General features: G+C 37.3%; 1 protein-coding gene across 1 annotated transcript; it reads left to right on the forward strand.

Annotated features, from left to right (window-relative positions):
* Positions 1-12,078: 12,078 nt before the first annotated feature.
* NAF1 (nuclear assembly factor 1 ribonucleoprotein) lies at positions 12,079-57,408 on the forward strand. The gene is made up of 9 exons (XM_075198050.1): positions 12,079-12,208; positions 13,526-14,024; positions 18,218-18,353; positions 28,680-28,773; positions 30,700-30,782; positions 35,710-35,870; positions 44,736-44,787; positions 47,431-47,533; positions 56,527-57,408. The coding sequence occupies exons 2-9, from the start codon at positions 13,537-13,539 to the stop codon at positions 56,988-56,990; spliced, it is 1,581 nt and encodes a 526-aa protein (XP_075054151.1). The 5' UTR covers positions 12,079-12,208; positions 13,526-13,536; the 3' UTR covers positions 56,991-57,408.
* The last annotated feature ends 14,681 nt before the right edge of the window (positions 57,409-72,089 follow it).

Below are 72,089 nucleotides of genomic sequence, written 5' to 3' on the forward strand. Positions count from 1 at the left end.
TTCTAGGTTCCATAAAATAGCAAAAAAAATATGCCTTTCTAACGCTGGACGTTGAGTTCTTTTATAGTAATATTCCCCATTACATAGGTCTTAAGGTAATAGAGAGAGTTCCGAATAAAGATGATACTTTACCTTTGGTGCATAAACAATTCTTGGTGGAAGCTATCAAATTTACTCTCACTCACAATTTCTTTTTCAGCACCAATTTTATTTAAAAACTATGGGAACGGCCATGGGAACCCACTTCGCCCCAAGCTATAATTTAAAGTTTGTTCACAAATTTCATATTTCTACTATAGATTTTTTTGGATCTGTTGTTAAAGGTGATTGATAATTCTATCATCTCTATGACTTATAAAAAGAAAGTGGACGTTACTAATTATTTGCATTGTTCAAGTTCCCATTTGAAACTCTGGAGTGATAATATACCAAAGGGGCAATTACTCCACCTTAACCGGAATTGATTGAGGTATCCTTCCAACTACAAGCCACAGAACTGATTACCAGAGATTATCCAATTAAAATTTTGGAGAAAGCACTCCAAGAAATGAATCTAATCAAGAGATTCACTGTTACAGTCTGGTGTGAAGCAAGAGACAATGCATTTGTCTCTCAATTCGCAATATATACATATAGGTGATGTCAAACCTTTGGAGAGTTCCTCTGGGTGTGATAAGTTTGAACAGGCTTTTTATATCTAAATACAATAAGAGATCCAGAGATATAGCAACGATCATTAAGAAGAACTACAGAATACTAAAACAGGATCCAACTTTAAAACACATCCTCCCCCCTAAACCTAAAATTATTTTCAAGAAGGCTTCTAATATTAAAAATCTAGTAGCTCCAAGTGTATTACGCGAAATTGAGACCTGCAATACAAGTGTTAGCTGGCTCCCAGCTAACACTTTGTAAAGCCAAGCTTCCATCGTGGAGTCGAGTATTCTGTGTATTTTCTCCCAGAATAATGATATCTTGGGGAAGGTCCGCCAAATATGATAGAAAATTGCCTCCAGCAGGTGAAATTTTATTCTATTTATCTGGGGTATAATACCATCAGTAGTATACTTTGTAAGCTGTTTACTTGATAATTGTAGAAATCAAGGTATGGGATATTCTCTCCCTAATCTTCTGCCAAGTCTCTGGATGGGGGGCCAAGGTCTGCCTCCCATTCAAACTCATGATTGTGAAGAAGAACATCGGAGCATGAGTCTAAGAGCATGTTATAAATTGACAAAACCATGCCAGTCCAGGAAAAAAAAAATATTTGGCATAGCGGCGGGGTTTTTGGGTTGGTGTGGGTGAATGAATTAAATGTCTAATTTTTAAAAATTTTAAAATGTTCAAATTATTTTGGGTATGGTTAAGGGTACTTTCATTGAATAACATGCAGTGAGGCTAGATGTGAGCCATTGGTGAGTTTTGCAATGCATTTTATACCAGCATTGGACCAATGATCAGAGTAACCAAGTATGTAACTTGGAGGGTGGAAGAAACCACCAGAAATTATAACAAAACCATAAATATTGTCCCAGTGGTTCATGTGCAGGGATTGTTGCTCAGTAAAGTTATGTATTGTTGGTAGTTCATTTACAATATCATAAGTAAATAATCAGAAATTGTCATATTACTGTGATGCAACTTACCAAATGAAATTAAATATAAGATTGGAGAAAAATAATTTGTATAATGTAGTGCACTAACAGTGTTACAATAATACTTTTTTAACTAATGATTGTAATATCCAATGAATTTAAAAATTAACTTTTATTACTTATGGGTCAATCCATATCAATGGTCCAGAATTAAATTAATTGGTTGCTTGACCAATTTTAATTTTTTTAATTTTCTTGTGTGTGATAAGCCCTGTAAGTTAGTAGTTAGAAACCACCATTACTTTATTTTTATGTACCTAAATATGAAAATGGCGGCCATTTTTGTATCGTGGCGAATGACATTTTTCGCTGTTGCTAAATTTTTGTCATTATCACTATTTCCCAACCTCTATTCCTTATGAATTTTTAGGATTTTTGATCAGTGGGAAGGAATAAAATTTCAGAGCTGTAATTTGTTTAGGGAATAACTATATACTCAAAGATTTGACAAACAAACCTTGCCCACTTATTTTATTAGTGCAATTTGAAATTGCTTGCTTTTCCATTTTTCAATAAAATTGAACCCTAATATCTCTAGTGGGGGACATGATAAAAATTTCAAATTCACAGCATACACAGTACTCTATGAGGGGTAACTGTAAAAAAAAATTGGAGTTTGATATCCCATGGGGAACAAAGTTACTAAGAGCGAATGTGTTAAAAGTGCGATATAATAAGTTTACTTTTTTGAATGTTATAAGTGACCATGTTAAATAAAGCACCATCTAAACTACATAATTTTCCACACTCCTTCAGGAAACTATTACTTACAATTTTGCTCAGCTTAATGTTGATTAAGCAATTGAGATATTTCTTCACACAGTTTCTCAGAAATAACATGCGAGCGGCCTGCTGCTGTTGTAAGTTCACATTTATATTAAATGCCACAAAAGTTCAGAAACAAAAGCGCTTGATATTAACTAATTTAAATGAACTATTTGTTGCTTTCAAAAAGGCTCATCCTGAGAGTAAAATTGCCAAATCTAAGGTGTGTGAATTGCAACCATAGCTGAAGCATCGGGGACCCACACAGTGTGTGTTTGTTTATATCACCAAAATGTGAAGCTAATGATCGATGGGGGGGAGACTGAATGTAGACTATAAAGACCTCCTAAATATACTTGTTTGTGATGTGAACAAATACAACTGCATGATGTGCAATCAATACCCATGTAAAGAAGCTCTGATTGATATGCTGATGAGTTGTGAGGAAAAAGATGTGATGCCAGACAACATTGAATATAAATAGTGGGTCACAACTGATAGAGCTGAAATGGTCACTGTCTTTAAACCTCACGACAAGTACTTAGAAGCACTGTTTGAGAAATTAGATTCACTGAAAGAGCATCACTATGTGTCTAAAATTCAATGAAAGGTTTTCAAAGAAAAGAAGGCAAACTTAACGGATTCCTCGCAGACTTTGCTGAGAACTTAACTTACATCATCCAAGATGAAATCAAAGGATACCATTGGATCAATGAATAGGCTACACTACATCCATTTGTGTATTATTTCAAACAGGGAGGTGACATCAAAAACTACAGTGTTTGCATACTGAGTGACCACTTGGAACATAACACTGCAGTTGTCCATGCCTTTCAAGACACCTGATAAGTCACATAAAATAATCTCTTCCCAATGTTGACAACATTATATATTTCTCAGATGGAAATGCAAGTCAGTAGTAAAACAAGAATACTTTTTCGAAAATCTGCAGCCACAAGAGAGACTTTGGACTGAATTGCAGTTTTTTGCGTCTTGTCATGGGAAAAATGCATGTGACGGAGTAGGTGGAACGTCGAGAGGTAACCAAGGCCAGCTTACAACGAACTAAAAAAAGACCAAATCCTCAATGTTGAAGACATGTACTCATTCTGCAGTGAGAAAATAAAGGGGATTACTTACATTTTACATTGTAAAAAATGACGAAATTTGTCAGAACAAAGAAAAGCTGAAGGACGGGTTCGATAATTGCCAAAAAATTCCCGGGACTTGCAAATTTCACAGATTTAATCCGGTTGTGGAAAATACCATTAGATGTTACCTGACATCAAACTCAGAGTAATATGCAGACCATCCTGTCAGCAAGATTGTACCTTTGACTTTACAGCAAAGTGATGATACTGGTGCTTGCATCTACAAAGGACAGTGGTGGATTGGGGAAATCGAGGACATCAGTTTAGAACGCAAAGATGTTTATGTACAATTGAATCACCAAGCAGGACCAAGAACCTCCTTCAAAATGTCAGCATCAGACAGAGTTTGGGTGCCATTCAAAAATGTTCTTAAGAAAATATCTAAAATTTGGAATTTACAACAGCAGCCGGCTGCCCGCATGTTATTTTTGAGAAACTGTGTGAAGAAATATCTCAATTACTTAATCAACATTGAGGTTAACAAAATTGTAAGTAGTAGTTTCCTTAAGGAGTGTATAAAATCCTGTAATTTAGATGCTGCTTTATTTAACACGGTCACTTAAAAGATTCAAATAAGTAAACTTATTATAACGCAATTTTAACACATTTGCTCTTAGTGTAATTTTCTTCCCCATGGAGTATCAAACTACAATTTTTTTTACAGTTATCCCTCATAGAGTACTGTGTATGCTGTGAATTAGAATTTTTTATCATGTCCCCCACCAGAGATATTAGGGGTCAATTTTAGTGAAAAATGGAAAAACGAGCAATTTCAAAGTGCTCTAATAAAAAAGTAGACAAGATCTTTGAGTATATAGCTATTCCTTAAAAATTACAGCTCTGAAATTTTATTCCTTCTCATTGAAATAAAATCCTAAAAATGTACTTTTTTTTTAAATCTGACAATTAAATTTGGGCTTAAATTTAAGTCATAAGGAAGAGAGGTAGGGAAATAGTTATAACAAAAAAATGTAGCTTGAAATGTGCTGAAAATAATCTTTTTTGTCCCAGCTTTCTATGACTTTTCTGAGCTGAAATATTGCATTTACCCCAATAGTCAGCAACAGTGAAAAAATGTCATTCGTCCTGAAACAAAAATGGCCGCCATCTTCATATGAAGGTAAATAATAATAAAGTAATGGTGGTTTCTAACTACTAACTTACAGGGGTCACCACACACAAAAAATATTTTTTTTAAAAAAAGGTCAAGCAACCAGGACTGGAACACTCCATATGGATTGATCCTTATATTTAAAAATAAAATATTAAAATCAGCGAAATAACTAAAGTGTAATAGTGACATTAAAATTTTCTGTGTTTACGTTTTAATCCCTTTATTCCCATTCATATAATTACTAACAGATATATCTTGAGTTGAGTTGTGCTGTTATCTCACTTAACTACTTATAGCTGCCAGCTAAACTTTTTTATCTGGGTTTTCACTCTTATAGTAGCATTGGATAGATTTGTGTAATGATTTGTTCATTTTTCGCGAGGATATATTAGCAACAACCAATTAAATGATACCTTAGATTTGGATTAGTTATTGAAAGTTGCAATTACTACTTCCAATATCAAGCTTAATTCCCAGTCATTATTGTATCTAAGTTTTAGTATGTAGAGTGAATTGTTACTTTGAAAAAGAAGAACACTATGCAAAACGTACGTCAGAGTGAGGAGCGTCTTGAGACGCTGAAAGAATTTTTATTGAGCGATGAGATATAATTAGGAGTATTATTATTAAACAGAATAATCCCAGCAGTGTTTGTTAATGAAGAATAGCTCAGTACCAAGAGGGCAAACAGAAAAAATGCTGGCAGTGTATATATCTGTCCAAAAGAGAACGACTCGTAGTAATTAAACAGCTGAACACTGGTATTGTTTGTTAATAACAAAACACTCAGTACCGATAGGGCAAACGGTAATATGTCGGCAATATACATGGTTGCCCACAAGAGTACAACTTGCAGTAATTGAACAGCTTAATAACGGCAGTGTTTGTTAATAAAGAACCGCTCAGTACCGAGAGGGTAAACGATAAAATGTCGGCAATGTATATGTCTGTCTAAAAGAGAACAACATGCAGTAATTCAACAGCTTAACATTAACATTGTTTGTTAATAAAGAACCGCTTTTTACAGAGAGGACAAACAGGAAAAATGCGGGCAATATGTATGTCTGTTTAAAAGAAAATAACCCACAGCAATTGTAGCATAGTTTTATATGATGAACCTAGGACTACCAGCACATAATGGGATGAAATCCCCATATTTTCGAAAGCTCCGTTAGTGCTGAAAATAATGATGTGAGTTCTTGTACAGTGCTGTGGAATTAGTGGCGCTATACAAATAGATGATGATGATATGTAGCATGATGTCATACAAATGATGTCTTTAAATAGCGGTGGCCATTTTTACCATATTATCGCACTCACTCTTTTTCTCATGTATGTATTTTCAGCATTAACTATGTAGTTAGAGAAAGAAGTCCAAAATAAATGTATCTACATTATAAATACCAAACCTTACACCATCATTACTTTTTTAAATGATTAGTGATTGTGCACACTCTGGCAACTGTGAGAGAGTCACTGGTCTGAATGGCAGATATCTATGCCACAGGTTGCCTGACTTGCATGTTTTAAACCCAAAGAGATTGATTTATATAGGAAGGGGATTCCAAAAGAGTATGTTCAGCTTAGGAAAAGCTGGTAAGGGTCCCTGGTATTTTGCATGGAGAGAGAAGGGTGAGCTCCATGCAAAAGGCCCAGTCCGGGTCTTCTGGTCTGCAGGCTCACAGCAGACTAATTAGGAGCTGCAGGTGAGTGATGGCGGTAAAAGGCTGCATCTCTGCCTCAATCTCTCTCTCAGTCCTGGGGGAGGAACCTCCTAAGAGACACTGCTGTGCTGAGCAACTATATTACTGTGTTTGGTATGTGTCTGGGACAAATACAGAAGTGGAAGCTACTTAATCAATTTATAGGCTAAAGGAGGTGCTTGAAAGGGTGGGGTTATCCTAAAAGGAACAAACACACACAATTTCCCCCCCAGCACACTGCTATAGCCAGCAACAGATCTGCCATTTCTACTGTAGATAAAAATGCAAAAGTCTTAGTTGCGCACATTTGCAAATGTATTTTAAAGCCACTGCCACTCCAAGGGGCTTTTGCTAATAGGGTGTTCCTAACTTTAAATAGTGAGAGTCCCATATATTTGGGCCATACATATGTGTTTTTAAATTGAGAGCTAACTTACCAAAGAGGTACCCCAGAAGCCTCGAAACAGCAATTCAGCGCCAGTACCCCCTCTCAGCTACTGACACCAACATGCCTCTCATACAAATACAGAAGTGGAAGCTGCTCAATCAATTTAAAGGCTATAGCAGGTGCTTGAAAGGGTGGGGTTATCCTAAATGGAACAAACACACAAAATTTTCCCCCAGCACACTGCTATAGCCAGCAAAAGACCTACCATTTCTACTGTAGATAAACATGCAAAAGTCTTAGTTGCACACATTTGCAAATGTATGTTAAAGCCACCCACCACTCCAAGGCACTTTTGCTAATAGGGTCCTCACTTCAGAGAGGGTGTTGGAGAATGTTTAGCTAGCGCCGGACAGGCAAGGTTTTTTTATTTATGCTTTTGCTTATTTTTTGCTTAATAAATCTGGCTGAGGTCAGAAACCACAGACCTTGGACTTATGTGATTATTGCTGCTGTTTGCCGCCATCTACCTCAGGGGATTGTAACTGACCCCCTCACACGGTCACAGATTAGTGATTGTGCACACTCTGGAAAGTTATTGGCATTGAGAACTTGCTTAAATCTTCCAAAAATAGACACTAATATTGTTTGTGACATTATTTCAATTTTATAGTTAGAGTCCCCCATTCTCCCTCTTTGACATCTTGTGATGCTCTAATCAACGCAGATAGGGGCTCGATCGCCAATGTAAACACAATAGGAGACAGGGGGCATCGCTGTCTCATGCTATTATGGATTTTAATTACTTTTGAGAGGCAGTGTCACACACACTGAAACAAATTGGATGCAGTCTATTTGTTGGAATTGGTACTACTAAATCAGGAGGTGCGGTGTCTAATGTGCCCCTGGTCTTCACCAGGGACCCCCGCAAGGAAGTTTGGATTTCATTGCAAATGGACGCACAGGTCGCGGTTCTCCAGAACAGCTGCCAGCGAAGTAATAGGTGATAGAGTGGTCAGGCAGTCTTGGTTAGAGCCAAGCGGGATGTGCGGTACCAAATCCAAATCCAGAGGGAAAGTCAGAGATCAAATACCATGCGGAGAGTCAAAGCCAAGGGAAATTCAAAAGAGTAGTCCAAATGGGAAGCCAATGTCAGGAGCCAAATGCAATGGTAGATGTCGGCATAGAAGGAGAGGAATGCTGGAGCACAGGGAGACCTATTATTCTGGCATTCTAGTTGTGCCAGAGCCTCCCTTATATTGTGTGTGACAGAGGAATAATTACCAGTGGAGTTGACATTACCAGCCACCGCCGGGTTCAGAATCGCATCCTGTTACTAGTCAAAGGGACACGCATGCACGGTAGAGTCACCAACCAGATGTAGACTGAGCACCAGAAGCAGATGATCGTCCTGAAGTCAACAGAGTAGGATAGCACCTGACAGTATCCCCCCCGCTTCCTCCCTACTCAAGGAACATCCGAGAATCATTTACATTTTTTTGTCCAGAAGAAAAGGGTCATGGAGGTTTTCCTATTTACCCAAGATTTTTCTTCTGGCCGAATCCTTTCCAGAGAACAAGGAACTGAGGTAGACCAAGAAAGAAAAGTCAAAGATGCGACTAACCTCATACTAGTCTCCAGTGGCAGCATTGATGAGGAAAGGCTAGGATGATTCCTGGAAGAATTTGTTGAGTACTAAGGGTATTAGAAGAGACATGTGGAAGGAATTATGGATTCTGAGAGAGGGTTAAATGATGTTTGTAGGTCAGAGGATTAATAACCTGGATAATACTGAAAATTCAGCCCAAGGGAGAAGGTTGTTCTTAACCTGGAGGAAGTTCCCTAGATGCCAACTCATTTTTAATACAATCAGAGAGTCCTTGCCAGAACATTGCTACCAGTGCCTCAATATTCCCTGTCTATTCTCCACTTTCTATAAAAAAAAAAACAACCTTTAATCAAATATATGATTTTAAGTGCATTTGGCTTATGGGCTCACTTGTCAGATTATTCGTAATCATCATCATAGTTTATTTAGAAGTTCCACAGAATATGCAGAGCCATACAATCGACAAAGATAAACAGAACAACAAAGAAATAAATAAGAGACAAGAAAAAAATAGAATCGATAACAGTCAATACAAGAAGAGATGAAAGAGAAAGCAACAACATTAGAAGATACAACTAGAAAAATGGAACCTTACAAAAAGGATGAGGAAAAAGGAGGTAGATGTATAGTCGTGTAAGGGCTTTATTTCCTCTACCCTATCCGACTGGGGAGTTCTCTCTTGGTCTATTGTTTTTCATAATTATTTCTTCCTGTATGTTCACTCCTTTGCATTTATTGTTATTTCCACTCTCTTTCACATTATCTGTTTTTTTTTTATTATTTAACATCTTGCTCACCTTCTGAACCAGTATTTGTTGTCCCGCATGTCCCTCCTCACTCCTATTGGAAGAACATGCACAACACCACTAGCAGCCTTCCTATTCGTACTGTCAAAGCCAACTGGGTCTGATTTCAGGTAGATGTGAATGAGAGAGAGCTGAGTGGTTCTTGTGACTGCAATACATTAACACTTTAAATATACATATTACAACATACAATATACATTAATCCACTAACCACTAAGGAATCCACTAGGAATCCACTAACAAGATATGATGTTCTTATCAGTACCCCTCCCAATTTTTTATCTTTTTATAATTTCTTATAATTTTTATCTTTAGGAGTCCCTGCTGTTGATACCGCTATCTCCAACTTTCAGGGGTAAATGTATCAAGCAGTGAGATTCCGGTAGTTTTTGAAAAGTGGAGATATTGCCTATACTTACCAATAAGAATCTAGTTCATACTTGCCAATTCTCCCTGAATATCAGGGAAACTCCCTGAAGTAGGGGTGATCTCCATCACTCCCTGAAGTGTCTGGCATTCTCCCTGATACTGAGCCAGAACAAGACGTGGTTGGCTTCGCCATCTGTGGCATGATGACACAGTTCAGAAATTGTGTCTTATGTCCATATATTGATGCCCATAGAGGTGGCCATTTTCATGGAAATCAAGATTTAATCAAAGACTGACAAGTGAGACAACATGACGTAATGGAGATAGAAATGTAAAAGACACTGCAGTCTCTAGAGATTCATTAGCTGCTTTTCTTTAACGCATAGTAGCCTACTCTCCCGGAATGTCCGGGAGACGCCTGCATTTCTGGGAGACCTCCTGGGCTCCTGGGAGAGCAGGGCAACCTCCCGGTTATCGTCCACGCAATAGATAAGTGGTGGGGGTGGGGCTTAATGATGCAAATATTTGGTTATCTTAGCCCCGCCCCCTGATGTAATTGGTCAAAATTGTGACAAAATGATGTGATTTGTCAAGCCCCACCCCTGCACACCCATCTCCCCCGGGATCTCCCTGAAGCCAACGAGGAAAAGTTGGCAAGTATGTTCTAGTTATCATTTTGTAGACTGTACTAAATAAATGATAACTACAATCTGATTGGTTGCTATAGGCAACATCTCCACTTTTCAAACCTGCTGCAAACTCGCAGCTTGATACATTTACCCCTCAGTCTCTCTGGACCAAAATTCTAGAACATATAATTTCTGTCTTCTTTCAGTTCAAGTTGCCCTCTCGTTTTTGGAAACCTAATGTATTCCATGCTTCACCATTTTTAACTCAATATTTATTTTATTATTAAAGATTTTGCAAAATAATTTGAAATAATAAAATATAAAAACAGGAGAAAACAGGAAAGGGAACTGCACTATCAAGGAAAAGTAGGGAGATTACATTATAGAGTTATTTGATACATTAATCTTTTCTCCCATTTTTTAAATCACTATCAACTGCTTTTCTTTCAAGGGCTCGTTTACATGAGCATTTTTTTAGAATGTTAAAACCACATTTTGAAAATTCTATCATTTGTATTCTATTTGTAATCCATGTTTGTAATATTTATGTTTTATTTCATTCTTTTAATGTCTCTGTTGTCAAAGTCAAATAATTGGATGAAAGAAACTATATTGACTAATATTGTTTTACCGTGCGATTGTGATCAGTACGCCACGTGTTATGACACAATCGCACGATAAACAACGCACACATACACATACACTTACACATTCACTTGTACATAGTTCATTTTTTTAATAGTTCCAGCCCACAGTTGTTTTTGAACAAATGTTATTGAATTTATAGTTAAATATGATAATATTAGAAGCACTTTATTGAGATCTGAGATTCAGTTTACAGGAAACATATCATGTTTGGTGTCATTCTAATCCCCTATTTATCCTTAGTGATCCGGTTCAATCGCATAAAGGATCGCACCTTGCGTATGCAAGATATGGATTATATGGAATAAATGATCAGAATGGTATTGTGTGTGTGTGTGTAATGTTAAAGCTGACCTCCACCCTTGGAGGGTGTCGTTTGAACTGACCTATGAACTACACTATACTGGACTGTCCTGGAGCCTGAACCTATGGAAACATGCCAAGTCATCTGTATTGTATTTACTGTAACACCAAATGTATATATATTGCATAATTGCCTACCTTTGGCAAGTTGTATCCGGGAGAGGGGCATGTCTAGAGGGTGGGAGGGGGCGGGGCACGGGGAATCGCATAATTTTGCCCCCCCCCCATGTCAAATATGCTGTTTTGTTGCAGGGGGCAAAATGACGCAATTCAACTCGAATCACATCATTTTAGCCCCGCAATTGCGGGATGCGGGAGATTTGCCAGCTCTCCAGGGAGTCCGTGAGACCAACCCGAATTTCGGGAGTCTCCCGGACATTCTGGGAGAGTTGACAAGTATGATATATTGCTCTCTGGAACCAGCATTCAGTCTCTTTAAATTGCATTGTGAGTTGGAGCCACACAAATCGCAGTGGACAATGATTATTGGTAAGTGATGAAATAACTTTAATATTGTATATAAAAGTAACAATAGAAGAAATAATAAAGTATATTTTTCATAAATTGTGTCTGCATTTTTCCTAATGGACTTTATAAATATACTTATTTCAATATGATTACAAACAAAGCCATATATGTCCATATTAAAATAAAGTTTATTACATAACAAAACATAATGCTGAATCCTCCATCACTTAAGTAGACATGCAGAAAGCACACAGAACAATATACATTATACGTATAGTGTGATATGATGACAAGTACAGCTGGTTTTACATTGTCAAATGAAGTGAATAGCAGCCAGCAAGTAGTAGCACAGGCTTAGGTGACGTCATTTACAAGACGGCAGCAGCAGCAGAAGGAAACGAGTCGCGTTAGAGTGGTAACCAATCACAAAGCGGGAAGAAGTGTAGCTCAGAATGAGGCTTGGAACGCAAAGCTGAGCAGCGTGGGGTGCACGCGTATAGTTCCACAGTTTTCTGCGAGTGTTATGCGAGGCTGATCCAAGAAGTGGTAAGTATAATATACCGGGCATATAACACCCAGCTACAGGGACAGGACTCGCAGCATTATTTCTGGCAATGTAATATTCAGCCACATGGCTTAGACTACCGGTGGTTTTTCTTGGAGTGTTAATGCCATCCACACGGATGTCATTATAGGTATTATTTATTGTAATATATTAACCAGCCTTATGGCTATGACCCCCTCAGTATTATTTATTGTACTACACATATATCTTTTCGATCTATATTATACTAATTATCTGTTGCAGTGCGTAATCCATAAACTTCTTACTGTTACAGTCCTCTTATTGCTTAGTCAAATAACCTCAATTATCACCAACTGTACTATAGGATTGGTCTGTCGTTCCCGATCACTTAATTAGAAATTGCAGACAAAGGTTTAGAGACTAATGTGGCCTTGGAGAAACACTGGTTGTCTCCTTGCTGTCATTTCCCACCGCTGTTTAAAATGACCACATTTAGCTGCTACATGTGTTTTTTTTAATATTGACATGCCTGTGACTTTATTGGCTACTGACCTTGTTATGTCTTGATGACTAGAAGGATTCCTTTGTTATAGCTTATTTAGTCATCCAACCTTTTTTATTACTTTTTTGGAGCAGCAGTTGCTATAATTATTATTCTTGTAGTACATGTCCACAGTATTGTGCCAAAAGTATGTTATGTACTGTCCAAATGAAAGCTGCAATAGTGTATTTGAAAGCATTTTCCTATAATGGTGAATCACTAGCAATAATATTTGTCTCTATACAATATTGTGTACTATTTGGTTGCACAGGCTACCAGTGGGTATAAATATATAGAGATCTTTTGAGTAAGGGTAATCATAGTATATATTTGGGGGATGTGCTAATAATTTGGGGGGTGGGGGGGGCTGACAAAAGATTTAAAGTTTAGGTTAATATTACTCCGTTGTTTTGAAGCTTGCTTTTAATATGGTTTCATTTTGTCTCCTTTAATACAAACTCTCTGATTTGATGTTTTGAAGGTGTAAATATGTTTGTTTTTTGTAACCCAGCCACTTTATAGTATTCTAACTGTTTGTATTTAGTCCAAATTAAGAACAGGTGAAAAATATCCAATGCATGTAATGTTTGTATACTTTCCCTTTACAACTACTATCTTCTTTCAGATTGTTATGTAGATATCCTCATTGTCAACCCCTCCTCCCTCCTCCTCCTCCTGGCAGTTTGGTGCATATATAAGACTGTTTGTTTGAAATGTCATACATTTTATTTGTGGGTAATACCAGTCTAGTGTGTATATTATATTTATTTGATTTTTTTTTTTTTCCTTTATGTAGTGTAAAATATTATGGAGGGACAAGAGGGAATCTCTATAGCTGACGAGGCTGACAGTATTCTGCAAAACAATGTTAACCTCTCCTTATTTCACAAAGAAAAAATGTCTGTAACAGATTCAAACTCTTCTAACGAATGCCCATTGTCCGGATGCAATGACAATTTCATACATTGTAGCGCTAAAGACGAAGCTGGTACAATTCATAATATAACAGCTATCAAAAATAATAATGTTGGAATGCAGTTGCTTTCCACAGCAATTGAAATCTCTGAAAATGATGAACCAATTGTCATGGTTCAGTCTCAGCCAAGTGATCTACAGCCAAAAGAAGAAATGGAGGTAGCTGACAAAATGGGAGGCTTGCATTTTGAAAACCATACCGTAGGTGGTCAAAACGGTAGTGTTGGAGAAACCATATGCCCTCTGTCTTCTGTTCAAGAGGAGGTTCTGTCTGCTGATGAACTTGAAGAAAGTTCTTCAGGAGAATCATCTTCTGACAGGTAAGTTAGCATTTATCTAAAGGGTTCAACTAATTTATTCCGAGATGTGTCCAGAAATGAGACGCTGCACATTTCGATAATAAAAATATGTGCACAAAATGTGTCAAATCTGATAAATCTATAAAAATGTCTTTTAATACTGAGCATATTTCAACGCTTAATGATGCATATTACATGTAAAATGAGCTAGCTAAAAAGTGACTTGTTCCATTGCTCTCATTGTCTTTTTTTGTGTGTGCAAAATATATCATATTTATCTGTTAGAGTGAAGAAGCACAGATTCAACAGGATTAGACAGCTCTTTTGTTGTAGTGGTCCTCAAATGAATTTACATCTAGTAATGTTGAGCAGATGGGAGCCAATCTGTGATTCTACATTGCAGGGATATTTTGTGACAGCTGTGTTTGGGCTTACATCATTTGTGGTTCACTGCATGGCTCATTATTGAACACTTATTGTAATCATTATCAGCACAGCAGTAAGATCAATGTCAGGTACTTGATACCTGGAGGTGTGGTTTACGCTCTGCGTTTGTGTTGGTTACCTAGCAACTAAAAAGACATGTAAATGTCCCAGACAACCTCTGGAATTATTATTATTATTGCTCGAAGGGTATGCTGGGACTTGTAGTTTCACAACACCTAGAGTGTCACAGGTTAGCCAACACTGAAGTAGACCCTGTTTGTTACTTAATACATACTGTTGACCTGTGCCGTCTGCATTTTGTTAAGAGTATTCGTCACTGGAGCAATGTACAGACTGGAGAATGCTTAAGTGTTACCTGGTTGACTGTACAGGTACTGTGACTATCCAGGTTGGTGCCATATTCACAGCACGTCCCCTGTCCAAAGAAGTTAGTCCTATGGATATCTTCAGTTATCCATTCATGAATCCTCTCTACTTGTCATACGTGTAAATACTGGTCCAACCAGGGATATCGGTTAATGATTGGGAACCAAGGGGACACATGGTTCAAAGGAGAGGGTAAATAAGTGTGGCACTGTTTCTAAGACAAAAAACTCCTTAGCAAACAATCCAAAATATTTGTTATACTACACGTTCCACTTGGTGAAGGAACATAACTGCAAATGTATTTTATAGGAGAGATTTTGTCGGAGGTGATTAATGGTATGGTTTTTGCGTTCACTTTAGAAATTTGAAAAGTATGACATGACGTCTTGGAGTTCGACTGCGTGTTATTAGCCATGGCAACATCAGCACAAGAAAGTGCTGTCCAACAACTTTTATATTTAGTGGCACTACATCGTTCAAAGAAAGTGAGCAGCGACTTTTCTATGTGATGCTGCCACCTTCCAACTAAACAAAAACAACTAAGAGATAAGTGGACAGCACTGAATGTGTCGGTCATTTCTTGGGAACAATAAAAAAAAATACTTAGGAAACTTATATTCTAGCGGATAAACAAATGTGATTGATTAAACTAAATAAAGATATTTTTTCTTTAAATTTGAAGGATCGGCTTGCATATTGAAATATTAAATTCTCCATCTAGTGTGAATGTCTGTTTGATATCTAAAAAAGTTATGGATATGATTTTAAATCTTATGTGACTAATATGTAGTAGTTTATTAATTGTGCCACTGACTACATTTATATCCTCGAGCAGTTGCCACCCGCAGTATGTGGGATGTACTAAACAATCTCTGAAGACATGATTTCTAGAACATGATGTCAAATATTTTCTTTCAATCACAATGCACAGTTGTGCATTGTGATTGACTAAATACTGGCAATACTTCAATAAACTAGTCAATTATTTCTAAAAAAATTTGTACACATTAAATATGTTTAGATTAATCAGACAGTTGTTCATCCATTAGAACATCAATGCAATAGATATGTCTTGACTGTGTCACTCATTCCTTGTGAACATTGAGCACTTATGGTTGGCTGTATTTTGTATATTGGCCCCATATAGCATGGTGCCGGGTGATGATGGAAAACCTTTTTTTTAATATTGAGAACCATACCACTTCAAGTGTTCTGCTAAAGCATGAAATAAATTAAATCATACTTGTTGCCCAATTTCCGTTTTAATATAAACCATTTCCAACAATACTTACACATTTACGACATATTTCCTTGACAAAAAAAATCTCAATAAATATTAACTTTCACCGATAAATATTAACTTCAGGAATAAAAAACAAAAACATTTTGTGGTGTGTGTGTATATATGTATGTGTATATATATATATATATATATATATATATATATATATATATATATATATATCCAGACAGTGACAATTGCCTGCAGAATAGGGCAAGTTGCAGTTGTCCATGCATGGAAGATATATAAAAAAAAATAAAAATGTTGGCAGCTGTATAGTCTAGAACTGATACAATGCAGGTATCCATGCATCTTAAGTAAGATCAGATTTTGTTAATTGTGCCAAGATATAAATAAAAGTGCTACTGGGTACACTATGCATAAATGCATAGAAAAATGTATGTATTTTAGTTTCTTGAAATGTTCATGGTTTGTTTTTTTTTGTTTTTTTTCTACTTTAGCTGTTAAATGAATCACACAATGCATACACAGGAGAAGGGTGTTCGTTATATAAATGTTACATGTAGAGAGAACATGGTTTGCCCTTGTTGAAAAATGGATAATATTTAAAAAAAAAAAAAAAAAAAAACACCACCCCCAAAATATATAAAAGTTTAGGGAAAACATCTCAGTTTTGCTTTCAATTAAATTTTATAAAGACCAGATGAGTTTTGCTGGTGAAAGTGCTAGTACATTGAAACTAGAAACCAGCACTGTTGTATTCTGATGTTAAGTCTCATAAGAGACTTTCTTTTCAGATGAACCCGTAACAACCAGAACTGAGCGTAGCTTGCATTTCATTATGCTCTATTTACTTTAAGTGGGATGCACTGAATATTGTACAAACGTTTAGGCCTAAATAGAAACCAGCATATGATTTTCCAAGCTGATTTGACAAAAAATACAATTACTATATTTTTTTACTTCACTTGTTCTTTTATATGCTCGCCATCATTGGCTAGAACTGTATAAAGCTTTATTTTTCTTTACTGGTGGTCAATGGTTCCCATGATTCAGTGTCTTGCCCATCTCAGCAGGCAATCCTCCTTCCCATGTGAGCCTCTTATTCCTAGAAAAAATATATTATGGGCCATAGCTTTTCTTTTAATAGTCTAAGTACGATTTTATATCAAGATGAATGTAGATCGTGTCACAAATATATTTTTATGAGGCATTATTTTATTATCTTTTATATAGCGCCAACATGTTGTGCAGCACTTCACAGAAAATGATTAAATATTCTCGTCAGTCCCTGCCCCAGTGCAGCTTACAATCTAAATTCTCGACCACACAAACATACACACTGTAGAACCATTTTCTTCAGAAGCAAATGAAACCTACCTGTATGTTTTTGGACTGAGCACCCAAAGGTAACACACACAAACATGAGGAGAACATACAAACTCCATTCAGTTATTGGCCTGGTAAGAATGGAAATCATGACGCCAGCATTGCAAGGCAGACATATTATACTGTGATGTCATTTTCAGGGTACATTTACTTGCCCAATACAGTGTTTTAGTATAGTGCAAATTTTGGAGCTAGCAGATGCTTTTAAATGAGCCAAGGATGATACACATCCATTGCCTTCAATAGAATTATGCAAATTACCTTGCCCCTGGAATTTATCCTGCCATGGTTGTGAGCTTAAGTGCAGTGTATTCATAAATCTAAGTTTATGCATCTTACTAACCTACACAGGTTATGTACATAATTGGCTTTTTTTCACATTTTGACCTACCTTTTTATGAAACTGTTCAAAAGGCAAACTTTTTAATAAGCATACAAGTGCAGTCCCTTTTTAACAGAAGCCTTAATGTACATTTATCACATAAGCAGATATCTGTGTTAGAAAAACTGTTAGAATGCACTAACAATTATTAATAGAAATACTTATGCATTTTTAATTTGCTCTGTGAAACCCAAGGAAAGTGCATACACACAGCATGTACATCCCAAAAAAAGGAAATGAAAAATTCTCCTCCATAGTGTCATACAGGGAAACTAGTTTTAACTAATTAATTCACAAATCTTTAGTGTTAAAGTGTGTAAACACAAGTAAAAGCTTTAATAGTAAGACTATTCTTTCCCATTTTAACAGTCCATTTCTGTCTTTTAGTGAAACTGATTCTGATTCGTCATCCTCTACCTCGTCTTCCTCTTCTTCCCTGATTTCAGTGCTCCAAATAGATGAAGAGGAACAACTGGAAAGCAATTATGTGCCTTTGAAGACTAGAGGGGAACTTCTTGTAGAAGTGAGTAAATTAACCTTTTTTTTTTTTTTATAAGCATCATATCCTACTTGACAAGCCACTAAAGTAGGGGTTGGCAACCTTTATCTATCAGTGTGCCGGCTCAAATCTAGTCAAGCCCAGGTGTGCAAGTTGGGCGCGTGTATGTGTATGAAACGTTTATGTTATGCCATACATGCCATATAGTTGTGTCCCCAATTTATTGTATGCCACAGTTGCCCCCCCCTCCCTTATTCATAGCGTGCCACTGTTGCGGCCCTCCCTTATTCATAGCGTGCCATGTAGTTGCGGCCCTCCCTTATTCATAGCGTGCCATGTAGTTGCGGCCCTCCCTTATTCATAGCGTGCCATGTAGTTGCGGCCCTCCCTTATTCATAGCGTGCCATGTAGTTGCGGCCCTCCCTTATTCATAGCGTGCCATGTAGTTGCCCGCACCCCCCTATTCATAGCGTGCCATGTAGTTGCCCGCACCCCCCTATTCATAGCGTGCCATGTAGTTGCCCGCACCCCCCTATTCATAGCGTGCCATGTAGTTGCCCGCACCCCCCTATTCATAGCGTGCCATGTAGTTGCCCGCACCCCCCTATTCATAGCGTGCCATGTAGTTGCCCGCACCCCCCCTATTCATAGCGTGCCATGTAGTTGCCCGCACCCCCCTATTCATAGCGTGCCATGTAGTTGCCCGCACCCCCCCTATTCATAGCGTGCCATGTAGTTGCCCGCACCCCCCCTATTCATAGCGTGCCATGTAGTTGCCCGCACCCCCCCTATTCATAGCGTGCCATGTAGTTGCCCGCACCCCCCCTATTCATAGCGTGCCATGTAGTTGCCCGCACCCCCCCTATTCATAGCGTGCCATGTAGTTGCCCGCACCCCCCCTATTCATAGCGTGCCATGTAGTTGCCCGCACCCCCCCTATTCATAGCGTGCCATGTAGTTGCCCGCACCCCCCCTATTCATAGCGTGCCATGTAGTTGCCCGCACCCCCCCTATTCATAGCGTGCCATGTAGTTGCCCGCACCCCCCCTATTCATAGCGTGCCATGTAGTTGCCCGCACCCCCCCTATTCATAGCGTGCCATGTAGTTGCCCGCACCCCCCCTATTCATAGCGTGCCATGTAGTTGCCCGCACCCCCCCTATTCATAGCGTGCCATGTAGTTGCCCGCACCCCCCCTATTCATAGCGTGCCATGTAGTTGCCCGCACCCCCCCTATTCATAGCGTGCCATGTAGTTGCCCGCACCCCCCCTATTCATAGCGTGCCATGTAGTTGCCCGCACCCCCCCTATTCATAGCGCGCCATGTAGTTGCCCGCACCCCCCCTATTCATAGCGCGCCATGTAGTTGCCCGCACCCCCGCTATTCATAGCGCGCCATGTAGTTGCCCGCACTCCCCCTATTCATAGCGTGCCATGTAGTTGCCCGCACCCCCCCCTATTCATAGCGTGCCATGTAGTTGCCCGCACCCCCCCAATTCAAAGCGTGCCATGTAGTTGCCCGCACCCCCCCAATTCATAGCGTGCCAATTAGATGTGCCCCTTTAATTTGCTCTCTTACCTGTGGGGACGGCCGAAATGGAGCTCATGCGCTGAAGCTCCATTTTGGCTGTCGTCGGCTGCTTTACTGAAGCAGCTTCAGTGCCGGCATGCCAGACAGAAGTGGTCCGCGTGCCGGGGGTTGCCGACCCCTGCACCTCAGGTATATATAGCTTTATTTAAATACCCTCTTGGGGTTTATACTAATTATAATAAAATACTATACATTAATATTGTTTCATTCGAACATTATGTAGACTACTGTATCTTATAGTCCCGAAGGATAATTATTATATTTCATTAAAAATTACTTATGTAGAAGGAACGTTTTTACCATCCACCTATTAAAAATCATCTGGAGATAAAATATTAATTAATTTAATACTGACCAATTTCAATACTGATCATATATATTTTTCCACAGTCACTCAAATAATATGTGAATATCATGTGGATCAGTATATATTATCAAAAGCTCTTAAATAATATTCCTTACACAGGAGGGAAGCTTATAGGTAAATAAATTATACTTTAACTCCTCATTTGACGACATATATTTTATCACTCTTAATACAGTTACTTAACTGATATCATCTACAGCAATTACGATATATTATTATTGGTAGTAATGCTTAGAATAACAGTTCTTGTTTTTCTATAATGATAGCGTTACACTATATATACTTACCTAGTGGTGTATAATCATAATGAACTCAAAATAGAATGCAACAGGCATATACTGTTGTTAAATCGTTATATTGGTCTCTTCTACTTAACAATATGAATTAATTATCCTTTCAAAACATCATGGATAACAAATAGGATAGAATAGCGATTCCAGCAACACTTTTTGCTGCCAACCAATAGAGTACCTGTATCTGATTAACATTGGCTCAGATAGGCTATCTTTATTGTCAGTTAAAAACACGAGGGGTCAGATTGATAATGCACACACCTATTATGACGGGATGCTCTCTGATTAGTTCCTTAATTTTTAACCACACCTCTTTGTGAGAGTATTTAACAGCTGTCATTTCTTTGGATCAGTTCGCCTTGACAAAGCCACGGAGCGAAACGCGCGTTGGCATTTTACTCTCGCTCATCCTCCAGCTCTTTAGCACCTACCAAGAATCGCTCCCCAGTTTTATTTGAGGCACGGTATTTTCACATAATCCCGCGATTCTTGGAAATTAGTCCTACCGATCTTTGGTGCCTTTGCTATAGGGTCTTACAACCTTTTTGTTTATCATTTGCTTATTTAAACCTTGAATTAGACTCTATGGCTGTCATTTACGGACATATTAAATCCATGTTTTCATTTACTAACGGGACTTTATAAATTGTATTATGCTGCATTTTATTGATCTAATTTGGCAATACTACGATATTAGTATCCTTGCAGTATATTCTTCTAGTGGATCATATGTATGAACCATTAGCATTTGTGGATTTTCCTTAACTGACACTAGTTATTGTCTGCTTCTTCATACTACTTAGGATGGCTATATAATACACCAACCCAAAACATTGCAGACGCAATTATATAGCGCTAATTAAGCGTGTACTTATATGAGAAGGAGGATTTAAGTGGGACTTTGCAAAATTCTCTCTTTTGCATTTTAACCACATATCACGAGTTTTTATCTTTCTTTTAATTATTTCGCTCAATACTTTTCTTTTTAATCAATCTCAATAAAGGTTATTTTTTTATCGAGCACTCCAGGAGTGCCTCAACTTACACTGTCTTTCCCCATCTCCCTCCTCCCTTTTGTTTGTATACTATACTTACCAATACAGTGTTGGGTGCACTCCCCGATTTAGGCTTGTCTCCAATCGGGATTATATTTACTATACATCATTAAGTGCTTGTACTATTTTGCCTTGTGCGGTTTTATACCCCTATGTCTTTATTCCTAGACTTGATGTCTGTTCAGGGCTCCACAATATGCACCTCCACATTTCAAGAAAAAAAATTAGATAAAAGAAATGTCCTTCATTTTTAGAGTGCCTATTATGGGGCATGAAAGAAAAACATACCCAAGGGTCAACTTTTGCTTCATTGTGCTCTGAGTTTTTCAGTAATTTTGTAGGCACAAACTGTGGGAAAAATGTATTTGTTATAGACTAATTCAGCAATAATGAATAGTAATGCTGACACATGTTTTTTCATAATTTTGTCTATAAAAGTCTTAAGAGAATATCTTAAGTCCTCCTTGACAGGGATAGATAGATATCTATTTATTTTTTAAAAGCAGAGTAAATAGTTGTATTAGTTTTGTGGTTCAATAGGTTTACATGAAATGGATTCTCAATATAAATGTAAAAATTAAAGGGGCTGTCCACTTCATTTAACTACTTTATTGACTTATTTTATTGTAATCATTGTTTTTATTTCTGGCTTCTTTTTGTGCTTTCAGCCGTGTATTTCATTAGGCAGAGTTGTTAAGACGTGGTTTTTGTAACGGATATAATCATAACCAAATACCTTATCCACTCTCTGATCATCTCCCGCCTGGACTACTGCAACCTCCTCCTCACTGGCCTCCCCCGCTCTCATCTCGCTCCCCTTCGATCTGTTCTTAACGCTGCCGCTAGGCTTATTTTCCTTTCTCGCCGCTCCTCTTCTGTCTCCCCCCTCTACCTAGCCCTTCACTGGCTCCCATTCCCCTTCAGAATCCTCTTTAAGCTCCTCACACTCACCTACAAGGCCCTTGCCAACTCCACTGCGCCCTACATCTCCGCCCTCCTCTCTATTCATGCTCCATCCTGCCCTCTCTGTTCTGCCTCTGACCGTCGCCTCTCTTGCCCCTTTATAACCTCCTCCCATGCGCGTATCCAAGACTTCGCCCGCGCTGCCCCCCTCCACTGGAACAAGCTCCCTCCCTCCATCAGAACTTCCCCTAATCTGTCCAGTTTCAAACGGGCCTTAAAAACTCACCTTTTTCTTAAAGCCTTTCTGTCTCCCACTTAACTTCCTACCTTATCTTCTGTCTCCGTTCTCTACCCTGCGTCTCTCTGTCTGTCCACCCCTCCCCTTATATTGTACGCTCCTCTGAGCAGGGCCATCTCTCCTGTTTCCACAACTTCTAACTCTGCTCTCCAGCTACTTAGCCCGCCTCCTCGAGGGTCCTCCACCCCACGTCCACTCTCGCTTCCTCCTCCCCCCTGGGTGTCTCCCTGTCTTCTGCGCCCTCCTTCTTGGGCCCTGTCGTTTGCGGATCCTCCCTCCCCCTTCCCCGCCCTCTCTAGCTGTGCATTGAGCTTATTGAGTTACTGTGCTTACTGTTTACTGTACTGTGCTGTCTCCCATTGTATTGTAATTTGTTTGTCCCTGTACGGCGCTACTGACACCTTGTGGCGCCTTATAAATAAAAATTAATAATAATAATCATAGAGCACAGAAGGAAACTGGCAAAATAGCACAATGGGGCATATTTAATTAGCTGCGATGTTCTGATGAACATCGCGACTGTGCGTTTTCTATGATAATACAGCACTGCAGCATCGCAGATTTCCCTTCATAACCCTATGGGGTAAGGGAAATCCGCAGTGTTTGCTGTAACGCGGAGTGCCCGTTTTGCAGGCAGTCTGCACTTAATTGAATATGCCCCAATATATTTAAAGGTTCATAACGACATGTGTAAGACCATAATTGTAGTCCTCTGAATATTGAAGGCCCTTCACTTTTGTAGCCTATGAACAGTACTTAATGAAGTAGGTGGCAATTGTCCCTGCTGTCTCCCTCTGAAAGTGGATAATGAGCAGGGCACTATCTGTGTGGAGTTTGTATGTTCTCCCAATGTTTGGTGGGTTTCCTTCAGGTGCTCCAGTTTCCTCCCACACTCCAAAAACATACTGGTGGGTTAATCGGTTACTGATAAAATTAATTTTCTGTGAAAGAGAGTTTAGATTGGAGTGGGGTCTAATGTCATTATTAAACCATTCTCTGTGAAGCACTGAGCAATATGTTGGTGCTCTATGAATAAAGATTAAAATATAGGTGAGCCCTTTTAATAATGAATTTTGCAAATCATCTAATCAGTCTTGGGATATGAATTGCAAAAAGGTGGAATTCACTTTAAAGCAGAGCATTCTGTGATGCAGATGAATTTTCAATGTCTTGTCACATTTATTATTGATTAGCTGATGGTGGTGGTAAGCCTTAATCTGGGTACTTTAGTGAATTGATCAAGAGACCGGACTGTTTGGAAAGGCTCTTGCAGAGAAAGAGGAGACCTGTACAAATAAGTTAAATGTAATGCTGTAAAATATATATTACAGAATTCTAGTCTACATTGCAAAACATAAAACAATAAACATTCACATCCTTTTTAAGAGTTGATATTAATTTTATTGGAAAGTTTTGTTCATGGCTGCATGTTTTAAGCAATGAAATCCCTAAAATCGTTTTTATTTTTGAAGTCTACATATTGTTGCATTTATATAGAGTGCATAATTAAGTTATTATCCTTTAATTATTTATCCAATTATCCAATTAAATTGTTTAAAGCATTACATTTTACTTTTCTTTTCTTGAGAGATTACAGAACATCAATATAAGCCCTATTGCCCAAGTACAAAAATAGAAACTTAATCAGGGAACATTTGCCACTTCATCAGTTTTCTAGTGAGGGCTACCAAGTGTATACTTTTTTGTTCTTTCTTTTCTTTTATTTTTAATTAATGGATTTTGTCTAGACTAATCCTCTGCTTTTCACTGTGAAATTTATATACCAGCCAGCCTTTCCTTACTACTATTGAAGTCACACTACAGTTTTGGCAGAACCTAATGTCTATGTCCAATTAGAGAGGTATGGTGGAATTTTAGTTAGTCCTAGTTCATCATAAAATAAATAATCTTAGGAGTTACTATAAAAAAAGACCTAGAAGGTGTTGTCTCCTCATCCACTTCTATAGTACAAATAGAAAGTAGTTAAACTTGCTAGAAGTAAATCTAATGGAATGAGCTGGTTGATTGTCAGCTGCTTATGATGTTTTGCAATGTGACACAAGGGCACATTCTATGCAAAATGTATAGCGCTGTCTGAATGCTGGGTTCATGAGACAGTTATATGCTGAGTGCACTTGTGAGCAAGCACTAGTTTGCATTTGTTCTACTTATGATGGTAAATAGTTTTCTGCATGCTTCTGACATTGCAACTACTGTGTAGTTACATTTTGTGAACTAGAAAGCAAAGTCTGTTCTATTTCCATTAGACGCTATTTTCATGCTTGTAAAGTGCATTTTGGATGGTGTCAAGTGGAAGTTTTGCTGTGAAGATTTTTTTTTGGGGAAAATTAAGATCTTAAGCTTTGCTTTCTCACCCTTAATTGTCTATGCACACAGGTACCTTTTTATTTAGACTTCAAGTAATAACAATCCAGATATACTAATGTTTTTGTTTTGTTGTGTTTTGTAGCTATAAGTACATATAGATGTCCATGTAGATAAATCTATATATCTGTAGTGCTTTTAGATCTTTTTAGCTTCTCATATTTCTGTTGAACTCACATTTCAACACGCTTCTTGATTTTAAATGGACAATTAACTATATTAGAGTATTTCCTTTTCTTGTTAAATACAGATGGTTCCCCAGAGACTGAATGCCCAGAATGTTTTACTGCTGTTTTCAAGTACATTTATATGGGTAGAAACATAGAATTTGACAGCAGATAAGAATAACTTGGTTCATCTAGTCTGAACATTTTTTTTGCTCCTATGGTAACCTCAAACTCTATTTGATCCTTCTTTTTTTTTTAAGGATATATTTTAGGTCTATCCCAAGCATGTTTAAATTGCTCTACTATATTAGCCTCTATCACATCTGATGGGAGGCTATTTCACTTATCCACTACCCTTTCTGTGAAGTAGTTTTTCCTCAGATTTCCTCTGAACCTTCTTCCCTCCAGTTTCAGTGCATGTCCTTGTGTTCTAATACTTCTCTTCCTTTGAAGAATGTTTCCTTCCTGTACCTTGTTCAAACCCTTGATATATTTTGAAAGTTTCTATTATGTCCCCTCTTTCCCTTCTTTGCTCCAAGCTACATATATTAAGATCTTTGAGTCTTTCCGGGTAAGTTTTGTACTGTAGGCCATGCACCATTTTAGTTACCCTTCTTTGTACAGTCTCTAAAGTATTTATTTCCTTATGGAGATATGGCCTCCAGAACTGGACACAGTATTCTAGGTGAGACTGTACAGTGACATTAATACTTCTTTCTTTCTGTTACCGATTCCTCTCCCTTTTCAACCTTCTGACTTGCCTTTCTCATTGCTTTGTTACATTGCTTACCTGCCTTTGTCACCTGAAATAGTGACTCCTAGATCTTTTTCTTCTCAGTATTCTCCAATATGTATATAGTGCCGTTAATATTATTTTTAGCCTTTGGGTTTTTGAGACCCAAGTGCATGATTTTGCATTTTTTGACATTACTACGTTCTTGACCATTCCTCTAGTCTACCTAGATCATCAATCATTTGTTTTATTCCTTCTGGTGTATCTACCCTATTGCATATCTTTGTGTCATCTGCAAAAAGGCATTATTTTCCTAAAATACCATTTGCAATGTCATCAGTAAAGATTCTAAAGGGCACTGGTCCAAGTACGGAACTCTGGGATACCCGTCTAGTAACCTTTCCCTCATGTGAATGCACTTCATTTCCAACTTTGTTTTCCATCCTGCAGCCAAGATCTTATCCATTCAACCATCTTTTTTTCTGTGCTGTCTGCTGGGACTTTATATTCCACATATGTATTGGTTGTATCCTGCAGTGTATTTGTCTGTTAGAGCAGCAGAGAATACTTAGATCTATACTCAACAAGAGACGTTTCTTCAGATCTGCTCATAGTTGAATAAGGACTTGCGTATGCTCGAATTCTGTGCGTTTAAAAAAAAAAAAAAAAGAAGAAGCAATTTATGTTTGTTTTGAGTGCCTTTTAATGAATCTGTCTACTCACAGCACACTTTATATTCTTACAAAATGTATTCAAGTTAAAATGCGTGCGTTGCATTCAGATATCCCATACTATTGTGAGGCACAGAGGGGCTTAAAACAGTTTTTCTAGCACATCAAAATAGCAATTTCCTCAGCAGCAATTTAAAATAGAGCAGAAACAGGATTATTCACATTTTGCCTTAAGGCCTTATGCAGATTGTTATAAAAATAGCATGCTGTTACCCAGTGGCTAAATTGAATGTCACTTAAAATGTATATTCAAAGTCACAGCATGCAATACAATAAAAAAAAAATATGCATTCCTTCAAGATCTAATGCATAGAAAGAAAAGACTGCATATTATACAAGGACAATTGATTTACTTATATATTACAAGTGCAATAACTTGCTGTAATGCACATAATGCTAACTTGAAGACATCCTAGAACTCTACACCATTTAATTAAGTCTAGGTACTGTTTTAGATAAATATATACTTGTTTAGTCTCCAACAAGCAGCACTTCATTTTGAAAAGACTACAAGGAAAGAAATCCATTACAGGTCTTTACAAGGTGTTTATTGGCCTCCAATTATATAAAGAGAGAAAATAGCCAATATCGTATCTTCATCTGTTAATAATGTAGTCATTAATGAAAAAATAAACTTTTTTTTTTAATGAAATACATTTTTTCTTGATGTCTACTATTCATAAAATGCATTTTGACAGTTGGTTCTGATTGCAAACACATGTTATAGCATGCATACACACATCCATCATCACTATCACACTGCACTTACAACTGACCTGTAACTGGTGCTTATGATACGACAGTAAAACATGTACCTTTTGAGATGCCCAAAGCTTGAATCGGGCGTTGTAAGTGTCCTTTGCATTCAATGATAAATTGGACGTTGCTGCGTTCACCGGCGTATGGTCTAGCTCAGGGCATACGCAGAGCTGTTTTATGTAAAACACAACCCTAAATATTTTTTTACAAGAACATAAACAATGTTTCTGCACAGTCTTTAAAATGTAGTAATGTTAGTAATACATATAAACATTTTGTTGAAGATCTCTTGAGTTTAAAAAAATAAATAATTTATCGATGTCTGGTCTATCAAGTGATACCTCTAATATCTGTTCCAAAAGCATATGATGCAAACTCCAAGCACGAATTTTTCAAAACTGCCAGTTATATTCTTTTGAACATACACAATTTATATTTAATTTTTAATGTTTTTTGCAACCATGATTCTAGGAGCAGGCTGCGATGTCTTACAAATTTTGTTCAAAACAACCAAAGAATTTGTCTGACTGATCAATCTGATTAGGGGTCTTTATGCACTTCTAGTAAAATGGAGCACAGGGAGTGTTTAAGTAAATTATGTTAATACTCCAAATAGAAGATTTCATGACATTTTCTAACATTAACACAATTATGAAGTGTTAAATCCTTCAGACTTATGTTCTTATACATGCTGCAAATAAGAATTTGACCTTTACAATTTCTACCTTTTTAGTTGAGAATTATCTGAAAGAAAGGTCTGAGATATCCAATATTACTGGTTTCTATTCCTTGTGGGTATATTAGTGTGGATCTGCATATCTGGTTGCAGTATCTTTAGCCACTAAAATAAACTTCCTATGGCTGGCATCAGACATTTGTGGTTGTGGGAACACTGGTTTACTGCAACTCCTAAGATTCATTTGATTTCTTAAATATGTATATATAATACCATGTGTGTATATAAATAATGCAATGTATATGTTGCCTATGAATATAATTAGTCATAAATATATATATATATATATATTAGTACAATGATATATGTGTTTTGTTTATATATTTTCTTTAGGAGCTACCTGCTGTTCAAGAATTATCCATTAGTCTACCAGATGATGTTGTATTAAAGCCATTTGGCACAGTCTCTAGCGTCATTGAGCAGCTAGGTATGATATCATTTTTTATTTTTTTTTATTGTATGTTTGATTAGCTGTATATGAAACCCTAAAATAAAGTAAGCCAACACTACTTCTCTAATACACACTGTAAGATGTATTCATTGCCCGCTTTTAAAATGTCAGTGAAGCTCCCAATTACTTCCTGGCTTGTTCTCAGGGATGGTGCAGTGCACTGTCAGCTGTGGATGCTTACCCAAAAGCATAACTTTAAAATGACAAGAAATCTGAAGGATTGGACTTCGGGAAAATTTCCAATCATTAATCCGTTATCTGTTCAGCCCTCAGTAAAGCCTCAATCCCAGAGTGTGAAGATAATACAGATATGGAATCTTTTATTTGAAAGCTCATTTAGAAAGTTATGACAATGAGAAGACAGATGAAATGCTGCTGCTTAATTATTTTACATGCAGGCTCGATCACCAAGTGCATCCCTCTTATGGTGCTTGCTAAACAATGAGATGGTGGTGCCAGGCATAGCTTGGGGAAAAGGCGCAGGTCATTTTAGGCAAATCGCCCCAAAATCCAGAAAAACTCCTTAAATCTTGATAATTGATCGCATGCCATATAAATAACAGCGGCTTATTGCAGAGAATATCCCCTTAACAGAATAGGGATTTGACCTCTATTTCAATTATTGTAGTGCATGCATCTGTAAATAACAGCACAACTTACTGGATATGTTGTTTGATTATAAGACCCATGACACATTAAGTTTATATCATGGAACTGACTGAAAAAAAAAAAGTGTTTTCTAACTACCGTAATTATGTTTGGTGACCAAAAACTCTGTGTTTGATTTTCCAAATTGGATTTGTACCAACAAAACTTTCTTTTTTGAATACCTGGATGATAAATTGTTATGCAACATTTCTTAAACCCTAGGAATTGGTTTTGTTTTTTTGTAGCAAGGATGTGCACACACAGTTGAGTCTTCCTGGGTGAACTTTCACTGCCACTCTTCAGAAGCAAACTGTTTTTAAGCTCATGTTGGATGGAGCTTGTAAACACTTTAGAACTCCCACACATGTCTTAAATCACTCCCCCCAACCATTAATTACCGCTAATTACTAAAACAATGGCTGGCCACAGAGCCATAGTTCTATGTAAGCTTTTAAATGAAAACAACTTCTAAATATAATTTAATTGTCAGCTACGTGTAATAATTATAGATTACGTTGATGCCTCAGCGTTGGCTGATGTCAAGCTTAATGTACACATTTGCACTAATAGTGAACTTATTTTATGCTGAACAGTCTACAATACACTTGGTCTGTTTCATTGCATGCTCTCTGTTTCTTACTTGGCCTGATTATGGTTACAGTAGCTTGTATTCCATTAGATGAGTCTTGTTGCTCTACATTTACGGTAGCTGTAAGCTGTAATTACATTGGGTGACTGGAATTATATGGGTAGGTAGTGTAGGGTGTGTGAAGCTTCACATATCTGTTTAAAAGTTATTCTTATTACAGTTCAAACCCATTATCTAAAGATAGTATATTTATTGTTTTGGTTTATTTTTTGTGAGGAAACCGTGTATTTTTAATTAAAGTTTCTGAAAACATAGCTTTTAGCTTTAACATTTTACATCTCTTTTGTTGTTTATTTTTTACAATTATCTTTTGATATATACTGTACTACTAATTTCTTTATTGATTTTGGCTTCTTTCATACCAGAAGATGTGTGTACATTACACTGTAAGATTTATGTAAAAAATCCAATCCAAAGAAATGGTAAAAGAAAACAATGTGGATTATTTGGTAACTTTGCGCAAATGGCAATAACTATTAGTAGTCAAGTTAATAAATGCTGTCATCTGATATTTTAAACTTGTACAATTGATATAACAATTCATATAGAACATGTTACTCCTTGTTCATGTAGCTTGCTTCTTAATATTTGTTTTTTCCCCCCAGTAATTATTGAATCATTGCATGATATTCCCCCGCTAAATGAGGACAGTGTTGTTTTTAAGGAGGATCGATGTGCTGCTGGGAAGGTATGTTAAATGCTGCTATATATAATGGTGACAGTGTGTAGAAGGCTCGTTTTGATCCTAGCATTCTTTTGCTTTAGATAGTTTGTTGTTGTGTGTGAATGTGGCCCTTTAACACATACGCACCTTAGATTATTTAATAGATTATAACCCATAACAGCCAATCGGTTTTGCTTGATCAAGAATGTGCAAGATACAAGACACTGCTACATGTAATCTACACAATAACCACAGTTCAGCTTAAGGATCAGCAACATGTAATGCTCTTTGTAGTATGCTCCACATGTGTGAGTAAAGTGTACTAGTCATTACCAGGTGTAGCAAATTCCACAGGGCAGCAGCAATTTCAGACATTTGGACAAGTTGCAGAACGTGGCACTAATGGTGTTCTAGCCTAAGATCATGCAAGTCTTTTTCTTTGTAAATTTAAAGCAAAAAAAAAAGTAGATCTGTTTTCCCTCTTGATATAGAGATTCAATTACAAATCTGGAAATACTTTTAGAGATGTTTGCAGTGTGAACAGTTCCTTGTAGAACATGCTTATTTACTATTTGTGTCTGCTTTAAAGTGGTAGCAGTAATTTTTGTTGGCTGTGCCAATAGACATGAAAACACTGCCCTATCCATTCACCAGGATTCAGTGCCTAATGACATTTGGATATGAAGTGCGCTCTCACTATTACTTATTAATTTATAGACTGCATTTTCATAAATATTGGTTCAGTCACAAAATTACTACTTCCATAGTGTGTCTGCACCTGGTGCTCTTCAAACAGCACTGCAATATTCTGTGATGTGCTGTGTATGTCTTATGCTGGCGTACATGCGATATTGCAGGCAATCAGCCCAATACCTGATATATGGCCCGGGGTTGTGGCTGATTCCTGAAAATAATCGTGTCAAAATCAAATATTATAAATACAGTTGAGAAAGCTACTTAAGGGTTAATATTTGTGACAGTCTTACAATCTGCTCTTCTGCTGTCTTTGTGTAATATAACTCTGAGGGAAAGACCAGAGATCTGTTTTACAACTGCAAACTTCCCTTCAACTATATTACGTTGAACAGTGGATTGTGTGTCCCTTATATGGTTACTAAGCAGAGATGTGTGGAGAATTATAAATATTTTGCATTGCTGTGTGTGTACAGTGTGCTATCTCTTGTTGATCGCACACTCTGTTGCAATAAATGACCAATGCTTCATCGGTATCTGAGCATTTAACTTCTTTATGACAGTCATACAATCTCTCTCATAATACTATGCTTGCAATTCTCTTCCATCCACACTAATACGCTCAGTTGACACCATTTCTTGTCGTCGACATCTTTATTTATATGGCGCCACCGAATCCACATCGACGCACAATCTACAAAAATAAACAGAAAAAAAAATAGATAGGTAAGGGACAAGAGAAACAAAATAATCCAGTAAAAATCAACACAAGAGTCTATAGAGAAAGCAACTACATAAGAAGACACAACTAGAACAAAGGAAACTTTACAAAAAGTTCGAGGAGATAAGAGGTAGAGAGGGCCAAACTTGTGAGAATTCACATTTCAGAGAATTAGGGTAGCAAACGGAGACGGTAGAGGTAAGTAGGGAATTGTCTTAGTATGGGTAAGCAAGTGTGAAAGGGGGTTCCAAATGTTCTGGCAAAGTCCTAAAGGGTGGAGTGTGAAGTGGTTATAGGTGATGAGAGGGATGGTCATTGACGGAACGTAGTGGGCGAGTAGGGGCGCGTATCATTCAGTTTTGGCCACCCAGGTGTCTGGTAAAATTGGAGATCAATTCTGTTGCTGTAGGATCAGCCTCTGCGGGCTGGATTTAGAAGGTTTTGGGGTTTTTTTATCTTGAAAAGAGAAACTCTTGTATAAGAAATAATACACTTCTACAGTTAACACAATCCTTGTGTTTATATTACACAGCACAAAGTTTAAACAGTACATGGAAGTCTTACTACAAACAAGTAGAGATCATTAATCAGGGAAAATATCATGACCTTATATATTTCTAGAGCGTGTTTTAATTATGCTTGCGTTCTTTAGAAAATTACTTTATTTAAAAAATGGTAACCTCACATGTTTATATGGAGAGCAGACAAGATAATAAAGTAGTCTTCTCTTACACTAAGCATAGACTAGGGAAAGGCTGATTTATTTACTGCAGTCATCCTATCCTCAGCTAACAGGCTATGACTTTTGCAGCAGTTCTAAATCTAGTAGTAATCCCTTATGATTTCTGGAAATGTGTTCAATTTTGCAAGTGCAGGAACAGTTCCTTTGAAATATTAATGGTTTAAGGGCTCTCGAGGAGATTTGTCATTGGTTTTATCAGCTTCTTTTTCATGTAATATTTAAAAAACTTTTGTAACGCAATGTTTTCAGTTTGCGGCTTTTACATTATATTAATACGCAAAGAATTGTTTACTGTGACTCAACATATTCCTTATAGTCCAAACTACACTGACCACTATCATTGTAGTTAAAGTAAGCAAATATAAGTAAAGATTTTTGTTTCATTGTTTGTTTGTTTTTTTTTAAAAAAAATACTTAGCTGGGAGTTATTTACTGAGAATATATACCACCCTATATTTACTGAGAATATATACCACCCTATATTTACTGAGAATATATACCACCTTATATTTACTGAGAATATATACCACCTTATATTTACTGAGAATATATACCACCTTATATTTACTGAGAATATATACCACCTTATATTTACTGAGAATATATACCACCTTATATTTACTGAGAATATATACCACCCTATATTTACTGAGAATATATACCACCTTATATTTACTGAGAATATATACCACCTTATATTTACTGAGATTATATACCACCTTATATTTACTGAGAATATATACCACCTTATATTTACTGAGAATATATACCACCTTATATTTACTGAGAATATATACCACCCTATATTTACTGAGAATATATACCACCTTATATTTACTGAGAATATATACCACCTTATATTTACTGAGAATATATACCACCTTATATTTACTGAGAATATATAGCACCTTATATTTTTTTCTGTAAGAGTTAATTAAAATATATGGGCAGCACAAGTCATTCAGCTGAAAAAACTAAAATGTGAATATTTGTATTTAATAAGGAAAGTTTAATTTTTCAATTTTTTTTTATGTATTTTGTTAGCCTACTATTTCATGACTCTTGTTAGAACAAGTTACCTTTATGCCAGAGGCGCATTGGGGAAACCTATTGTTGATTTACTAACCTCTGGCTCTCAGTCCTGTAGTATGAGAGTAGTCATAATGTTACCTTTGCTTTCCCCAGGCACAGAAGCCATATACTGGCCATAGTTGCACTGTTTTCAGTAAAACACTATTAAGTTGGCCTTATACCATTGGAACCAGGGACTGTCAGTGATGTGAGCATGCTGCTCAAGATTGTATAGGACATAGATTATTTTTTTTTTCTGTCAAAGGGAGTTCTTCTAAGTGCAGGCATATCTCTAGAGGGTTTAGTAAATGATCAGTCAAAAAAATAAGATGAATACACTGTAAAACAGGAATAATAAGGTTCTGCATTTTTTTTTATACTGTGCATAAATTTAGGTAACTGGTCCAATGCTGAATGCATTCTCTGGATGTGGGACAATTTGTATATGGAGATGATAACCAGCAATTAATCATAAACATGCAATGTGGTCAGGTAGATCAACAAAGAGAATCTTGTAGATTAGCACAATCTAAACTTCCTGACCTGTTGTAGACAGTATTTCTAGGTCTACATATAATGCTTGGAATCTTTCTTTGAAAGTTCCTTTCAAACAAAGCGGAATTAGTGGCGCTATATAAATGGTGATCATGATTGTATCTGTTACGGCTGCATTGAATAACATTCCAGAAATTCAAAAAAATTTCATTTTTATATTTTGTGTGTACATCATTTTTATATTTAACAGCATCTTTTCAGCTGTTTTACGTTGCCATAATTGATGGTTTCTATCTGATTGTTGTTGTTTTTTTTTTTCTGTTTTTCTGTTTTTTTCCCCATGCTTTTAATGCTGATGCCAGTTGTTTGCATAACAAAGTGAAATCATAAAATGGGCTCATGATAAAGTTTTAAAAATATCCTTCTTTTATCAGCCACAGAACAAAAGGTACTCTGAGCTGAAAACAGGTCATATCAACTATTGTTGTTCAATGTATGTTCTTCATGCTGCTAAAACAGTGCCAGATGGTTGACTTCAACCCTTTGTTCACAATATGATTTGATCTTACTCCCAATAAAATATCTTGATTATTGTCCTTAACCCCTACAATGCCAAAAATTATTTTGCACTTCAATGGCAAGCACATTTTTTTTCACATTTGTACACCTCTTACACCTGGTATACCTCAGCGTTTTGGAATAAATCATTTTGATTGTGGAAACTACATAAGGAAAAGCTGCCAAAAAATGCTCATTTCCATGACTGGCCTTGGTTTATTGCACACAGAGCATATTCAACTATTTATCTTGTTTATTGTGTTGCTTAATGCCTATGTGATATTGTTATACCACCACAAATCCTGAATGTGGAAGTGCATGGTGTCTTATTGTGTTCCAATGATCAGCTTAGTCAATTGCCACTCTCACTGAACACACAGTCTGTAATTAAGGTTGTGGTCCATTCTGATTTTTCTATGCCTGCAACCTGGTGTTTCCTGAAGAAAAATACTTATAGGTTTTGTTTTTTCTTTCTTAAGAATCCCATTTAAGTGAATAAAAAAAAAACATTTTACAAACCTATCAGAAGTGTAAATATTTTTAGATTTGCGCCAAGATAGCAAGGAAACGTATATTTTATATTTCTTTTTCCTTTTTTTTTTTTTTTTTTTTTCTTGCATGCTTATTACTATATTACATTTTTCATCTTTTTTTTTATTTGTACCTCACAGATTTTTGAGATATTTGGACCTGTTCTACATCCATTTTATGTGATGCGCTTCAATTCAAAGGATCATATTGAATCCAGTGGAATCAAGATGAAAGATACCATGTATTTTGCTCCATCCGTTGATGACTTCACACAGTATATCATCCCTGATGTCTTAAAGAGGTACGCAGTCTGGTTATACAGTGACATGTGTACCTTTTGTTTGTACTTTATAGTTGTAAATAACCTATGTTGGGTTTGTTGTCAGTAAACACATTTTGTTTTCAAGTGAAATATCCTCCTCAGGGATACAATATGGTTTTATGAGCTGTACATTAAGCTGTGACTTGTTGCATTATTTGCAGGGATAGTAAACTCTTTGGGGATGTCCAAAGCTTATTTATTTTTTTTCTTCCTTTAGAGACAGTAAGTAGTGGGGATTTGTGCTAAATGAGCCAAGTGGGCTATGGGAAATTCTGCAAAAGTGATTATGTACAATATCTCGCAGCTACAATAAATGTTATATTTAAATATATCTGTTTGCAGAATTTATTTTAGAGCCCTATACAAAGAGATGCTTTTTACAAAAGAGAAACAATCTATTTATCATTCTTCCTATTAAAGTGAACCTATGAGGCAGTTTGACAAATCTATCATCAATAGTATAGTCTCAGTAAACACCTGCAATATAAAGTTATTATTGCATAAACCATTTCTGATAAAAAAAAAAAAAAAATGTTGTAAAACCTCTCCAATTCTGTTCCCTGCAATAATGCCTTATGTACTATTCAAATTAGCTTTGAGAATGGAATGCAGATCGTGCAACCCTAATGCCATGTGATCATGTAGAGCCAATCAATGCACTTTTCAAGAGCCTATGTCACATGAAGTTTCTTGCAAGCAGTAAAGAGTAAACATGCCTCTGGGGCTGCTCACTAGGTATTTAGAAGAAACTGTACTGGTGTAAAACAGCAAATATAACTTATGTTTCATTGGGGCAGATTCAATTAGCCATGAGGTGAAGTAATTTGTCTCCAGAACAGTCTATAGGAACACATCGCACCAGAATACTAAAATCTACTTTTCCCTCGCGTCCAATAGATATGCAAGGAGAAAATTAATGGATATTTCTGTACTGTAGTCACCAGCAGTGTGCGCAGGTGATGTCTAGTGGCACCTCATGACTAATTGAATCTGCCCAATTATGTTATTTCTGTTTAACGTGCTGTTTTGTGTAGAGGACAGGTCAGCTTTTATCAGGGCTGGACAAATCTGGTCACTATGGCAACTAAAAACCCTGGTAACCAGAGCATGTATGTTTTTTCTTTTTTGGGTTCCACTATAGCACAGCTCTGGCTGCAGTTACAGCACACCATAATTCTGTCCCTGGGAGCTTTCCTCATTAGAAACACATTCTAATGGTTGCTGGCTCAGTGACTGGAGAGAACATTTTCGGCACAGGCTGGTAAAGGGTGTGGTGAAAAATATCTGGGCTATATATATGTGCTGGCAAATGTTCTATATGATTTGCTACTTACGACACATAACCTGCAAGATTGCAACATCATGGGATAAAGGCCCATCCTTCCAAAACCAGCCTCTGCTCAACCTGTAATTTAGAAGCCTCCTTAAGATCCCCTCCACCTGTACATTCCACCTGTATAAGTTCTGAAGCATCTACCCTAAAAACCACCCAAGTGGACCCAATCGTTTTTCATCCTCCACCCTCACCGATTCTCATCCTATCTGTCCACACCCTCCCTTTTTTGTTGTAAGCTATGCTTCTTACCTTCCTTTAGCCCAGTGGATCCCAAACCTACTCCGTTCGAGACACCCTTAGGGTCTCCATAATTTTTTCAAGGAACCCCTAAGCTAAAATCATTATTAAGTAGTCATCCGCCTTGCTTACTATCGGCCCTGCTCCTGGCCGAGGCACCCCTGTGAGATCAGTTTGGGAACCACTGCCTTAGCCGTTTAAAAAAAATAAAAATAAAATAACATTAGTTGCTTATTTTTCCAGGTTTACTGAATTTTATAAGTTATACAGTTACACAAGTTATACAATAGCTATTATTATTGTTTGTTTTTATAATTTCAACTTTATTACACAATGCTGTAAGCGCAAACACATGGAGAACATACAAATTCCACATAGATAAGGACCTGGTTGGAATCAAACTCATGACCCCTGTGTTGTAAGGCTGCAGTGCTAACCACCGTGCTATAAATGTTTATGTTTAGTGTATTGTAACATTGTGTATCTGTTCTCTTGTGTTTGATGCCTCTAATAAACAGATTCAAAAACGTGACTAGAATAATAGTAAACAAAGTACAGCATTGTGTAACAGTGGAGTCTAGAAAGATTTGCAGAATCAATCAAAAGACTAATAATAGTGTTAAAAAATTACTCTACAAACCTCTTCATTCTCTCATTTAGAAAAATGGATTTTCACAAACAACTATGTAATAGACTGTTATTTGACATGAGAACATTTTGAAGATCTCTGAGTGATCTTTTTTTTTTTGCTTTCTATTTTACTGGTTGTCTAAGCATAACTGCAGACTGTTCCTTTCTTATTAACTAGTCATAGTGCTTTGAAGGTACATTTACATGATGGAATGCTTGAATTGTTGCTTCTCTCAGTACTGACACCACTCTAAGGATTCGGTTAAGAAAGAGATGCCTCCTGAGAGCCATTACTGTTATGATTTCATGAGCTTTGTATCTAGAACTGCTGTTATAGTATTTTTTGCAGATCTTTGCTGCAGCTGTATAGATGATTAAAAATAAAGTAAAAGGATGACTTTATAGTAGCTTCACTGGATACCATTTAAATGCTCAGATATTCATTGCATAAATACTGAATTGGGAATGTTTTCATTTGCTGTGCTTCAGTTGCTGCTTTCTTGGAATGACAGGTGAAGAAATAAAATTGCAGTTTGTTTGACAATGGAGCTATCCTGCTTCACTAAAACTTTACATACCACGCTTTTGCTCATTGGGGGCAGGAGCTCCTGTACCCACAATCTTCTCTGAAATTTGGTGGTCATGGGGTTCTGCATTGATTCAGACCAGTTCCATTTTCTCCAGATATAAGGTTTAGGTATTGAAAGCTCGTGCAGCTGAAAGATTTCTGCAACAAGGTTGCAAAGCTGGCTAAGGCATAACCAGGAGTCGCCAGCTTGAGGGAGAGATCCAAGATGACTCTGCAAAGTCCTAAAATTTTACACTATTTGCTAAAGTTCTGTAACGTAAGTTTAGTTGTTGGTGATGTACAATAAACTTTTTAAATGTATTGTCTATTGCATAATGTTATAGCTTCATATCCACCGTTTAAAGTACAGCATATGTATGCTTCCTTTTTTCTCTTACTCAAGTATTAAAGTACTGAGAACTAATACTGTACAACTTTGTTCATTTATACTGCTTCCATCTTTTATTAGTAGCCACAAAAGATCCTTAGTGCATTTCCAACTATTAAATTATTAAAGTATACACTACACAGACTGCAATGATTCATAAAATATTACTTAAGGCATTATTAAACTAAACATACTTATTTAAAGACCAGACATCTACTAGTTATCAGATTACATAGATAATTTGGTAAAGCAGAACAAGTTATTTATGGGGCAGTGAATAAGTGTGATAGTAATGTCCACTGTGAAGTAGGCCTGGGCTCAAGAAAACAGAGCTAAGGAAGTAGGACTTAGAGGTACATAAGGTGAGCTATAGTAGGAGGAGACTACAAGGAAAGAGGTCCCTGTTCCTGATAGCTTACATCCAAAAAGGAAGACACAAAAAGGAAGACACAAATAGGATGGCACTAGATGGGGGCTGGGGGATGATAGCATAGGCAAAGGAGTTGGTAGGGCTGATAGGCTTGAATAAAGAAATGAATTTCAAGGGCATCCTTGAAATAATGGAAATAAACAGCTAATCTGATAAAGGTGGGAAATCATTCCATAGGTGAGGAGCAGCCTGGGCAAAGTCCTGGATCAGGAGTGGAAAAGGTAATGATTGTGGTAGTGAGGAGGCAGTTGGTATCAGAGTACTTATTTATGGCTCCTGTCATGTGGGAAGTTATATAAAACTAAATCCAGTTTGTTATAGTACTTACTGCCTCATTACAACTTCCTTATAAATAATAACCTCACCCTAGTCCTTAGTATTTTGGGTAATTTTCTAGAGATGGTGTTCAAATTGAAAGTTGGCTATATATAACTATATTGTGACTAAATGAGTTTGATAACTCCTTAACCAGCCTGTCCCTCGTTTCTCACAAAATGTGGATTATGACATGTACTTTTTATGGCCCTGGTTTTGTTCCCCAGCTCACCAGAGTACAACTGTAGTATCTAATTACATGTGGATAAGAAGACATTGTAGCTCATTGTAAATATGTATATTGTTTATTGTACATTGTTGATATTGCAGTGAAACTGTTAATCATTGTTCTTAAAATGAAGCCAGGTCTGTTATGGGTAAGGATGAGATTCCAGAATACAGGTGAGGGGGCTGTAGCTACATTCATTCTTCCCATCCTTTCTCTACAGGAAGCAAAGAACAGCTGGGGTCCCTGTGACATTACAAAGTAGTGTAAGGGGTTAATTTTAGGAGGGACTGACTGCTACCCTATCTTTGTAGGTGGGGGAGGCCAATTAGTATCCATTCTCCATAGGACTAGTCTAGACATTTTGTTTGCAACCCAGCAGGGGGCTTCTGTTCAAGCACAGCTCGTCTCCACTCTCCCCTCCAACCCCCTGATCCAGCACCCACCACTGTTTAAAGAGGGAGAGAGCCAGGGATTTTCCCAAGGAGGGGCAAGCACGTGAAAATTTGGCCCTGGATATTGGGAACCACTCGGGGGTAGGAGGGAGATTCATTCTGAGAATTGTTGGCTGGAGACTGCAGGGTAGCTTGTTTTTGAGTTGCCATTCTCTACCAGTTGAATACATCGACAGATCCATGGGTCGTCAAGTCAGGACAGCCAGATGACTGGAACTCCTTAAGCTAGTGGGGTAAGGGACAGATGATGTGGTAAACCTACCTGGTATTTGTTTACTGGTTGCATATAATCTAGTGATTGTTTTTATTACCATAAATTTAATGTTTTACTTTCTAACTGAATTTGTCTGAGTGACTATTTGAACCTTAGAAGGTACTGGGTAGGCTTCCCTGGCACAGTAAGGCACCCGTCGGTGGCCAGCCAGCATGAAGAGGGTAGAATTGGGCCAAAAAACCTGGCATCTTCACATATGTTCTCTGTCGTGAGCGATTAGATGGCAATATCAAACAGGACTGACAGTGGCTGGATTTATTTGTAGATAATACATAAAATAATTGTAGAGGTGTTATGGCCAAAGGCTTCTCATTTATCCCATGAAGGACCAGTTTGAAGATTTGACCGATAGGGTAGTGATTTTAATTCACACACAACTAAGAATTTTAACATTTGTATTAACTGTTTTTATGCAGGCATGCATAAGCTTAACTTGTTTTGTTGTTAGTTTATTGATTGCATAGTTTTTTACTTTTCGTGCATACCATTTTGCGTACATATCTACATGTTTTAGTGTTTGTTTGCGTTAATCTTTCTACATGCTAAACACAGTGCTGTGGGCTTGGTACACAGAAACTTTGACTCCAACTTTTCTATTTTACCATTGACCAACTTCTTCATAAATTAATTATGAATTATTATTATACACTGGACCTTGTAGCACAGTTCTGTTACAGAACTAACAAAGTGGGAGAATACAAGACCCTAACGGGGAATTCTGTTCTGCATGATGTTCCTCTGAAATGGTCATGAAGGCATTTGGCAGTGATTATCATCATCAGATTTTTCTTTGCACACTATAGAGGTGTGTAGGAAATTCAGCAAAATTAGCGCAGGCAAAACATCGTAGTGATGTCTGGCATCTCGTCATGGAGATTTGAATTCATCCTCGATATTTATATCAGTGTGCTATTTTGTTTAGTAATTCATCTCTTAAAATCACCATAAGCAAATAGATAATTCCCTAAACTCTAATCCATTTATTTTAAATTCCATAAATTTTGAGCATATTTCTCTGTTGGTCAAACCGCCATTTTTTCCCCTATTGGATATGCAGTGTCTTTCAATGGGAGCAGAAAGTCTATTGCGATGCATTGGCAATAAAAATAAATGGGAAATTCTCAGCAATACTTACATGCTGGCTTCTAGTTTCTGGCCTCCAGCCAATTGAAAAGTAAGAAATACAATATCTATAGATGTAGAGATGTGGTAGAGGCAGAGAGAGAGAGATTCAGAGCATTTTTCCCATCATTTCAATCAGCATTGTGATTTATGGTATTTCTGTGCCCATTTACATGCATTGCCCATTAGATTGAATAGGAAATCTTGCTCATCTCACTAGTTAGCACCCAGTTTCACCTAGCTGAAACCAATGAGATTATTTTTTTTAGAGCTTTCCATGGTGATTTTGCAAATCTCACTTTATTAGATTTCCCTTGTTCTGCAGTTAATTCAGAAATAAATGTTTTTAGGTTTCAAAAGATGGATATTTACATGGTGATTCACCTTTTTAGATTTTGTAAATTACAAATTGCCATGAAAATCACTGCAAAATAAAAAATAGGGGAAAATGTTGATTTTGACTATTGGGAAAATGTAATTACCTAATGCAAGTGCTGCTGTGCAGAGAAAAATCTATGAGCATTTTCATATGTGAACTTTCAAATGTCCTTATTTTCATTCTTTTCACGTTACTGTTTCTTGAAGAGCCACTTTTGTGCTACACGTGATCATGTCCCATTGCACTGGTTATTCGCTTTAGGTTAAATATCCATTTGAATAATGTTATGCAATCAATGCGCATTAAATCATAATTTTGATTGAAATGTTAAAATTGTTATGGTGCCTCCCTCTCCTTACCATTATTCATTTGGTGTTGTGTATGTAATACGCTAGTATTTACCTTTTTAAAGCTTGACATTAATGTGGCCGACATCAAGCCTGAGAGTTCTTCATTATGAGATATAGGGATATGGCTTATATTAGCTAAGTAATAGTAACAAAAATCCCTCTAAATTTCTAGTCCCCACAGAATATAAGAATATGTCCACAAGCTCTTTCCAGTAATTTCAAAGGTGAAGCTCAGTGTTCATAGAGAAAACGTCCCATAGTTAGCGTATTGCATACATTTATACTTATTGCTCTCTCTCACGGAGCACTGTAATTAGCTCCATGTAGGTATAGAACCAAATTAAATTGGGCTATCTTAGAATAAATACATATCACTAGTATATGGTCTGTTATGCGGCACAATCGCGGCTGTTCGCCGCTGACCGGTTTGTTACATCCGGGTTTGTGACATCATACGTCACATGTGACCTGACGTACGTTTTGTCGTAGAGACTTAATCATGGGAATTACTCATTTGTCATAGAAATGGAGTTAATATACTCAAGACAGCCAATCACTTGGCTGCATCTATGATGGACATTATTTTAAACCAATTTTATATGTTGTTTTCTAAAGTAAATATATATCGGTGTCCTGTGTATTATAGGGAAAAGATTGTATTGAAATGTATTGCAAATAAAACATGCAACAAGGTTGGGATTAAGTTGATTAGGTAATGCATTGATAAGTTTTATTATTAAAATCATTTGATTATCCCAAAGTTAGTATTAATGTATTTGATTATTAAAACAAAAAAACATATTATAATTGTCGATACATATTTGTCAATGTTGATCTAAATATCAGAAATATCAAACATCCATTAATGAGTTCTATTGATATATCCAACCGGTATAATAATCCCCATCTGCATATGGATCTCTATTTATCCAGGTAAGTAGTTATATTTGATTACTAAAAGATATTTTATGGCATTTTGACTTATATCCACATCCAAGTTTCCATTCACTCAAATGGGTAATTCTAAAGGAAGCTAGCAAAATTTAATGTTTTCATTTAAGCCATGTGGTATGATGGAATTGAGCAGGAAAATCCACCTGCTTTCCCTCCGGAGGAGTTCTTTCATAATATCACCACCTCTGATTCCCATTGTCACTTTTTCATGTAAAATGTAAAGTTCATTCTTATTGTGTATGAGAAGATGTTTAATCCTTTCTGGTGCTTTTGTCAGGTCATTTTAATATTCTAAGAGTTGGTATTAAATTAAGTATGCACTAGATCATCAGTAAATTAATCCATTATTCCCCCTGTTACAAGGTTATGTGTAGTAGAGATTATCTTTAATATTTCACAGTATGTTAGACCTAAAGCCACTGGGCATTTTGATAAGAAGGCACATAAAATGATTTAACGCATAAAAATTATCAGCAGATAGCATTACTGTTCCATACAAAATGATTCGCTCTTCATATAGATGTAATCGATAGCCTCAGAATGCTGACAACATTATATTTTTCCATTCTATTAGCAACTGAAAAGACAATTATTTTGAGGCATGAACACAGTTTGGTGTTTATTTAGTACACCACTTTGCTAGCAGCATACCTTCTTAAGATATCATACATGTCTGTTCATATTAGTACAAGTGACAGAAGCATGTCTCCGTAGTAACCTTTGTATGGTGCTCAAGGGGCACCTTTATTCTGTGGATAAAATTCAATGTTTTATACAGTTTAACTCTTTGGCTTCCCTAGAGATTATTATATTATGTAGTCTATTTCTTGTTTCTCTGGGTTTTTTTTAACAGTATACATGCAGTAAAGTTTGTACTCATGTTAATTCTTTATTTGAAGCATTATTGTGTAATGTGCAGTAGAATATGGGAGAGCAGCTTTAGTCATTGCTTCCAGGCGTCCGGCTTTCACTTTGGTCTTTGAGAGTTGGGAAAGTACAACAGGAGTACAGCTATTCATTGTAGTTTTCAGTGGGAAGTAGGACTTCCTGCTCTTTTTTTTTTTTTGGGGGGGGGGGGGGGTGTATTAAAGTATATAATGTGGGGTGAGTGTACACTTGATTAAGCAAACAGTAGATATTATTGCTTTGACTCCTTTCTAAATCTCGATTTTTCTTCTAGCCAAAAGGGTTCCGATGCTTCCTGGACAAATGATCAAGAACCACCAGCAGATGTAAGTATGCAACTCAATATGATTAAAAGATGGACAAGTAGTATGCTGAATAAGAGGAGCATCAGATCAATATTTTGTGATAGTTCTGAATCCTTCTATCTAGAAATTCAATATGCTAAGCGCTGGGTTTATTGATAAATTATATGTGAATATTGTTCAGCCTGTGTTAATTTACATCCGCACTGGTTCACATGACCAAATATTTAGATTTGTATGTTATCTGAATCGCTGTGCCAAGTTGCATCTAAACAATTTATATTTGTTTTGTTACTTTTATCTCTGAATATAACATACATGAAAGTTTTACACAAACACACAAGATACAAATAAGTCAAAAAATTTTATTTGTTTGTGGGTACCATTCCCCCATTGTTAGGGTAGAGAAACATGTTTACTATAGCTATATAGTGCATAACCTGTGTGGCGCTTTGTCGGCCAAACTGTGCGGTTTAGAGCTGTAACAAAACTGTCTATCTGAAATAAAGACTACTGGGGTTTATCGGTAATAGTGTTGTTGGTGTAGATTATTTAGTATTTGTTTGAATCACAAAAATAGCTTACATAATAGTATTTTATTTTTTTTATGTTTCCTCAGTGTATTGTAAAATTAAACCTTATTTTCAAAAGTGAAGTTTAAGGTTTTTTTTTTTTCTTCAAATCATCTATAGCTTTGGATGATTTATCTATAAAAAAAAAAAATTCCAAACTAATAAAATATTATGTATTATTGGTTTGTAAGGCACCACCCTGCTCAACATCACCCTGCAGGGGAAAAGCAGGGCATACATAAAACGGGAACATACAAGGTAGACAAAATTAAATGAAAATATGAAAACAACTTGCTCATGAGAGCTTACATTCCAGTATTCTACCCAGAGCATTTTGCCAGCCAGGTGTCATTAAGAAGTAGCCGGATGGGCCCAATAGTAATACTTTGCAATAATATTGAAAAGTGTTGGAGGTTATTGCCCACGTCTGCCAGGACTGGTCAGAGTGGTGGTCAGTGGTCTAACACACAGTGCTGGCTGTAATGCTCACATAATGCAAATAGGACAAACAATGGTTTATTTTAATAAGAGGCTGTTGGGCTCAAAAAGCTGGGTGGCAAATAAAAGCAGCCAAGTGGAGCACTTGGCAAATAGGTGCTGGGGAGAACACTGCATTCTAATTGACCACAGCAGAAACAAAAGGAGTACCCAGAGTGGTGATTGGAACAGTCATGAGGGTTAGTTAGAGAGGGTACTATAAGTGGGAGTAGGTATGCTCAAAGATATTTGATTTTCATTTAAAGATTTGAAGGTTATGGTAGGGTCTAATCTGCTGTGGTAGCGAATTCCAATAAGTGGGTAGGGCTGATTTAGAGGTGGTTACCAGAGGCAGGGTGGTGGTCAGAGGTGTAGAGCTGAGAGGCAGAGTATTTTGATCTGAGATTTGAGATGCATGAAGGGGTTGAGTTGATGGCTTTTGTAGGTAAGTGTGGGTAATTTGATTTGGATCCTGGAGGACATGGAACCAGTGTAGAGATTTGCAAAGTGGGGCAGCAGTTGAGTGGCAAGTAAGAAAGTTAGTTCTTACTGCAGCAAAGCTATATGGAAGCGGCCATAGAGGGGTGAGGGGAATGCTAGATAGCAGGAGGTTGTAAGGTTAGAGACGATGAGAGTGGATGAGTTTTGTGGATGTGGATGCATTATTCACCATATCTACTATGGTTTATGATGTCTCTAGAGGTCCTATTATTTCTTCTTGCTGATGAGCCAGTATAAAACAGTTTTTGACGTCTTTATTACATTTACAGTTTGGAGATCTCGACCCTTTTGTGTTTTTTAGTGAGCTATTTAAGATAGCCCCGTGGAACTGTTTGTGAAATGTTTTATAAAATACTAAGTTTCACTGATCTTCATGTAACTCATTTGTGATGCTAAACTAAAATTTATAGCCATGATTTTTCTCAGTTTCAGCATTTACACTTTTCTTATAACCCTTCAGCCCCTATACCTTCTTTTCTAAGTCTTGTCAGTAAAAGTTACACTATAATTGTTACATAATTCAAAGATTGGCAGTAAGACTTCTGCATTTTCATTATTTATTTATTTTTTTTCTAATAGTTTGCTGCCTTAATCAAAATTTTAGATGTTCGGTGGGTTATCTGCACAACATTAGTTTATCAAACTGCTCTTTGGAATATACCTATTAGAATATTTTGAAGAGTATCTCAAACTTTAAAACACTTTCCTTAGAACATGCAGGCTTGTTGCAAATTATAAAAGATAAATTTGCAGTAGTGTATTTATAACCACGAAAACAGATCTGTATAAATACACTACTGCAAATGTATCTTTTAATATTTGTTGATTTTGACATTGGGGACACCTTGCATCTAGTGATTTCTACGGCCGTATTAAGCGATTGTACGTAAATTTCTCTTATTTTCTATTTATTTTTTTCTGTTGTTGCAAATCATGCCTTAAGGGTAATGCTTCAGTATAGTGTTTAAATCAGTGAGTGTCTTACCTGTACCGTTGCACAAGTGATGCTTTCATTGCAGTTGTGCAACTCATATCCGATAACATGTTTCCCTGGAAGAAGACCAGAATTATATGAAAATCTGATACTATTTTAAGCACCTATTTTTTTGTCCTGTAGGTATTAGATTACAGCGATGATGAAAAGGAAAGAAATGCAAAGCAGAAGAAAAAAGCACAGAATACAGCAAAGAAGAAGCAGGAAGCAGAAACGGATAAATCATGTAAGTGGTATAAGGACCAGTGTTCAGAGTCTCCATTCTGACAAAATTTAAAATTTAAGGATAGTTGCCCAGGAAAAAGCATTTCACAGTTCAACCACAACCCCCTACCTAATTGTATTGTCCTGCCTCACTAAGCTGGATGCTGCCACTATATTTGGAGAGACCAAGTGGCACAAATATGTACTAATGGCGGCAGCACAATGAGACTGTACAATAGAGACACAAGATTAGAAAGCAGCAATATACATTATCCAGTAGATATGATTGGTAGGCTGAATGCTAACTTTATTATTTTTATTAATTATTATTATTATTATAAAGGCCCATTTTGTCTAGTAACAGGATCATTGTGGCTTCTAGTAACATTACAAGGACCCTGCTTATTATAGGGGTACTCATGCACTGCGACATACTACTTAGTTTGCTCTCCAGGCAGTGTTTGGCAAATTGTTAATTTGGGATGATCTGCTCTGTGTCCAGAGATGTTGATTCCTCAAGCGCTCTTTGAATTTCTGCACGTGTTTTTTGTTTTTTTTAATTATTTTTTATGGGTGGGAGATATAATTATTTGCCTTTTTTAATTCCCCTTTTTGGAGTGAAAAAACTTTATACTGTGGAACTGACCATAGGTTTTATTTTCAGTTTAATTTTAGTTGCCATTTATACATTTATCATACACTGCATTGGTAACCCATAACTATTTACTATCTGTGTGAATATATAAACTGTCAATATGTGACAGTGTTTTGTAATTACTATATTAAAAAATGCATACCTTAGTCTTAATTAAATATTTACAAACACTGTCTCTTAACATACATGATTAAAGTATACATAACCGTATTCTCAGAAAATGTTGCCATCCGAGTGGCATTAAAAAGCAGCTGGGTGGGGGCAATGTAATATTTCGCAATAATAATGAAAAATATTGGAGGTTAATGCCCACTTGCTGGCTGGACTAGACACTTATATTTTGTTTTAAATTAATTCATTTTTTTATGCCTGCCTGGACTGACTGCCAGGATTGGTCAGACAGGTGTTCGGTGGTCTAACACACTGCTGACTGCAGTGCCTATTATAATAGAGCAAGCATGATTTGTCCTATTATAATAGGACTCGGTCAAACTCCCAAGAGCTGGGTGGCAAGTAAAACACCCTGGTGGAGCACCGTTCTGGGGAGAACACTGCATAAACCAGCAAAATTACTCTGTACAAACTTTTATATGCAGTTTTTGTTTTTCTCTATATCAGTTCACAGTTGATGATTTACATATATTCAATTGACTTCTCTTCCTTGCCAATGCTTTTTTTTGGCCAGCCACTTTACAAGATTTTGGTATGCATCTTTTTCAGGCCTCTCATGTGGTTTATTCACACACAAAGTGCATACAGATGTATATACGAAAAATATGCATGCATGTATTTGCAGTAGAATGCTAGCTTTGTAAACTATTCAGCACTGGCATTCTAGGAGTAGGACAGGCATGATGTATAATTTACAGTGATGGCAGTGAAACACAAGTTACACAATTAAATTGCAAGTAATTACTCTGCAGCTGGGGATAGAACCATGCTGGACTCCACAGTTCTGCTAGTTGGGAATTAAAAAAAACTAACCAAAAAAAAAAACCAACCTAAAGACATTTTGGATTATTATTACTATTAACGTTTGTTTTAAATGTGACAGCGACATGCAGAGGAATAATACAGATATGGTATACAAATTGCAGAATATGCAAAATTACACAACAGTAGTAAAACAAGGACAACACTATAGTATAATACTACAAGTAGTAAAAGAGAAGCGTTAACAAATAGTATAAATTACAGACGGCTTTTCCAAGGGAGTTGAAGGAAGTTGGGAGACTAGTTTAGTTAGAAAATTTGGGGAAACGGTATGGACAAAAGAGGGCCTTGATCATGAAAGCATGCATTCTAAAAGGGGTATGATGAAGTTTGGAAACAGGGTGATTCAAAGAGGTTAAGTAGATTGGTGGGGGAAATTATATAGCTGGTAGGGAGCACAAGTTTCGAGGGAGCAATCAAGTATTGAAGGCAGGGAAATAGTCTAACAGAGCTTAGAAGAGTGTTCCATAGATGGGAGCAGCATGGGAGAGAAGTCTGGGTGGCGGGAGTGAGAGGTGATTATCAGTGGTAAGGAAAGGCTGTGGTCACTGGATGATTAGAAGGCATGTGATGGGAGATGAGGTTGGAGATATAGTGAATAAGAGAACGGGGCATGAGCGTTGTAGGTTTGGATGAGGAGTTTGAATTGGGTTCTGTAACAGGTATAGGGTGCCAGTGAAGGGTTTCGAAGAAGGAGAGAGTTATAGGCAGAGCTGACTGAAAGACCAATCTTGCAGCAGCAATGAGGAGCCATTGAAAAGTAGTGAGCGAGGCCAGATAGAAGGTTAAATAGTTGGGGCGAGAGATAAGAGAGTGGACAAGTATTTTGGTAGCATCCAGGGAGAGGATGGGTAAAATCCTGGCAATGTTGCAGAGATGAAAATGACATGACTGGGTTAGGGGAGAGTTTGAGAAAGAGGCGTCCAGGGTAACGCACAGGCAGCTGACCTGCGGAACTGAACGGCAAGAGTTATTGTAAACAGTGAAGGGAGATGGAGAATGGTTGAGATTCAAGAAAAATAGAAAACTGTTAAGCTTAATATATCAAACACTGAACTAAGTGTTGCAGTACCCAGGAGGGGATGCTGAAAAAACAGTTTGAAATTCGAGAGAGGACAGAGGGAGGTCAGGTAGAGTTTGAAATCATCGGGAAAGAGATAGTACTGCAGACTAAAGAAGCTGATGAGATCAACAAGAGAAGAGGTGTAAAGTGAAAAGAGCAGGAAGGGGGGAGAAAGTGGATCATGAGACAGAAAAAGATATGTTTGAGAGATCGAGTTAAAACCAAGAAAGAACAGCGTTGCACAGACAGTGAGTGAAGAAGGTGGTCCATGGTGTCAAAGGCTGCAGAGTTTATCAGTAAGAAGATCATTGGTGTCTTTGGTCAGGGCAGTTTCTGTGGTCTGTAGTGGATGAAAATCATCTTGGAGAGTCAAGGAGGGAGTTTTCAGGGGGGAAAGTGATAATGTGGGTTTAGACAAGTCTTAAGTATTTTGAAGGCAGGGGAGAAGAGACATTAGAAGGTAGTTTTACAGTGAGGTAGAGTCCAGTGATTGTTTTGGAAGGAGATTGCAAGAAACAAAGGTATGCTTGATGGATAAGGGATAGATTGAATAGATGGGTGGGTGGGAAGGAGGCAGATTTTAGGTAAGAGAGAGGGGATGAGATCAAGAGGGACAGAGGGAGAAGTGAACAGCTTGGATCTCATACCCGTTGGTAGCATAAGGGAGCGCAAGGAAGGGGCTTAAGGGGGGTGTACAGTAGGAGCAGGAGGGCTTTGACACGAAAAGCCAGAGGGTGAAGGGAGTGTGAAGAAGGAGGCGTAAAGCAGTAAGAATTTAGAGGTGGAAAGCTAGGGGCATGGGGGCCTGACAGGAAGAGGTTTCACAGCTGAGAGGGGTTGGAAGATGGGCAAGGGAAGTATGGCCAAGAGAGGGAAGAGGGTGTTAGGCCGTGAGAAAGATGCGGACAAAGCAAAGGTAGCATGATAAAACAATAGCAGGTGATGGGTAATGGTGCAGAGGTAAGACTGGCAAGCAGCCTTCAATTTACCTTTCTCTAAGGTAAGAATTTGTACATTAGGGCACCATTGTGCAACTTCATAAAGTTGTGACTGAAATATACTAGTGCAGAAATAAAACCAGCTATGCTGGTCTTCCGAAAGAGAAATCTCTAAAGTCTGTTATTGTATTCAACCAATTACAAAAGGGAAGCTTTAAGACTTGCCCAGACTGTGCTACACCATGCTTTACAAAAGTGGAAGCTGCTCAAATCAATTTATAGGCCATAACAGGTGCTTGAAAGGGTGGGGTTATCCTGCAAGGAACATACACACAACATTTTTTCCCCCAGCACACTGCTATAGCCAGCAACAGATCTTTAGATCTTTAGAGTAGGACCATCCTATTAGCAAAAGCGCCTTGGTGTGGCAGGATGGCTTAAACATACATTTGCAAATGTGTGCAACAAAGACTTTTGCATTTTTATCTACAGTAGAAATGGCAGATCTGTTGCTGGCTATAGCAGTGTGCTGGGGGAAAAAATGTTGTGTGTATGTACCATGCTTTACAGTAACTTCAGCTGTCAAGGTAGTAGTTAAAGTCTAAAAAGTAGCCTTTAGAGTTAGGTGAGTGGTATCAAGGTGTATCAGAGAAGTCATACAGCTGTGCAATAGCAGCCACATTCTTTATCGAGTGGCTGCTATTATAAATGTCAGAAGGCTTTCCTCAGTGTTTGTCTGCCACAAAACCTCTGTAGGACTCCATCAGAAGAAGTATCATCCAAGTATTCCTATAGATGTACTATTTAAGCTTTACTATTCATTATTTTGATGTAGTGTAATCCAATGATGCAATAGCAAAACGCACATTTCTGTTCTAACTACATTTTCACCACTGCTGAGGAATTGGTACTGGCTGGCACAGTCCTAGAATGCTTTGAACTCCATATTAACTGAGCTAAAATATACCTCAGATGCCTTGTTCAAGTTTCTCTCCACTACTGGTGTGTGTGTCTAATTGTAAAATCCACAGCGACTAATTAAACTTCATATGCTTTGCTACTCTTTACATTATGCATGCATATTCTGGGTACACAAAGGGAAATTCTCAAGTTGTGTAGATAAGTAAACATTGTAAGCTCTAAATATATTCTTAGTCATATTCTACATTAGCATTTTGTTTTTGTTTTCCCCATTTATTAAACACATTGAGTTAAACTTGTGTAGCCCTGAAGCAGAAGAATCCAAATAAGACGTGTGTATTTGGAAAAAGACTGTCCTCTTAGGTGAAGAGTATTTAAAATAGAAAATTGGGAAGTAATGTTGCATCACCATGGTAACATAATGGCAATTCTCTAATCTATTTGTACAGGTTCATCTTTAATATAAAATATTTTCCTATATACTTGAAACATTAAATTATCAGGAGCCCACAAAATGTTTCTGCATCCCATTTACACAGGGGCATAACTAGACATTTGTGTGCCCCATAACATTTTGTAAAGGCCCCCATGTAGTTTCCAAGAGTGAAAGACATTTGGGGCCTTGTTCTGGGAGGCAGGTCCTCTCACAGCTGCTACAGTAGTTACACCTTTACATTTTCAGATAACTGCTTTTCAAGTGACATTTTAGTCTAAATTACTTTTTCCATAAGAAAGATAAACTTATGGCTATAAAGAGTTAAGCGATGGCTAACAGTGTAGTCAGAAGAGATGACTGTTCATTAAGCAACAACTATAAAGTAGCCGTGGCATGCAAATGTTTTGCTAAATGCAAACAGAACAAAAGCCAATAGTGAGAAGACTCAAGATCTTGTGCAGCAAGGTGGGTGTAACACAATCCTCATTACGGTGTTCATTTAAAGACCTCTTAATTTGTCAAACATCAGATTTACGCGAAACCTCGTTATTTATCATGCACACTTGTGTGTGATACATCAGTAAAAGTGATATTTGACCTTTTGCACTGATTATTTTCCTTTTTGAAGTTTCCATTTAACCTCAAAATTGAAACTTGCATATTTGAACTGTGAAGGTGAAATATATTGTTCCATATTAATCAGACATCTGGTGAAGCTCTGTTACCTTTCCACTTTTTTACAGTAGCTGAAGCTCATTTCACATCTTTAGGAAGGTAGCCTAATGGAATATAATGCAAGTCAAAAAGCTGAGAGTGCAGTGTTTAATTTGCTGTGACATCACTGTCTCTGTCCACCTGTATGTATCCTGCAAATCCACAGTGCATTTCTGCAAAGTAGCGCTAGACTCAAAGAATTACGTTTTACTATTGGCCACAATAAAAAACAATAATTTTATTAGTCTTCCATGTTATAGGCCCTGGATGCATGATAGCAGTGCATCATCATGCATGTAGTCCCATAACATGGAAGACCTCCCTCCTTTTTGGAGTTTTTGAGGGAAATTTTTCACTTGTGTTTGTGAAGAAAAATGGTGTATTTTGTACTCTACTTTGAGAAACCCAATATTCTAATCCATCTATCCAATACAAATGATTCTTTTCTTCTTGCTGTCACAATCATGCTGTATGATTAAAGTGTAAAAGATGGGGTCTCTTATTAAAACTACCCCAATTTTTTTTGGCTTTGTTGTTAAATCTTGTCCACAGGATGGGATTGGACAAAAGAATATTCTCTCACGTGGACTAGGTTCGAACAAAATGCAGTCTGTTCAATGAATTGTGTTATAGCAGCACTCAATTGACCTGTGAATTTCTTTTTAATAAACAAAATGAGCAGTCATACTTTTATTTAGTTTCACTCATTTTAAGTTTAAATGCAAAATGACCAGTGAAACATGAGATGAAGTATCCTCCAACATCATTTTTCAAACTCCTCCTGCATCAAGCCTTGCACTCACTCATCACTTTTGTTTGAACCTGGAGGATTATTGTTTTTTTTGACTCTGACAGATTTTTAATGTGATTTTTATAATGATGTGCTTGAAATTGACTCTCTACCCTGGACACTATACCAAAGAACCTACTCACACTTGACTTTTTGGTCAACGTCTTATATCTGCTGTGCTTCTGTCCCTTGAGCTCCATCCCTTTTTCAGTGCATGTGGAACTAGCAGGAATAATTTATTCTCCAAACTACATATTGTGTTCATCTTAACCGTGCAAAAATGAAAAATAGTATAGTTGCATTGAAACATGAATATATTGATAAATAAGAAAGTCAACACCTCTAACTTTAGTCTGTTTACTGCACAATACTGATTAATCGATCTATGTTATAGTTTACATTGTAAGTTATAAAATCAATGGAGTGCTCCAAACTTTGTACTGTCCACACAGGCATTGGAAAAGGCCAAAAAATCCACTTTGCTGTTGAAATACGAGGAGCTGAGTATTTCAGTTAGTTGCCACTAATAATACCTGACTCATTTCTCCGCCTCTAATGGGGGTGGTTTCATCAGACCTCGGAGGCGAAGAAACGCATCACGTGAGATCAGTGGCAACTAACTGAAATACTCAGCTCCTTGTATATCCTTGCAAAGTGGAATTTTTGGCCTTTCCAATGCCTTTGTGGACTACAAAGTTTGGAGCGCTCAATCTGAATTAAGGTATGACATTTATTAGATCTGCTTACAGTGGAATTTTTCTTGGCTTCGAACTGTTGCCTAAATTTGATGGACTGTCATATTTTTCAATGGGATTTTTTCATCCTAAATACTAGTTGTGAACAGTTATTTAAATACTGACTGAACAGTCCTACTGACATTTGGAATATTTTTGGATTGCTATGTGGAATTGTTTTAGGACAATCATTCTAACCACACAATTTATTAAGGGACTCTGTTGTCTTGATTATTTGAACAAGTAATTGTTTCAGAACTTTTAGGAATTATGTATGAAACTTCTGTGGCCATCTGTATTTTCATGTATAAAGGTTACTAATAGTAACCAGCAAAGTATTGGTGCTGAGGAGTTGGGATTTATCAATTACTGCCTTTGAATTTGCCACAATTAAGGAATATATATTGCATTGCATGGTTTGTGTGTGTATATATATATATATATATATATATATATATATATATATATATATATATATATATATATATATATATATATATATATATATATATATATGTGTGTGTGTATATATATATGTATATATATATATATATATATATATATATATATATATATATATATATATATATATATATATTATTGTGTGTGTTTGTTCTTAATAAATAAGAATTAATAACATTTCACCATAACCAGCGCTCTTCTATATTTTTGTTAGTTTTTTGTTTTTTTTATATCTATACATCTGGCAGAAACAGTATCTGCTGTATGTTGTAACAGCGATTGGTGAAGTAATTTTATGATATTTTACCCGTTAATGCCTAATTAATTGCTCATTGTGTTTCTCTGGACCAAATGCCAAGTGTTTATTTTCTCCCGTCTCTGTATGCAAGGTGTTAGATATCCCTGTAAGCTTTTCTTCCATGAACCTTCTAAAGCTAGGTACACACTACACGGTTTTCGTCCAATAATCGTCTCAATCAGCCGACATACGACCGCTCGTTCAAAAGTCAGGTCTGTGTGTGCAGTGACACGATGGTCGAAAGTCTGCCCAAATGGACGATTGTCGCCTCATTTGGTTGGTCGTACCGTTTAATATTTTCGTTCCAATCTCGTTTCCTTTGTGTAGTGTGTATAAACTTCTGTCCGATCCACAACAGTGAGTACGAAATTAGTCATTGCTCACGACAACATGGCTGTAAAAAGTCGCTAACGGTACAGCTGCTCTTCCCTTTATCGTCCTAGACAAGGCTAGTGTGTATGCAGTCCATGGACCGAGCGATCGGACCATCGATCGCATGTAAAATCGCTCGGCATAAAAAGTTGGTTGAAATTTCTGTAGTGTGTACCCAGCTTAACACTTAAAATGTTTAAAAAGAACTGTATTTAATTAAACATTTTTGATAATTATGCCTACATCTGTTAAAACGTAATAGGTCTTGCAAAAGTTTCTGTAAAGTCTCGGCATGTGTGTGCAGATTTATTTGCGTAATGCAATGGATGTTGTTACTAAAACACGTTCACCACAGTGCTTTTTGCAGCCAAAATGAAATATCCCTTCAGCAAATTATTTTATTGTGAAGCAATTTTTATCGTCTAATTTTGCTTACATTTAGTGAACGTAGACAGCCCTACATATGTATAAAGGTTGGTCTTCCAAAAACAAAATTTATCAATGGGAGTACCAGAAAAACAATTTTGAATTCTGAGCTACAATTTATGGGAGGGTTGATCCATATTCATTTTGAAATACTGTCTTGTATGATAATTAAAGATCTGTTTTAATTTTTTTATTTCCCTCTCTCATTTAAAGCAACCACTACCCAGCAATCAAACCAGAGTCACAGAGGTCAGAATTTCTCTCGGCCATACTCAAGAAACAGTCCTGCGCCACACTTCTCACGTGCATGGGGTTCACAGCAGCCAGGAAATGCCTATGGGCAGAATCACAGACCATATTTCCCTCCAACTTTTCCAGGACAACATATGATGCAGCAGCCCTATCCTTACCAGAATTCTCAAGAATATCCTATGCCATCAGCAAATAACGGTCACCACCCTCCATTTCCACATTTTTATGGGCCTTATGGAAATATGCAAGCTTTTCCTCCTCCTCCACTTCCACCTCCACCACCAGATATGATTTGGTCCAAACAAAATGTACATATTCCTTATGTGCAGAACTTGCAATTCTACTCTGTACCGCCCCCACCTCCTCCTCCACCACCTCCTCCTCCCAACTCTGGAAATGCTAGTTCTTCCCTTTGGAATCATTGATGGCTCCAGTTGCTCTTGAACTACCAATACTGAAAGCTTGTATGAGATTATGGTTATTTCATATTTCTTTTCAATGTATGTAAATAGTGCAATTTCCATTTAGCATAATGTGTACATTTTAATTTACTTTACCACTAGTGTTTCTATTTAAACAGAGCTTGTGGGTTACAATGTATAAATTGACCATTATTTCTATAAGAATTGTCTACAGATTTTTAGAATTTTATTTTGCGACTATTTTCCAGTACTATGTAACGGTATATTTTGTATTAAGTTGATTTTTTTTTTTATGTCAAATTTGTAACATTGGATTACTTAAATGATTAAGAAAAAATGTATTTAGAACTTTCAAAAACTAGGATGACAAAATACCCTTTATGTGTTCTTTATTGTAACAGAGTAATGCTCAGTTTTTCAACGCTCAATAAATTTGTAAATCTGTAAACAAGCTTCTAGGTTTTCTCTTTGTAAATAAGACTGTGTTTTTAATCTATGGCGTTGTTGTTCATTACAAACTTTTAAAGCAAGGCATTTTCATTTTAAGTCAGGCAGATGTTGAGTTCATGTCGGTCTGAATTGGCTTCTCTAGGCACAGTTGTCTTTTCCTCTCATTGTCATCATATTGTCATGCACAGTGGGAAACTTCTGCTGGTCTCTAGTTCATCTTAATGCAGCCTACTAATTCTCTAATACTCGTCTACCCTCCTGAACAGCTGGCATCCTAAGTCTTGAATTTGGATTACTAATGTGTCCTGCAGACATTTAAAAAGCAATTTTTTTTCTGCAGAACCTGTAAATGGCCGTAATAACTGTTGGTTAACCTGTGTTTTACCTTGTAATTATTACGTGGATAACGTGTTTCTAATTGCTTTAATGTATGTAGAGAAAAATTATAACCTGTTAGCCAATCCTCATTGGAATGTTCACAGCATGTTTCAGTCGGTTTGCTGATCGTGTGGAAAGCAATATTCTGTCCACTGGCATGACTGTGAGGACAGAGCTCCATATGATGGTGTGTTCCATGAAATGACAAACAGGAAGTCATTAACTGAAAATGAAATGGCAGATGCAATTGGTTTTCCAACAGAGTAGTGATGTGACTCTGCTACTCTCATACTATGCAAAAAGATCTTGCAGATGGGTGATGTATGCCTTCTTCCATAGGAATATAATATATGTATCAACAAGTCCTGTTCTAGGCTAATGTGTACCACAGCTCGCTATCATTATAGACCAGTTATCAGTCTAACGTAAAATTAACTTGCAAGGCCATCCATACTTCACATCAGGTGTATTGGGCTACATAAAGATTTTTGACACAAGGTCTTAGATGCAAAGTGCTAACCCTGAAAAGTGCAGAAGGGGTATGGTCTATATGACCTACATGATTGACTGTACCAATCATTACATGGTATGGTAGGGAAAAGCTTGATGCAAGGAACTAATGATCATGTTTGAGTAACCAGACACATAACTACCAAATCTCTCAGACCAAGAAATACAATGCTAAAAGGCTTTTGTTTTTTTCTCTTTATTGTTTTTAATTAATATTGGGCTTGATTTAGCATAATCCTTAATGAATGTGGTTGAATTGGAACACCTGATGAATTAACTAACGCATCAAAGATTAGGATCCTGCAGGTACTTCTCTATTTAAACGACTATTACACAGTTACCGACACATCCGTGATGAAGCCTGTAACATTTTAAAGGTTAAATGTGTTGCATTATATCAATAACTGACTTAATATTGGATATCTAACAATGCCCACTGTTGCTTATATGCAGAACAGTGGTAGCTAATAGTTACACGCAACCGCCTGTTCAGTTAGCTGTCAAGACAATGCTGGCTGAGGCCACAGCTTAGCCTTTGACTTCTTTCACCCATCTGTTTGTTCTCCTGTGTCTCTCAAAGTGCTTAAAATGCAGAAGGAAGGGGGCCGGGACAGCAGTGAATGAGACCATCAAGGGTAAGACATAACCCTCTGTATTTCCAAGAGAGACAGCTTAGAAGACAGCACATTGGCGATAATACATTGTTCTTGGTTGAAATGCTGTTGGACACAAATTTACTCCATATAAGAACGGGGAATTTCCTTTTTTGTTATTTTAGTATAAATTTATAAATTCTACCTTGAGCAAAAGCATTGCTGGAGAGTACTTCCATTTTGAATGTTTTGTAACAAACAGATACAAAGATTATCAAAATGTTTTATGATGTTGCTGGATTTGAGATGTTTAACAATTTTGTTTTCAGCAGTGTTTTTAGGTAATTTCCTGAATTTTGATGTCTGGCTCACCGGTGTGTTGTTGCCAGCCTCTTTTCTACTTTCACATTTGTGAAGCAGAAGTACATTTGCACTTTTCTTCTGGGGGTTCACCTGTTAATAGTGACTGGTTAAATAATGCTGTTGAGTAAACTAACGCCTATTTAAGCACATTTAGTATTCTTATGATACCATCTAGCCTCATTGACTTGTCTACTCGCTATTTTGAGAATTCTGTCGATCTCCATAAATGCATTCATTTGTATATTTGCATTAATAAGGAGAAATGTGATCTAATTGACTTTGACTGTGGAATGATTGTAGGTTCCAGATGGGATGGTTTGAGTATCTAAGAAACTGCTGATCTACTGGAATTTTCATGCAGAACAGTCTAGAGCAGTGTCTGCTAACCTGAAGACACTCCAGGTGTTGTGAAACTACAAGACCCAGCATACCCTTCCAGCAATAAGCTGCTATATATTGGCAAAGCATGCTGGGACTTGTAGTTTCACAACACCTGGAGTGTCACAGGTTAGCCAACACTGGTCTAGAGTTTAAGAGAATGGTGTGCAAAATAAAACAAAATCCAGCGAGTGGCAGTTATGTGGGAAAAAACGTCTTGTTAATGAGCGAGGTCAGAAGAGAATGGTTAGACTGGTTCAAGAAGGTGCCAGTAACTCAAATAACTATACGTTACAGCAGTGGTATGCAGAAGAGCATCTCTGAATGCACATTAAACCTTTAAGTTGATGGGCTACAGTGGCATATATATATATATATATATATATATATATATATATATATATATATATATATATATATATTCTCTTTGAAACAAAATAAACTGCACTGTACATGCTTAATTATCTTTACAAACAATTTGTAGTCCGTCTGCCTCAGAAATGAACCAGGAAGCCAGCACACCAGCAATATTGAAAACAATTTTTTGTATAATTATGGTAGTCATATAGAAGCAGCAAAACTTTCAATAACTTGCCAAACATGCACCTTTATAAAGGGCTGCCATAAACATGATGAAACATCTGCCTGTTTAAATAATCATGCTGGTGCCAAACTCCCTGCTATCATAGAAATCCCTGACACTGACTGACTTGTCGAAGAGAGGAACCATCGTGTGGGGCGGAATCAAACTAATACATCTACCTTTGACTAAAGTGGTCATGTGGTTTGACAAATGGCTGCAGTTTTTAAGCAGCTGCTAGAAACAGCGATGAGTGTCACCTCTCTTGGCTGGTTGCTTTGGCAATGGCAACCAGCATCCCTGCTCTGTTCACTGCTTTTTCTGCGTGTAGCTACTTCTTAGTCTTAGTAGCAACTTCTTAGTCTTGCTATACAGGATAGCAATAGGTTAATTAAAGCTATGGGAGTGCCTGACTCCTATTGGATGAACTACTTTTATATATCTCACTCTCCCTACAATCTATGCCGGTTATAGCTCTGATCTGGTGTGTGTTTCTTCCTGTTGTGAATTGTGCGGATTCCCTTTGTTTGATACGGATTGTTGCCGGCCCCTGTCCCTGTTTTGGTATCTGTATCTTGTCGTATTGTTCTCTCTGCAAATTATCACTGAAAAAATATTGTTCCAAATCCTCAAACAAATTTATGTACATCTGTAAACATCTCAAACTTGTTGAGGTTCTTTGTTGGAGCGTATTTCATCCTTTTTGTTCGTTATCAGTTAGAGGATAATCACTTAGGTTAAAAATACCTACTGCTTGAACAGGGGTGTTGGTGAATTTTCCCTGTTTTTTTTTTAACAATGTACTTACACAAAACATTAACTTTCTTTTGTTTATCAGACTTGGTCCTAAAAAAAAACCCCAACTTGGTATGATTTGGTGATTTATCTGTATTGCTGCTATTGGTTGTAGAGTATATTGTATTATTCTGTAATGAAATAGGTGCTCGATCTGGTGTAGTAGTTTTAGTGGTTAGTTGTGGTTGAGTACTTTCCGTTCCATTATCAAATATATCAATGTGTGTTTCTTCATGTATACTCAACTTCTCCATAATCAAATCTTTCCTATTTAACCATCTTTTTTCAAATGATTTTAAGGTTTGTATATCATAGTCAAAACTGGTGTTGTGGATGGTGATATTGTCAAATGACTGGTCTTTTTATCTCAATATTCTCGAAGCTTATGTTTTCCTTGGATATTTGTTTGCTATGTATCTTGGTCATGAATTGTTGATATGTATAAACCCATCTGTTTGTATATTGGAAAATATGTTGGCTTATTGTACCATTTGTTTTGGGTGTTCCTTTTAGGCTTATTTGCATTGTCAATATTATATCCCTTGTTTTTTTGTGATTTCATACCATATCTATCTTTTAAATATTTAAATTATTTATTCTCTGCAATGATGTTTTTTTTTAACTAATGTAGTTACCGTAGATTTTGGAAATATTCCTCCTGTTTATACGGGGCTAGTGCTTCATCTAACATGTTGATTTCAATTTCTAAGCAATTAAGATCTTTTTGTGTTGTGAGATGATGAGCTCCTTCAGTTTATCGGAGCAATTATCAAGAATTTTCTGCTTTTGGTTAAAGTTATCTGACCCATGTGTGGGCATTTTTTTTAATTCTCAAACCTATTGATCTTTAGGTATCCCTAAACAAGGAGGCTACAATCTGGCTCGGATGAGCCTCCCAATAGTAAATTTTCAAATACGGGAAACCCCTACCTCCACCTCTGGTGGGTCTCTTTAAGAGAGTCGGCGTAATTCTAGGAGACCGGCCATTCCAAATAAATCTAGAGTGACATTTTTGGATAGATGTCAGATCTGAAAAGGGGGACTCGAACTGGAAGGGTTTGGAAATAATAGAGGAGCTTAGGAAGGAGGTTCATCTTGACAGAGATGACCCTGCCCAGCCACAAAATGATCAGTGAGCGCCAGGAGAACAGTCCAGACTTGATCTTAGCAAAGAGGCCCGGGTAGTTCTCCCGGTAGAGGGAGTCATAGGAGTCGGTAATAAAGATACCTAAGTATTTAATTTTCTTTCTCTGCCACCGAAAGTTAAAGCGGGAAGTGAGTACCAGTCCTTCTGGGGAGGGGGAATGTTAAGGACAAGAGCTTCCGATTTCGTAATATTGATCTTGTAACCTGAGAGGAGCCCATATTGATGTAATATGCTAAATAGTCCAGGGAGAGACTTCTCAGGCTGCAGGAAAGTCAGAAGAACATCGTCCGCGAAGAGAGAGCGCGCTTACTCTCCAGATTCCCCGTTCGCACACCCTCTATGCTCGGGCAGGCCCGGATAGAGGCCACAAGAGGCTCTATAACAAGGGCAAAGATGAGAGGAGACAGAGGGCACCCCTAGCGCGTACCGTTGGATATGGTGATAAGGTCAGAGGGAGAGCCGTTGATCGTGACTCTTGCGGAGGGTCGGGAGTATAAGGCTTGAATACCCGTGAGGAGGTTACCCGAAATCCCAAACGCCGACAAGGCTCGGACATAAAGCTCCAGAAGATCCTGTCAAAAGCCTTCTCGGCATCAAGGGAGAGAACAACGGCCGGGGGCCTTCCTGGTATTAATGATCTGAATCAGGTCAACGACTCTCCTAGTATTGTCTCTGGCCTGACGACCCGGTATAAAACCAACCTGATCATAATGTATAAGGGAGGGAAGGACCGAATTTAGTCTATTAGCCAAAATTTTGCATATAATTTAACATCTGTATTAAGCAGGGAGAAAGGGCGATAACTAGCGCAGTCATGAACATCTTTACCCTCTTTATGGATAACTGAGATCCGAGCCTCCAAAGAGTCCCTAGACCAGGAACCCCCAGTCAGGATTGAGTTGAATAGGGTGTGCAAAAGGGGGACCAGGAGCCCAGCAAACTTATAGTATACAGCAGTAAAGCCGTCGGGCCCGGAGCCTTTCCTGTTTTCTGAGATTTTATGGTTTGTTCGATTTCATCTCTAGTAATCTCGTCCCCCAGAAGAGTACTAGCCTGTGGGTAGAGTTTCAGAAGCTTAGCAGAAGAAAGAAAAGATTCAATCAACTGCGAGTGTTGCTGGGAGACTAGGGGATCAGACGGTTGGGGAAGATTATAAAGTTTAGTGTAATAGGATTGGAAGACAGCACGTATCCGCTGAGGGTCATAGTGTAAAATTCCCTTGGAGTCCCTGATAGCCAGGAGATTCCAGGCCGCTATCTTATCTCTAAGTTTGGTGGCCAGCAATCTATCGGCCTTGTCACCCTTTTCATAGTAGCGCTGATTGAGCCACTTCAGCTTATTAGCAACCTGGTGGGACAGCAAAAGATTTAGTTCACCACGGACAGAAGCAATTTCCTGGAGAACCAAGGGATCAGGGTTCAATTTGTGGCGTTGCTCTAGAGCTCTCAACGAGTCCGTCAGTTGGATAGTTTTAGCCAAACGGAATTGCTTAGTCCGAGACGCCAAGGCAATAAGATGGCCCCGTATTTTACCGCCTTATGGGCATCCCAAAGAGACATAGGAGAGATATCAGGGGTGTCGTTCGTCTCAAAGTATTCAGAGAGAAGAGAATTTAGGTGAGTAGTGGTTTCTTTATCATGCAGGAGTGATTTGTTAATTCTCCAGGTTGCTCTAGTAGGGCGGTGAGCAAGGGAGGTGAGTACAGCGGAAACAGGGGCATGGTCTGACCAGGTCACAGGGAAGATTTGGGAGGAGCGAAGTTTAAGAGTGAGGTCGTGGCTTAGCAGGATCATGTCAATCCCGAGAGTAGGTATTATGAGGAGAAGAAAAAAAGGTATAGTCCCTGGCCAGGGGGTTTAGTACTCTCCATGAGTCGTATAAGTTATGGAGTTTGAGAAAAGCCTGCAAGGCAGCTGTGGTGTGGGCATCTCTCCTCGAGGGAGGAGAGGAAGGGACTGAGGAACGGTCTATAGTCGGGGCTAAAACAGCATTGAAGTCACCAGCAACCATAAGCTCACCTTGACGAACACGCGCTAGCAAAGAGCCCAGTTTATCCACAAGTTATTTTAAGTTGTCTTAAAACAACAGATCAATCACTACTTTGAAGAAAGTGAGGTACATTTGGACACTTTGAGTTCTGGAATTATTTTTAGGCAATTGATCAACCTACTTGGCTTGGACTTTTTTGTATTGTTGGACACTCCGATATATCTACATGCGTTTGGAATAATACCATCTGTGGTTATATAGACCTGTCATCTGCCTTATCAAGCAATATATATGTGTTACTTATTGCGAATAATATTGTGTTAACTTTAATATGAGCGCAGTTGGATTGAAAATTACTTATGTCTTATCACATCAAGGCGGGATACCTTGTTTCCGCTGCTGCTATGTGTTAAACCGTGTAGCCTGTATTTTGAGTGCAGTGTACTCTAATTTAATTGTACAATGTCTGCTGTGTGACTGTCGAAGGCTAATACAGCCTGGTGACTGAACTGACATTTAGCAACCTAAATAAGGCTACAGCAAGTCAGTATGGCAATTGAAATAACCAGGCACACTGAAGTTAGACTTTGTATAACCTCGACATGTGCAATCAATCAGAATTTCATAGAGCAGAAAATGTCATTAATATGTGGTATGCAATACAGCCATCCGCTTAGTCTAACTCAACAGTGGTACCTTATAGATTATGCCGCATTGTTTGAAAAGAACAAAGATTTATTGCAAATTGTATCAATGTATATAAATGTATGCATGAATATTTCAATCAAGCTACCAAATATATCAACTACATGATCAAAGCTCTGGAAGATCTCTCTGCAGACGGATGATTTTGTAAGTTTTGCAAAAGTTCATATATTAAAGACCCAAAAGGTATCTCAAATATAATGCACAAAGCATCAGTAATTCATTTGCATACAGTGGCCCTCAGGCGTTATAGCATTCAAGTGAAAAATACTCTCTTATAATGTGGACCGGGTGTCCCAATACCTAAATTGTGGCTCTTACTCAATAGGCATAAACCGAAAATGTATCATTTTTTGGCCCATCTCTATAAAATGACGAGCAACTGGTGGTGTCATAGAATTCACAAACTGAAATGCTTTTTTATGGACAACCTTTGTTGGACCATCTGTTCTTTCAATATTTTGCTCTCATGCACATTTCTGCATGGGCATATAACCACATATACAACAAATTTGCTTTTAAAAGACAGTTGTTGGGTAATTTTATAGATTTCTTTTGTGATGGAGTGTACAATTTGCTTGCCAGTCTGCAAGAACTAAAAATTGATAAACCATATATTTCAAAACACCCGATTTTAAAGGTTAATCAGTTCCTGGGTTCAAAATGTATTATGTGCCAATGGTGTAAGATACCCTCCCATACTACTTTAAAAGTTTATTAGTGACCATGATACGATTCCCTAAGTCCCAGCTTGTGCCCATAACATCAAGGAAATTAATCGTTCTAAAACTGAAAGTAAACATACTAGCGGTGTCAATGTTTAGCTTGTCAATAAACGCTGTGAGGTTTAACTTCTCACCAATTCACAGCATGAAAAGGTCATTTATAAAACGTACATAAAAATAAATTTTTAAAAAAATCTAATAAGCCAAAATGTCCATATTGATGCATAAACATGTTGGCATTGGATGGGACCAAATTAGACCTCATTGTCATCCCACATAGCTGAAAATAAAATGATTGTTCAAGCAAAAAAATATTTTTATGTAAAATTGTATCAATACCATCAAATAATCAACAGGTGGACCACAACATTCCTCACGGTGCTCATTCCTGCCTCATGTGGTATGAGTGTAGATACTAGATACATCCAACATAAACAACAACATGATGTGAGTTCTCTGTACAGCACTGAGGCATTAGTGGCGCTATATAAAGAGCCAGTGATAAGGAATTAAGTGCTGTCATATCTTCACGCTTTAAATTAAAATAAAGTATGAAGTATTGCGCTTATGAATAAGGGGAAGATAATCTAATTTTACTTATCTGAAAAAGTTTCAATTGGATAAATGATCAAATTTACTTTTGGTACAGAAACAATTAATATCCTGTTGTGACACCGTGTGCTTAATGAAATAATCATGAAGTTTCAGTTGTCTCTAAAAATTATATAACTTAGTCTGAAAATCAAATGGACTCTGTCTGTGTCTGCACAAAATACAAGCCTTTAGAAAGAACATATCTGTGGGAGTGTGATTATAATCTGATGAATTTTATAGTGTTGCCCAATGCACTTCGCTAACTGCTTGTTGTTACGCCCTCCCCTTCTACAGAGCTATTTCCTATTTAATTTGCTGCGACTCGCTATATTCCTTTTTTTTCTGCTTAACCAGATATACTATGTTATCTTCATTCTTCTGGGTTTCCTTGGAAGCAATCTTGTTTTTGCTTTTGCAATGCTTCCTGCCTCATAGAGATACATATTGGCTTTTATTTCTTGTGGTGTTTTTGTAACCTGCCTATTATAAATATATATGCTTTTAAAATTTTACTCCTATTTTCCCCCACTGCTCCTCAGTTCTATACAACTGCCTCCACTCTTAAATAATTATTTTATAATCTCTATAGGGTCAGCCCTCCTTAAATCTTTCAACTTTGTTTTGTGTTGTATATGTCATCCTGTATCTTTATACTAAACCACACTGGTTCATGATCACTGATTTTTTTTTTTACCCATATTCACCTCTGATCCAATTGCAATTGTAAAGCGCTACAGAATTTGCTGGCGCTATATAAATAATTGTTGGTGATGATACACTGTCAGCATTTGTAAGTATTAGGCCAGGAATGACTTCTATGCAGGGAAGATGAAATGAAGGAAAGAGGACTGTAAAATATATTCTTACTAGAGAAACCCGGTAACTGCCTTAATTTAATGTAATTACTAAATTATTTATTAACATAATTCAATAACTTTTTTATACACTACATTACATTTAGAAATTTTAACAGAGTATTGTGGAGCCCAGTACAAATGTAACAGGCAGGGCCTCCCTCCTTCCTTCTCTCACCCCACCCTCATTTTGAAATTATGCTCCACCCAACATTTGATCCCCCAATTTTCTACAGTCACCCCCCCCCATTCCCAGTTCCATCTAAACCCTGCAGTAGTTTACTTCTTTGCATCTTCTGTCGGCTCCTCTCTATTGGCAGCGCTGTGAAGTTATTAATTACATGACGTCAGCAATGCTGCAATCACTATGTTAAAGGAACTTAAGAATTTCTTTAGACCCTAAAATATATGTATAACTTCTTTCATCGAAGTTACATTGCTGGCCATGGTCCCTGCAAGACGCGCTGATATATGTGGTTGCAAATAACTGTCTCAGTTTCTAGACCACCCAGCAGGTCACATGTTAAAGGTCTCCCAGCAGGGCTGCAAATCACAGTCACCGTTTCCAGACCACCCAACAGGTCACATGTTCCAGATTACCCAGCATGTGCACAGGGGAGAGTTCACTACCTGTCTGTTTCCAGAGCATCCAGCAGGTTCACAGGTGTATTGCCAACTGTCACATTTTCCTGCGGACAATGGGAATGCATTATTATAAATGACAGGCAGACTTTTTGCGACATAACTCCGGAAAAATGCAACAGGTTAAAACGCCAATACTTTTCTGCAAATCTACAGGCCGAGACCTTTAATTTATTATTTGACGCCCTACTCAAACAACGGCATCATAGAAATAAGTCCCTTATAATGGGGGAATTCAGTTGTCCCCGAAGTACCGCTGCGTTATAGATATTACGGTAATATTAACCCGGCTTTCAGGGAGCTGCGAGCAAAAAGCTGGCGTTAGAACTACCGTAATAACGGTAATTACGCGCACTATTACCATAATAATGATAATAGTTCTAGCGCAGCGGTACTTCGGGGGGGGGGGGGGGAATTGAATTCCCCCCTAACTGTCTTACTTGTGTTCTTAATATATAGATATGTGGTGCTCTCTGATATCAGTCAGTTTATTTTGTTACATTGGAACTTATATGGATATAAATCATTGTGCAGATAGTCAAGAGTTGCAACATGAATAGGCTAATGTGAATGATTACATATCCACTGCACAGTGTTGCATAAAATAATTAGCACTAAATAAACAATAATAATTCTAAGACTGCTATATTGAATAGATAATATTGTATGACATGCATCTTACAATGAGTGAGTGCAAGTATTTTTTAAAGTGTAATTTGCCTGCTTTTGAGTAGTATTACTTTACTTTGTAGTCTCCAATATCCTGCTGAAATGGAAAAGTTAAAACAAAATGCAACAAGAGTTAATTAAAATAAAAATCACTAAGTTCACAGTTTGAAACATTTAATTCTGTAATGTTATTGTGAATTTGGCAGCATATCTTTTCATATTGTGCATAGGCAAAAGTCGCACTAAAACTGATAGTTTGAACATACACTCTGCAGTTAAGTTAACCACTTTCCTGCTTTCAACGTTAACAAACTGAATGCATGTGAAGAATTGCCTTGAAAGCCTATATTTTCTTATGCCTTTATTTTCATGTTTGTCTTTTGAAGGTCGTTGCCAAGGATGTCACTTTCAGTTACCTTGTTGTTACTAAGACATTTATACTGTGAGAGGCTTTATATACGCAACTGTTCTGGGAATTCAATTTATTCTAAATTCTCAAGTGCAGTTGTACAGTTCTAAAAACATTTGTCAGAGTATCATAACTTGATCCTGAATATAAAAATGTAGCAAAAATATTTTTTCATTGACATATAACCCTACCAACTTTTACGCACATGATGGACTTTGTATCTTGAACTGCATCTATTTATGTGATCAATGTAAAGTACTGTGATGTATTGGGAATGTATTATACTGCTACAATGAATACATGCCATGTAGTCTTTTGAACACGGCAGTATGGAGCAACAGCTGCAATTACTCCATTTTAATCCAGTGCAAAATGCAGGAAACCATACACTCCAATATAGATGCTTAATTGCCTACAAAAGTGAATCCAGCCATATGGAAGCCAATGTTAGTGTGTGCGATTTGAAAGGTTAGACACCAGCTGAATGTTATTGATCTGACATGGCAAATTTAGTAGCATTGAAGAAAAAAAAATTTGCTATTTCCTATGTAAGATTAATTGTGCACTCAGTTGACTTCTGGTAAGTATTCAGTACAGATTAAATTATATAATAGTGACTAATAGGTCATTGAGCGAGTCTTACCACAGTCCAAACCAACGCAAAGCTATCTAACTTATTGTTGTAATTCTTGTGTAGATAATTGAAGATTGGTATTGGTCAAATAGGCTTGGAACTATAGTCAATAAATAAAAACAAACAGGAAATAGAGGAAAATAAAAAATAATAATACTACCACAATAATAAAATAAAAAACGATATAGTAATTCATTAAAGATATACTCAGTTGTTGGAATGTAAGTAATAGACTTCCAGATTAGTGAGAATAGTGTACAAACATATTTAGAAAATCACAGTGCATCAAAAACACATTAAAACAAAACAAAACAAAAATGTCCTTAATTCAATTAAATGTTCATCCAAATAAGTAAATTTATGAAGCAGGTACCTTTTGGTTTCCGAATATGTGGACACATCAAAATTCTCAATGTTCAAATCATTAATTTGCAGTCCTGTTTTATCCTAACTTTGTATTTTCTATCGTCTGTTGGTGGCTGTCAAAGTCGTATAATTGGATGAACGAAAGTATATTGGTTAATATTGTTTTATTGGTCGATTGCACTCAGTATGCCACGCTACACGTGGCATAAGGCGATCGCAAGGTAAAATACACACGCACACACTCGCATTACAACATTTAGTTATTTATACAAGTCATATTCATATTGGTTCCGTTACACAGTAATTTATGAGCAGATAGTATTTAGTTTATTATTAGTTTATATAATATGATTATATGTACACTTCAGTGTTATTTAAGGTTCAGGTTATAGGAAAGGTGTCATGTCTAGTATCATATTAAACCCCTATTCATCAGCAGCTGTCTGGTTCATTCGGCGAAGAGATAGCACATTGCAAACTCAAGTTATTGTTGTTGGGGAATAAACCTTTAATATGATGCTGACTATAAAATGCTAATGGACTAGTTGTAACTGGAGTCGTGGCGGGAAGAAAGGAGCCCATCCCCTGGAGAGATGACCCCCACCTTTGGATTCTTTAGTTTGAACTAGCCTATGACCTGTTTATCCTGGACCCACCTGAAGTCTGGACCTACAAAAGAAAGCGACGTAATCTCTATTGTTCACTCTGTAACACTGAATGTATATATAATCATAGCTGCACCCCCACTAGCCTCAGTCTACTCTGACCACAGTATTCCAGAGAGATATACTGTGCACTGGGACCCATGGGAGCGCAGCGAGCGCATGCGATTGCAGTGGTATGTATTTATCTTTTGGTATTGTCTGTACTGTATCATAATATAATGTATTGAACTGTTAACTATTTACATCTGCTAAAATAAATCACTTTGTGCGTTGGAAACACAATACAATCGCCTATGCAATGCTTATTTAAAAACGATAGAATTACTTTATGATTTTCTTTGTTTGCCACTTTTAAAGTCTTTTGTCCCATTCAATGTATTTTGCAGTGTGTGTGAAAGTCCTTTATATAGTAGTTCTTGTCACTTTGGACTTTATTCAAAATGGAGGTCGGTTGGACAAATGAATAGTCTTCCTTTTATAAATCCTCCTCAAAGAAAGAAATCGTATTGGATCAGGAGTATCTTTACTTAATGTCAATCTGGGGGGAATCTTCCATATAGTGAGTATGTAGTGCCAATAATAAAATAATCCCTACTAATAAATAAACTATTTGTGGTGAAAGATATTGGTTTAAAATGTCAATTTGTTAAAGACAATTGTAGGTATAGATATAAAATTATCAGAATATGCTGTAACTTCTGACAGTGTTTTCTACAGGACAGGGTTTTCTCTTCTATCCTTCTCCTGCGACAAAACTGCACGTAAGCCAACACCGGAAGCATCAGTTTGAAGGAAGAATCTCCGGATTAAATCCGGTTCTTGTAGAACTGGAGATGAAAAGAGGATTAAGCAAAGATCTGACCAAGCGGCTTCTGCAGAGTCGGATCATGCTAATCTATATGGACAACTCCATAAAATGGAGCAGCTCTAGTTGCAAAATGGCTTTTGAATCACCTATAGTAACCTAGGAAGGTTCTTAGCTGCGTTTTCTTTTCATGTTTTGGCCATTTTTGACTGCCTCCACTTTGCCTAGTTGGGGTTTTACTCACCCTCACCCAACAACGTGTCCTAAATACTTGGTTTCTCTCATGGCTATAGCACATTTTTTGGGTTAGCTGTTAGTACTGCAGACCTAAATGAACCCAAGACTGCCTTAACTTTGAAAAGGTGTGATTTTCAGTCAGGGGAAAAAATCGCTATATCATCTAAATAAGCATATGCATAAGCTGTATGGGGTCATAGCAACTTATTCATGTCCCATTGGAAGGTGGTAGGTGCCCCATGCAACCAAAAGTGTAGCACTTTATACTGGAAGAGACCATCAGGGGTGGAAAATGCAGTCTTTGGCTTTTCTGAGAGGAAGTGAGGGGAACTTACCAATACCCCTTTGTTAAGTCAAGAGTAGTTAGGTAGTTACTACCCGCTAGATTTTCTACCAGTTCGTCCACATGTGGCATCGGGTAGCCATCGAACAGGGACATGCTGTTTAGCTGCCTGAAGTCATTGCAGAACCTAATATTTCCATTGGGCTCCGGAACTAGCACAATAGGGCTGTTCCACTCGCTAGTGGATTCCTCAGTTACATCCAGCTGGAGCATCTTCTCAATTCCCTTTTTCTCCTTGAGCCATCTGGCTTCTAGAATGAGGTACGGCTTC

The sequence above is a fragment of the Mixophyes fleayi genome, chromosome 1 (genome assembly GCF_038048845.1).
Source record: "Mixophyes fleayi isolate aMixFle1 chromosome 1, aMixFle1.hap1, whole genome shotgun sequence".
Lineage (NCBI taxonomy): Eukaryota > Metazoa > Chordata > Amphibia > Anura > Limnodynastidae > Mixophyes > Mixophyes fleayi.

Excerpts from the sequence above, each read along its gene's own strand:
- NAF1 (XM_075198050.1), top strand. The coding sequence starts at position 13,537 with ATGGAGGGACAAGAGGGAATCTCTATAGCTGACGAGGCTGACAGTATT. Across the intron at positions 18,354-28,679 it reads GAGGGGAACTTCTTGTAGAA|GAGCTACCTGCTGTTCAAGA; the intron begins GTGAGTAAATTA and ends TATTTTCTTTAG. Across the intron at positions 35,871-44,735 it reads ATCCCTGATGTCTTAAAGAG|CCAAAAGGGTTCCGATGCTT; the intron begins GTACGCAGTCTG and ends TTTTTCTTCTAG.